This window comes from Odocoileus virginianus, chromosome 14 (assembly GCF_023699985.2).
Source record: "Odocoileus virginianus isolate 20LAN1187 ecotype Illinois chromosome 14, Ovbor_1.2, whole genome shotgun sequence".
NCBI lineage: Eukaryota > Metazoa > Chordata > Mammalia > Artiodactyla > Cervidae > Odocoileus > Odocoileus virginianus.
This window is the reverse complement of record NC_069687.1, coordinates 61,692,904-61,764,992: the sequence shown is the minus strand read 5'-3', so window position 1 is coordinate 61,764,992 and position 72,089 is coordinate 61,692,904. Positions and strand designations below refer to the sequence as shown.

Sequence of the window (72,089 nt, the reverse complement as noted above, 5' to 3'; positions counted from 1 at the left end):
CTTCCTGGTGGCTCAGATGTTAAAGAATCTGCCTGCAATGCAGGAGACAGGTTCGACCCCTGGATCAGGACGATGCCCTGGAGAATTTCTTGGACAGAGGAGCCTGACAGGCACAGTCCATGGTATCACAAAGAATTGGGCATGACTGAGCAGCTAACACACTGGCAGCCCAGTGGTTAAAATTCCACACTTCCAGTGAGGGGGGCAGGTTTGATCCCTGGTGAGGGAACTAAGGCTCCACATGCTTCATGGTGTGGTCAACAAAAAGGAAGATTTTAATGAAAGATTTTGAGGTTACAGAACAGTGATTTCATTTAAGCACCTACCATAGCTTAAAGATGAATACTCTACATCTCTGTTCTTAAAAAATTCCACCTCCATTGCTGACTATCCTCTTTCCTCTCCCACTGCTTCGTCACTCCCAAATCTAATGAAAAGCAGTCAGGATTTGTGTGTGTGTGTGTGTGCGTGTGTGTACCTTGTCTTTTACTTTTAACTAAGTGTGTTTTTTCCTGAAGAAAAGTATTTTATTTCTTTAGATAGTATTTCTGATGTCAATTGTTAACGTATTTTTTCAACCCATAACAAATATATGAGTAATACTGTATGTGGACTTATGATTATGTTAAAAATTTTTTAAACTATTCTCCATAATACAAGGTTGAAGAAAATGTGATGTGGATGATAAGTACACTCGAATGATATGGCCTTGGGCACATCATTCGATCTCCTTGGATCTCTATCCTTTAACATGACAGGTCCAAACCAGTGTCATCAGATCAGGACTGAATCTAAGAAAGTACAAGTCATATGACCTTAGCAAGTTATCGAACCAGTTACCTACCTCACCAGTTAGTCAGGTAATTGATGGTTGACTTAAAAACACACTCTTTTAGCCAGCACCACTAGGGCATCACTTGAAATGGAGACAAAATTGCCTCCAGCTTACATGTCAGAAGTTTGTTTACACTGAGTGCTAAAATTTTGCTGACTGTTCCTTCCTTGCCTTAAATACTAATTGAGTACGTACCTTTTGGCAGGTAATCTATAAATGTTTTTCATGTCTAAGGATGTCTCCCCAGCATCCAATTCCCTTTCCTTTCTTTCTAGAACCCCAGTTGTATCCAAGTATCTATGCAACCCCATGCAGCCACGTACATCAGGAAGAGTTAATTTCACCCCAGCTGTTGGGGAAGGGGCAGGTAGACCCAAGAATGATTCCACTTTACTTACTGGTGTTTGGATAAGGATAGGTAACTGGACCTAGTTCAAGTTCATGAGATGTGAGTAAAAGTCAGTGAAGGCGCTACTAGGAAAAGTTCTTTACTCAAAAAAGAGAGTCATGCCCACATCCCAGAATTTTAGAAACAAAAGCAAAAATAAACAAATGGGACTTAATGAAACTTAAAAGCTTTTGCACAACAAAGGAAACTATAAGCAAGGTGAAAAGACAGCCCTCAGATTGGGAGAAAATAATAGTAAATGAAACAACAGACAAAGGATTAATCTCAAAAATACACAAGCAACTCCTCCAGCTCAACTCCAGAAAAATAGATGACCCAATCAAAAAATGGGCCAAAGAACTAAACAGACATTTCTCCAAGGAAGACATACAGATGACAAAAAAACACATGAAAAGATGCTCAACATCACTGATTATCAGAGAAATGCAAATCAAAACCACAATGAGGTACCATTACACGCCAGTCAGGATGGCTGCTATCCAAAAGTCTACAAGCAATAAATGCTGGAGAGGGTGTGGAGAAAAGGGAACCCTCTTACACTGTTGGTGGGAATGCAAACTAGTACAGCCACTATGGAGAACAGTGTGGAGATTTCTTAAAAAGCTGGAAATAGAACTGCCATATGACCCAGCAATCCCACTTCTGGGCATACACACCAAGGAAACCAGATCTGAAAGAGACACGTGCACCCCAATGTTCATCGCAGCACTGTTTATAATAGCCAGGACATGGAAGCAACCTAGATGCCCATCAGCAGACGAATGGATGAGGAAGTTGTGGTACATATACACCATGGAATATTACTCAGCCATTAAAAAGAATTCATTTGAATCAGTTCTAATGAGATGGATGAAACTGGAACCCATTATACAGAGCGAAGTAAGCCAGAAAGATAAAGACCATTACAGTATACTAACACATATATATGGAATTTAGAAAGATGGTAATGATAACCCTATATGCAAAACAGAAAAAGAGACTCAGATGTATAGAACAGACTTGTGGACTCTGTGGGAGAAGGTGAAGGTGGGATGTTTCAAGAGAACAGCATCGAAACATGTGTATTATCTAGGGTGAAACAGATCACCAGCCCAGGTTGGATGCATGAGACAAGTGCTTGGGCCTGGTGCACTGGGAAGACCCAGAGGGATGGGGTGGAGAGGGAGGTGGGAGGGGGGACCAGGATAGGGAATACATGTAAATCCATGGCTAATTCATTTCAATGTATGACAAAAACCACTGCAATGTTGTAAAGTAATTAGCCTCCAACTAATAAAAATAAATGGGAAAAAAAAAAGAAAGGAAAAAAAAACAAAAACAAAAACAAAAAAAAAGAGAGTCATGGAAGAAATCAGCCCTTTGCCTTCCTGTGAGTGCTGTTACATCCCATGAGGCTTAGAAATGTTGTGGTCTGAGAATGGAGCCATAGTAAGCATAGCAGAACAGAGAAACAGAAAGAACATGAGAACTTGATGACATCATTAAACCCTGAAGCCTGTCCTCTCACAGGCAGGACTTCTGCTTTTGAAAAACATCAATTATCCTCATTGCTTATGGCAGTGTGGGGACAAGATTGTTGTTACTCTCAGCTGACAGCATTCTAACTGAAAGACCTGGATGATTTTTCAATTATGTCATGACATGAGCTCACAGTCTAGTTTGTTGGTAAAAGTTTGATAGTTCCATTAAACTGAGCTAAATAATAATTTAATCTATTTCTTATATCCATCTCTCATAATAGATGTAGATGTCCGAACAAAAGATCATTTTAAAAAGGGTTCTATCCATGGACAAGGGATATATGTGCAAAGAGCTGTGAGAGCACAGAGAAGGAACAGTTCCTTCTCTTAGGGGATCATCTCAGGCTAAGGAGCCATGCTGGGCTGAGTTTTGAAGACTGAAAAAGAATATATCAGGGTGAAAAATAGAGAAAGGCATTTCTGACAGAAAAGTTAGCATGCACAAAAGCATGAGCTCCTTTAACTTGACAATTATAGCCACACTTGCTGTTTTTCACGGAGTAGCAAGGTTTCGTTGGGAGAAGAAAGAAGGGCATTCATTCATTCACCTCATTTTCATTGGACACCTATTTTTGAGCACCTATCATGTGCCAGGTACTATTTAAGGTGCTGGAGTTAGTTGGTGTTGTTCAGTCGCTCAGTCGTGTCCAACTCCTTGTGACTTCATGGACCGCAGCACTCCAGGCTTCCCTGTCCTTCACTACTCCCAAGTTTGCTCAGATTCATTCATGTCCATTGAGTCAGCGATGCTATCCAACTGTCTCATCTCATTCTCTGTTGCCCCCTTCTCCCCCTGTCTTCAATCTTTCCCAGCATCAGGGTCTTTTCCAGTGAGTTGGCTCTTTGCATCAGGTGGCCAAACTACTGGAGCTTCAGCTTCAGCATCAGTCCTTCCAATGAATATTCAAGGTTGATTCCCTTTAGGATTGATTGGTTTGATCTCCTTGCAGTCCAGGGGACTATAGAGAGTTATACAGTATTAAGCAAAAGAGACCTGCCCTCATGGAGCTTACAAAGAAACAGCACACGCACCCCCTGACTGTCCCCACCCAGCTAGCACGCTCATATTTAACTTGGTCTTGGTAGGTCCTCCCTGGCTGCCCAAGGCTGGAGCCTCTAAAATTTATCAAGTGGACAATATTAGTCTGAAGCACCCCCTTCTTCATGTTTCCAGCCCTTTCCTATCCATGGCCCACTTGGTCTCTTCCTATCCATCTTTCATTTCTATCAGTGACTCTAATATAACTTTTGGCCCATTCATTGAGATTTTCATTTTACCCAGGTTGAGAATTACCCAATAAATGAAGTTCTACTGGTGAGTTGTCAGAGTCTGCCAGTAAATGGAGATCCTAGTCCCTGGAAAACTGGAGACTCTGTAGGTAGGATAGGTAAAAGCTACACACCCTAGGTTGATGTCTACAAGACTGATCTTCATTGGGAAAACTGATGAAAGCAAAATTAGCTCAGAGAATTTGATCATGTCTTCTTGGCCTTTGTGTAGGACCAACCATGATCCTCATGAAAAATTTCTGTGGTCAGGGAACATGGGACAAAGGGGACAAGGCACCTAAATTCAAATCCTCTCTCGCTTGGGACCCTGAGTAAACTTCAAAACCCATCTGAGCTTCAAAAATCTCATCTCTGATATGAGACTCATCATATTCCCTCTGCAGAGTTGAAATGGACATTTAAATAATTTGTATGGCTAAAACAGAGTGAATACTGAATTAATGGTCATTACAATTTGTTTCCTACAGTGGTAGTCATGGTTGAATCCTCTGTAGAAGCCTTGAAGTTGGAATCAAGAGAATCTGGGGTGGCTCCACTGATTCGTTAAGCATGCTCTAACATCAATCCTCTAGCTAGCTAAGTCTCTTTTCATCTTGAAATTTTCTTTGCCAAGAGGACAAACAGAAAGAAGAAGAGAAAAAAACTTTTTCACTGTTGGGAGAGAAAGCATCCTTCAATCAAACAAAACCGACTAACCATTCATTAAGTCCATTTTGTTATTAAAGGCCAATAGGATTAAAGAGCTAATTACAGTGTCCTAGGTTTGGTATTATCCATTGTTACCAGGACTGAGTCATGCCCGGTCCCCAGCTTTTTAAGAACCAGCATGATAGAGCATTTGGTTCACCTGGATATGTTTTCCTTTCTCTGGCATAATCAAGCATGGTTATTAGCATCTGCAAACTCAAACCAGACAAGCAATCTGGGATTAAGATAGAAGCAGGGTGATAGACTGTTTCTCCAGATTTTCTTCCCTGGCTGCCCGCCCTTCTGGGTCTGGGCAATGCTCAACGACTGCAATTGGGCAGAATGTACACAGCATATACGAAGTGAATTTTGGACACTTAATGAGGTAATCGCAGGTTAAATATATTCCTGTAGAATCAGAGATATAAAGTTTCCCACCATTCTTTCCCCCTTGTAGTCTTTTTCTTTTTTTTTTTTTTTTTTGAAAGGTCTTATTAATTTGCAAACCAGCTAATTACAACTCCTCCAGGCTAAATAACTGTGCAGTAGGCGCTGTAATAGATGAGTGGTTCAGGCTGAGAGAGCAGGTCCTGTTTTTTTCTTTGCCTATTACACACATTGTTTTAGGTAATTAACATCCACTTTGTAGTGGCAGCTCTGACGCCTCCCTGTCTGAACAGCGTCTTGGCTGACAGCCTCCGACACAGCCCTGGTGAACTTCTTGCAAAATCATGTGATATTATTATATAATTCCCCTCGATGAAAGCTCAAAGAGAATCTGCACACACAGCTACGTGTGAGCTTTTGGATCTAGACATACTCGCACGGAGTGACTTTTTGAAGGAATGTTTTCTTCCAGCCCAGCAGGGACTGGGGTGGGAGCAAAGGAAAGAATTGAATCTGAACCCTGGGGTTGCTGCCACCAGCGGAGGCGAGACAGGCTGACCTCCTGGAGCTTTTGTGAGCATTCCACGAGTTTTTAACAATACTTGGCAAAGAGCAGTTTCACCTTCTACCAAATTAACAATCTCTTCTCTAGAGTTCATAAAAATTAACAGGCAGGCTTTCAGAAGAATCTATTATTTCCCCCCCTGGTATTCTTGCCTTTGAGTATCATTTTGAATTTAAATCTGTAACTTCAAATTACAGCTCCATGGGTCAAGGGAAGATCTCAGTGATTGCCCGAAGTCCTTGAACTGCAGAGGTTACTGGTCTTAAATGTACTTCTTCCTCTCTCCTCCTCAGTTCACTCTTTCCTTGTAAGGGCCTACATATTCTGGGGCGTGTGGAGAATCCAGTTTCAGGGTCTTTTCCAAAATCGGTTAACAGGTTGGCATTTCCCTCTAAGGTGTTTCTAAATGATTTTGCAGCTTTTTGCTTTGCTGAGCCCCAGAAGAAATGAGGAGAGGGCATTTCTCAACACTTGAGCACCTGTCTCCCAGGGTTTTGCTGCTTTCAAACAACCACAGCAGCAACAACAAAGTAGATGGCTAACATTTTGTCATTGGAAGCAGCCTGCCACCCAGTATTTCCTTGTGCTTGTGACATCTAGAAGCCTTCATTGATCAACAGCATGCTCTCTTTCCTCCAAAGTTGGGGAAAGTTGGACAATCGATGAGTCTAGAATGACACTGGATGACTCTCTTGTCTTTTCTTCGTTTTTTTAAGTTTTATGGGGGATTAATTCTTAAACCCGCCTGACCCCTCAGCCTGAGTTTTCCCCAGAAATAAATCTCACCAGCCCGGCACAGCCCGTGGGCTGGAGCTGGCTGACTCCTGTGGTGGATATACGGCAGTGAATAAGCATAGGGAGTAGGTAGTGCTGCCTCTCTGTCTCCTTTTGGAAAGACCAAAGGACCCAGGGTTGAAAAAAACAACAGATCAAAGGGTCTGCAGGTCTGAACAGGGACAATAGAAAAGGAGGGCAAAGAGAAGAAGATTTGTGCGAGGCAGGACCTGACTTTAAAATGATAGATATTGAATATGTACTACTTACTCTCCACGGTCACATCCTCATCTCATTTAATCCACACAGTTTGAATCCTCCAAGGGGAATATTAATAGCTTACAAAACAGGTTAGGTGAGTTAGACAAATCACATAGCACACAGGTAGCAGATTCAGGATTCGAGCCCACGTGCCTCTGACTCTATAGACCTCAGCTTACACAAACACATTTCCTTTTTGAGAAGCCAAGAGTGGGAAGCAACTTGGGGAGGGGGAGAGAGGAAAAGAAAACAGCTGGGTTTTGACGTCTGTGCTCTGATCGCCGACCAAAGAGAGTACAGTCTGCTCTGTCTCCCTGCGCTCTCACAAACCCGAGTCAGAGGCCAGTCCTCCGCTCAGAGCATAGCTTTCACTCACTCGCATTCCAAAACACCAGAGGTCACAAATTGGCAGCCTGTGGACCCAAACTGGCCTAGAGACATGTTTTGTTTGGCTCCTAGGAATTGGATCACACAGTATATTTCAAAAATTAGATCCGTCGCCAACACAGCATTCAGGGGTTACGTCGTTCACTTTTAGCTGTGATGGACTGGCTTGATTCAGACCAAGCCTCCCTCAGCGAAAGACTAGAAAAGCTGGACTTGAAACCCCTATCGGAGGGCTAACACTGCAGGGCCGCTAAGGATGCCAGGGCCCGAGGAACTAGGGTTCCAGAGGGAAGGAAAATACTTCAGAATGAAGCAGACGATTTCAAGCCGTGTGCCAGTGCCCAAGCTGGGCAGATGGAGGCTGGTGACGCCCTGGAGACAGCAGCAACCGGGAGGCAGACGGGCTGGCAGAGTCCTCCGCAGCCTCGCAGGCTGAGAACCGAAAGGTGGCACTGAGGGCCAGCCATCAAGGCAGCCAAGACGTGAGGGGCCAGAGGAAGCACCCAGAAGGGAGCCCGGGGTTTGGTGGTGCCCCCTCTGCAAGGGGGACTGAATATGCTTCTGAACATGGATGGTGGCAGCGGGGATGGTTAAAATTAAAAAAGAACTCAGGACCCATTAAGGAAGAGGGGCCTTGGAGAAACGCAGGACCTTCAACTGGGATTCTAGAAGAGTGAGATTCTAGGAATAAGGGCAAGCAGAAACACATGGTGCCATATGAATACTTGAAACCCACCTCACAAAACTCGCTCCCTGAGTGGAAAGAGATGACTTGTTCTGCCTGCCTTGTAGAAGCACTAACAGACCTCTCAGTGGGAGATACGATCATCTGGAGATGGTGAGTGTTTCACCTGTGCCCGGGAGGCATGTGCGCTTACAAAACCCAGATTGGGTCACGATGAGTAAAGTTGACAAAGGAATAGATGGAAGACCAGAGGACCAGAAACCACTGATGTGACTCTCTCTGGAATGCAGGTCCCCAGATAAAAGGAGATAAAAGCCAATGGTCTTCTCCTTTTCCTCAGGGTAGGCATTTACTCTGCAGAATCTCTGTGAAGTTGCCACGCAGCTGTGTATTAGAACTAATCTCTTCTTCTCTAAGCGTCTCTCAGGAACAAACACACCATCTTGGAATGTAGCAGGTGCTTCTGGAATGCCTGTTGGATTGCTGTATATTACACAGCCAAGCACTGAGACTACTGCTGACTCGTACGTAAGAAACCCGAAAACAGTGGGGTGTCGGAGCGCGTTCACACCTGTTCACCAGATCTGATTGTGTGCACCTCTTCCCAACCAGTGTCTAGGAACCACACAGCATCAACCATGGTGGGAATGTTTGCACCATGCAAATCGGCCAGGCTCTAAAGCAAAGCACGTTTTTTTCCCCTTTCAGATTGTCCATTGTCTAACATTTACCAGCACACCGCTGTTCACAGCCACTTAGATTAAGGCTGTTTAAAAGCACAGAGAGCAGAGGTGCAGTTTACACATGCTGTGTGCACGTATGTATGGGGCTTCTTTACCTGCACTGACTGAATCTACCTCATGTGCCTCCGCTTTGCTGAATAGCAGTGGGCACAGAAGAGAAGGAGATGGGCAGTCAATTTAGTTTAATCTGGTGAACTCAGTCTGGTTCAACATAGGTCCTTAGCTATTTCAATCTCTTTGGGGTAAAATGCTCAGATATATGGAGTCCCTCTCACCCCACCCCCAACCTTTGTGTAAACAGGTTAAGTTCCAGAGAAATAGACTCAAAGATAGAGAATTATCGATTATGGAAGGTTTTTTTTTTTTTTTGGTGGAGGTGGATGTGAATGATCTCTAAACCGACACTGCCAAGCAGTGGAGGAAGATCGGGCAGAGAGAAGTTGAATAAAGAGAAAATCACAACAAGACCTCAGCCAATCCCACAGGGACCCTACAGGCCAGATGCATCACATGTGCCTGCATGGCACTGTAAACAGTTTTTAAATAATTACCAACATTTTAGTATCATTCCATAAAAATCAGGCTTGCCAGTTTCTATGGAGGAATTTGAAGCTGTGGCACAGACTGAGGCTGGATGTACAGCCCTGCTGTGCCTTTAATAGCGCTTATGGCTTCAGTTCTTATGGTGCACCTGGCCAAGCTCATAATGATGAGGAAGCATGGCTTTTGAATGCAATAATTCCACAGAGAAACGCAAGTCTGAAACAGTAGCTGTGTGACCTTAGGCAAGTTACTTAAACTCTCTGAGCTTCAGTTTCCCCTTGTGTCTATAAAGTAAGGATTTAAAATACCTACCCCACAGGGTTGCCATGAGGATTAAATAAGATCATGTTTTGAAAGTTCTTGGCACAAAGTGAGTATGTAATAAAAGGTGCCTATTTATGCTTCACTGGTTCAAATTGTCTCTGAATCCTCTTTGGATTTTCATTTATTCCTGGAAAATATAAGAAGTAGCTGGCACTTGAGCTCTCACAGCCCCATGAAGGCTTCTGTTTTGTATTTCACAGATGCAAACTGATAAGCCTTTCTTTTTATGAAAATTGTAACTATAGAAGGGAATCAGTTCCATAAATTAAATCAACTTTCTGGGTATGTCATCAACTACCTATGTAAGCAAGATGAAAATGAAAAGGAAAAATTATATATCTTGCCTTTAAAAGGAGGGAAGGGATTCAACAAACCCTAAAGAGATACAACTCTCTGAAGACAAAACTTTAATTTTCTTTGAATTACGGTGTCCATCACATTTTGACTAATTTCATTTTTTGGAGTAGATATCCTTTCACGATCATGTGCCAAGTGAGCATCACACCAAGATAGGAAAAGAGCCCAGGAGAGAGAGCAGGAGAAATGCACCCGCTGAAGTCAAAATTTTGTCATCTCGTGACTATTAGGTATTTCAGTATCCATTTACATTCTTATGCCTTTTTATTCAAAGAAGAACTTGAAAACAATGGCCTCAAACATTTTTTTTTTTTGCCTTTATACTATTCATAGGTCAATGGTGGGGAGGGGAGGGTCCCTTCAGTAATAGCTCCCTTAACTCATAGTGATTCTCAACGTAAGAAAGTAGGGGAGGCTCCTCTTTGAAGGTTGCATCGGGATGGGGGTGGTGATGTGAGCACAATTTGGAGGCCCCCCTCCAGCGGGAACTTCTAATGGGCAGCCAACTGAGGGCTAGTCCCGGCAGTGGTGGCAGCAGATAACATGCCTGGTTAGGTTTATCAATGGCCATTAAATTTTATCCTCTTCATCGCCTTACTTTTGGCCCATTCTCTCATTCAGAACATTTTATTAAACATCTATTTGTGCCAATCACTGATCATGGGGAATAACAAAAGCCCCAGCTACCGAAGAGCAGAAGCACAGTCTCATGGAAGAGACAGAGATACAGATAAAGAATTATATGCCACTGCTTACAGAAGCCAAGGCATGGAAGCAGCCTAAATGTCCATTGACAGAAGAATGGATAAAGAAGATGTGGTGCATAGATACTATGGAATATTACCCAGCCGTTAAAAATGAAACAATGCCATCTGCAGCAACATGGATGAACCTAGAGACTGTCATATGGAGTGAAGTAAACCAGAAAGAGAAGGAGAAATACCATATGATATCCCTTATATGTGGAATCTAAAAAGAAATGAACTCACAAGACAGAAGCAAACCACAGACTTGGAGAACGAACTTATGGTGGCCAGGGGGAGGGGTGGGGGGAACAGATAGTTGGGGAGCTTGAGGTGGACATGTACACACTACTGCGTTTGAAATGGAAAACCAGCAAGGGCCTACTGTAGAGCGCACACAACCCTGCTCAGTGTTGTGCGGCAGCCTGGAAGGGAGGGGAGTCTGGGGGAAAATGACACGTGTGTATCTATGGCTGCGTCCCTTCGCTGTTGATCTGAAACTATCACAACACTGTTTGTTAATCAGCTATACCCCAATACAAAATAAAAAGTTTGAAAATAAAAAATTATATGCCAACAGGAGACTTATTGAAATGTCATATATACAAGTGAGTTTGATGCACTAAATGGGGCTAATGGTGGGGCAAACTCTGCCTGGGGGCATTAGGCAGATCTCATACGGGAACTGGCCTCTGAGCCGAGCCCTGGTGGATACAGACGGGTTCACCACGTAGTGGAAGGAGCCATGAATTGAGGGACAGTGGGGAAAGGATGTGGAACAAAGGCGGAGCGTTCGGGGAAGTGTGGATGGTTTTGCTGAGCTTAGAGGAACCTGTAAAGGAGAACGCAAGACTCAGGGCTAAGAAGGCAGGTCGAGGGCCAACTAGAGAAGACCTTGAAAGCCAGACTCAAGTTTGTGAACCTCTTCTCCCAGCAGAGAGGAGCCACTGATGTTTTCAGCAGGGCACTGCCCCTGTCAGCTCCTTTTCTAGAGATTTGGCTTCTGATCTTCTGTCATTTCCCATGATGTTGAAATTATACAAAGGGGATTCTCTGAAGATGGCAAACCATGTGGAAAAGGAGAAACTGAATTGCAAACTCAGGACAGTATTTCTCGAATAGGTATGGTCCAATTTTTATGGCCCAAAATCGAACAAAAGCAAGAGCATATAATTCAGAAGGGCAGCAATCCCGGGAGCTTCCTATATTGGTTCGTTGGTAACAAGTCTTTACTATGTGTCACAAGCTCCGGAAATTCACCTCAAACAACATCGTGGCATTCATCCTAGAACAGTAAAGCAATCAATAAATCTTCTACTTCCAGGCTCAGCATCATCTCAACCTATTCCCAACCAACTACTCAAAAATGACCAAGAAAATATAAATAAATACAAGAAAGTGTCAAGCAAGGGGCATGGCTCATAATGGATCCTCTCCATTTTCCCTTAAAATAATATTTCTCAGACTCCAGATGTAGCAGGCCCACCTGAGAGGCTTGATAAAACATGCACTGCTCCATCCCCAGAATTCCTGATTTGCTTGGGCAGGGACAGGGGCAAGAATTTGCATCCAGAGAAAGTCTCAGAAAGCTCCCTGTTAATGCTAAGTCCGTTAGGAGACTACAGTTGGAGAAAGATTGCGGGAAAACATGTATAACACTCTAGAGATGCTATGCAGCCTCACAGGCCTTTCTTGTACATTAACCCAAGGAGACCTCAGGTAACTTATCAGAGCAGTCAGTGAAACAGTCTAAATGCTAACTGTCCAAATCGTGATGGCGAGATCTGCTCAGGCACAGTGTGAATTTGGCCCTGTTGGAGTGGTTGAAGCTGGAGGTCCTGTCTCATTTTCTTCTGACCCATTGAGCTTCATTCATTCTGTCCTGGATCAGGCTGGGTGCTCATGCAATCTACTTCCTTCCAGAGGTCCATGATGAGACCTAACTAGTAAATTCAGGAATGGGAGCCCAACCAATGTCTGGGGCTGGATGTAGGACCTCGGCTCTTGGAGTAAAAGCAGAGCCCCACTGAGGGCGGCTAGCGGCAGAGTCAGCCAGCAGGATCTGACAGAGGGTGAGCCCTGGTATCAAGAGATCATTAGCAGGAATGGGCACAGGGCAGCCTGGAAATGTATCCTAGTTCCCCTTCTCTTGTTTCAAAGGGTCCGTTCTCTGGACCCAGCATCCCTTCTTTCCCAGTCCCTGGCAAGCACAAGCCAGAGCAGAGATCCTGGGGATTAAATCTTCTCTGAAAACCAAAGTCAGGTTTAGCTTTAGCAAAGAAGCAGCTAAAAGCAACTGGAGGTCTCCCAGGCCCGGCTGGAGAGCAGGTACACCAGGTCAGGATTCATCATTTGGGCTGTGGTTGCTAATTTATTGGCTCGTGGAAGGTCAATCTGATCCCCACTTTCTCACTGTCCCATATGAGGCAGGCATGAACCCTCTTACACTGCCCTCCTTTGGGAGGAAGGAAAGCTGGGCAGATGTTCTGAAACACTCTTGCCTTCGGGCAGTCCCTTGCACGTGCTGGCAGAAGCCTCTTGGACACCAGAGGGCGCTGTGGCACCAGCTCATTCCCCAAAGGCCCCTTTCCCCAAAGATTCCAGGCTCCAGAGCAACAGTCCTGAGGGTCCGGCAACCACAGCCAACAGACACAAGGTTGGAAATGATCCAGAAAATGGGAACTATGCGTTTTTACTCACTCCCAGTTGTCACTGATGGTTCACCAGCTTTTCTGGAGGGAAGAAAATAAATAGAGTTACTACTATGTTACCTGTATGGAGAGATTTTAAGACCTGCTCTGATTTCAGACAAGTTCAGAATTTGAAATAAATAAACAAATGAATAAAAAAATTCCTCAAAAACAAGGAAGCGAGATAGTAACTGTTGGCCAAAATTCTACAAGGATCTATGCAGAGGCCTGTTTGCAGGTTATAGCCACAGTAGGGACTCACAGGCCAGGAAATTCCAAGGGCCCAGGAAATAGTCACAGACATGATCAGACTGGATTTCAGGCTGGGTATCAGCGAAGGAGATGAGGGCTTCTCTGGTGGCACAGATGGAGAAGAATCTGCCTCAGTGATGGAGACCCAGGGTTGATCCCAGGGTCAAAAAGATCCCCTGGAGAAGGGAATGGCTACCCACTCCAGTATTCTTGCCTGGAGAATCCCATGGACAGAGGAGCATGGAGGTCCATAGTCCATGGTGTTGCAAAAAGTCAGACACAACTGAGCGACTAATACTTTCATTTTCATCAGCAACTGAGACCAACCTCTTCACTTGAGGGGAAGCTTCAGGGATAATTGTTAGTAGTTATTAAGCACTTACTGTTAGCTAAGTGAGCTAAATGGTTTACATGGATTATCTCATTTCTCTTCACCAAAACCCTTCAAGATAAAGATGATAACTTGGATCAACAAACTTCAGCTGAGAAAATTTGAGTGCAGCTAATCATCTGGTGAGCAGTGATGCAAGATTCGAACCTGTCTCCAAGAAGGTGCCCAGGCTCACAGGTCTCCCTGCTTGTCCTTTTCAGTCCAGTTCCCAGCTGTGCCTAGCAGCAGGTGTCCTGGGCCCTACTCATCCCTGACACCCCTAAAGACAGTGAGGATCACAGACCAGGACAAATGGTCAGCTTAGAATTCACGACAGGCTGGAGATGGGAGGGAATGATCTACAAGCAGATGAACTATTTCTGTGCAGAAATCAAATAAAACAAGTTTTCTGTGACAGGCTTATTTCAGATATTCTGTAACATCTGCTGTTGGAGGATGCATAAGTGATGCATCAAATGATGGCTCCCAATTTTCAGTCTGCAGATTATAAAACTGAAGGACATTTTAGGCAGAATTGAGCCTCTGGTGATAGGAGCCTCAAGTATAATACAGGCTTGCCAATGATCACATCAGCCAGGTTTTATGAGATAATGAATGAAAATGCTATTGAAATCAGGAAGCACCATATAAAAGAAAGAGAACTGTAGGTGATCCAAATCAAAACACCCCTCTCTCTCTACCTCTCTTTCTCTCTCTCCCTCTTCTGTCTTATAAGAACACCACCTCCCTTCCAAAGTGGCTCAGACAGTAAAGAATCTGCCTGCAACTCAGGACACCTGGGTCCAATCCCTGGGTTGGGCAGATCCCCTGAAGAAGAGAATGGTAACCCACTCCAGTAATCTTGCCTGGAGAATTCCATGGACAGAGGAGCCCGGCAGTCTACAGTCCATGGGGTCACAAAGTGACCTGACTGAGTGACTAACACACACACTTTCCCTTCCCATAGAGAAGCCTCATGACGCACGGCAAACAAGCATGACCCGAGTCACAGCTGGTTCCACATCTCTGCCCCACTGCTTCCTCACTGTGTAGCCTTGAACAAGCAGCTTCACCTCCCTCAGCCTCAGTTTCTTTGTCTCTTAAATGGGAATAATAATAATCAGACCTCACAGAGTAGATAATTGCAATGACTGTACAAGTTTACCATGTGTTGCAAGCCAGGGATTGGTGCCCAGTGCCTTACACAGCACATCACGTCTTCCCAACAGACAACTGGGCAACAACTGCCATCATCCCCTGATTTATCAGTAGAAGGATAGGCCCAGAGGGAACACTGCTCACAAGTTACAGTCTGGAATTCAAACTGGAGTTTATCAGACCTTAGGGCTTAGAACTTAAATAGGTACTGACTGGTCATAGGAGCCAGTAATTACATCTGAGAAGGGGCTGGAGAAATAAGACCTCTGACAAATGATGTCGTAGGTCCTCATGGATAATCTAATGACACAGAGTGGGTTTTGTTAAAGAAAGAGAAGAGAAAGAAGAAGAAGGAGGTTTTCTGATGTTCTTTTTTCTTGCTGTTGTCTAGCTTTTCCTTCTCTTTGGACAGGACTTTGTAGCTCCCAAAGCAGTCCCCATACACAGTCTCTTTTGATCCTCATGCTAATCCAATGAGGAACACAGCACAGGTTTCATGATCTCCACTTTACTGAAGATAAAATGGGTCCTAGTACGTAATGACTGGGAAAAGGCCCCACTGGTGACAAAAGTTCAGGTGAAATTTCACAGGGTTAAAAGAGACAGATCATGAACAAGGATTTGGCATGTTGACCAGCATATAGCAAGTGCTCAATAAATTCTTGCAGGATCTGAAAGGGTTTAAAAAGGCTTCCTACACCATACTCATTCCTTCTTCCCCAGCATGGATCTGCTTCTATGTGGCTCATGGCAGCTATGGTGCAGAGTGGAGTTTTTGGATAACGTGGAGCAGTCAGTGAAAAATTGGGGGTTGTTCTGAACATTGTCAGAGTTGGTTGGACAGGCCTGAAAGAGTCCAGGTGACTGATTCTACTAGTCGCTTTGGAGAACTTTAGAGCAAGAAATAATCTAGAGACGGTCCAGTCCAGTGTCTTCCAGCTCTTCACTGCTGTATCCTGAGAGGGCTGGCCATATCTAAAAGCCACCTGCACTGCTATTTATTTATTGTTTGCTTGAAATTTATTTTTTAATTTACGTGAATGTATTGAAATACATTATATATAATAAATTATATGTTAAAACATATAGCTGTATGTTTTATAATTAGTTAGATGTTTTATAATAAATTATATGTTAAAAGAGGAGAGTGAAAAAGCTGGCTTAAAACTCAACATTCAAAAAACAAAGATCATGGCATCTGGTCCCATCACTTCATGGCAAATAGATGGGGAAAGAATGGAAACAGTGAAAGTCTTTATTTTCTTGGGCTCCAAAATCACTGCAGATGGTGACCGCAGCCTTGAAATTAAAAGACGCTTGTTCCTTGGAAGAAAAGCTATGACAAACCTAGATAGCATATTAAAAAGCAGAGACATTACTTTGCCAATGAAGGTCCATATAGTCAAAGCTATGGTTTTTCCAGTGTCATGTATGGATGTGAGAGTTGGACCGTAAAAAAGTTGAGCACTGAAGAACTGATGCTTTTGAACTGTGGTGTTGGAGAAGACTCTTGAGAGTACCTTAGAATGCAAGGAGATCCAACCACTCAATCCTAAAGGAAATAAGTCCTGAATATTTATTGGAAGGACTGATGCTGAAGCTGAACCTCCAGTATTTTGGCCCTCTGATTCAAAGAACTAACTCATTGAAAAAGACCCTGATGCTGGGAAAGATTGAAGGTGGGAGGAGAGGGGGACAACAGAGGATGAGATTGTTGGATGGCATCACCGGCTCAAATGGACATGAGTTTGAGTAAACTCCGGGAGTTGGTGATGGGCAGGGAGGACTGGCGTGCTGCAGTCAGACATGACTGAGCAACTGAACTGACTGACTGATATGTTAAAACATACAGATTTATTATATATATTATATAAATTTATTATATATATGGATTTATATTATATATAGTAAATATTGATTATATACATGTCAGATAAATATTTATTCATGAAATCATAGATTTGATTTGCTGGATATAGATTTTTCTAATATGTGCATCTGCTCCAGTTCAGGAATTTCTAATAAACACAGTGATTAGAAAATAAAAATGTGTCCCTGTTTCCACACTCATGGCAAATGATCCAATCATGTGCCTTCATTGTCTAAAGGACAAAACACAGCATCGAGGAAGAAAATATGGCACAGATCATTAGTAGCAAAAGTAGTTTTATACGCAGCTCTTGGAATCTGGGGCTCTTTCCCACTAAATGTTCCCTTTTGACCTTGAGATCTGCAACATTAGCTCCCTAGGGTTGTGTGGGGCAAAAGTATCAGAAGGCGGGAGATACACACACCCATCAGAAGGCTTCCTGGGGGCTCCCTGGAAGTTCATGCTAATCGCCATCTTCAGGCTGCACATCACTTCTGTAATCTGGTTTCTGTGTTAAAAAATAATAATAATAAATCAAAGGAAAGCAAAATTATTTTTTAATATGCCTCATAAATCCAGAAAGATAAACATTAAGGGAAATTAGGGAAAAGTTCATTTTTGCTATTTGCCAAGTGCTTAGTCTCTAGTAATTGTACCTGTCAGTTCCCTGACCGAGGATTGAACCCACACCTTCCTCAGTGAAAGCAGAGTCCTAAGCAATGGACCATCAGGAAATTCCCCCAACACTGATACTTTAAGAGATGGGAGGATGGTCACACCTGACCAGGTCATGGCACTGATGCCTGCACAGCACTGCCGCCTGGCCTGGAGGTGGGTGGGATGATGTTGCTTCCCATTCCCAAACTTCAGAAGCCGATGGGCAACGGGTTTCCAGGATGTGCCCATAAAATCACACAGCAGAGACCTGGAAGCCGGACACTTCTGACTCCTGGTTCTAATTGCTGAGCACACTGCCCACTGTTGGTTGGATGCACTCGTTTCTAAAAGTGGACATGGACACGGCTGGGCGCGCCCAGTACTGCCTCCGCATGCCCAGGCGACAGCCTTGTTGGCGGGAGCGCGCGTCTGCCGGCCTCGTTGCAAAGGGCGACATCAGAGAGGCCTGTCATCTGATAGTCAACGGCCCATCCTGCCAGTCAGGGAAGAGTCAAAACATAGTTAAAGTTTAGTGGACTTCATCTACTTAATAATAAAAATAATAATGGCCCAATTAATAGCAATCCTGTGCAGTTTTATGGACGCTTTCATCTGAGAATCAAAGTGGTTTGGAAGAGAAGCCATCATTAGGCTGATTTTACAGATGAGAAAAGTCAAATGACTCGCCCAAGGTCAGGGCCGAGTCAGCCCGGGAGCCACGGGGAGAAGGCCGGGCTCGCTCCCTCCTTACATCGCTCTCTGTACCTGGCACTTTGGCGGTAGTATCTTTCATCTGAGAATCTTAAATTAATCTCCTGATAATTATCACTGTTCACTGGTGGCCAAAAGAAAAAAAAATCTCTTCCCGGCTCTGCCAGCAGCAGAGGCCTCTGTCCTATGCTGACTCCCATGGCCTACAGGAGAGAGCGGGGGCCAGGCCCCAATGCCATCCCGCATCCCCAGGGAGGGGGCCAGGCGCCTGGGCTCACCGATCAGGGCGGCTGAGATCCTCATGAAGTCACAAGAAGGGAGGGAAGCGGGCAGTAGGCCCAGTGTGTGAAGTCGTTTCCCATATAATAATTCTAAAGTTATTCTGATGGTGCCGGCTTTGAATGATTGTTTATTCCAACTCACGTTAATCCAGCCTTCTGGCACAAGGTGAAAACAGATTTTGGAGTCAGATAGACCTGTATTTGAATTTTGACCCTGCCACTTAATAGTTGTGTGGCCTTAGACAGATTGCTTGAACTCTCTGAGCCTCAATGTCTTTTTTATTTTCCCCCAATCTCCAAGCCTCAATGTCTTTATTTGTAAAATCAGTATGGCTGTATCTTAGGTGTCTTTGACCTCAACAAGGTCAGCTACACGTGCTCTCTCTTTCTTTAACACAATAGTACAAAACGTCATTTTGCATATATAGTCCTTAATATACTGTGTGAGTGAAGTCCTCAGCCATGCCCAACACTTTGCGACCCCATGAACTGTAGCCTGCCAGGCTCCTCTGTCCATGGGATTCTCTAGTCAAGAATACTGGAGTGAGTTGCCATTTCCTCTTCCAGGGGATCTTCCTGACCCAGGGACAGAAGCCACGTCTCTTGCATCTCCTGCTTTGGCAGGTAGATTCTTTACCACTGTGCCAGCTGGGGAGCTAATATACTGTACATTGCTTTAATATATTGTACATTCTAGAATATTTATATATCCAGGGTGCAGAGGCTACATCCCACACTAGACATATCACAATTTATGAGTAAATATTTTTAAAGGATTTTCAAGAATGATGTTAACAACATTAAGTTCTTGCCTTACCTTCTGGTTGGGGGCCATCATGTCCTTTCACCATGACTACCATTCCTGATGGTCAGGGGGTTAGAAGGAACGTTGGTGAGCCAGTGGACGCTCCACCAGTGGGAATGATTTTCATTAGGCTCAGTAAGAGTACGAAAGTGAAAAACAAATTAAGATTAAACAAAAAAATCTTGTCTCAAAGAAGGAAAAAAGGGAGTGGAAAGAAGAAGAGGCAGAAAAAGGAGAGGAAGAGCCTTCCTGAGAGGCTGGTGCTGTGTGGGGCTGGCTAGATGGTCCTCCTCAGCCCCAGAGCCCTGGAAGATGTTGCGTGCATCTTGCTGCGCAGATCAGGAAGCAGACTCGGCATCATGATGGAACCTGCCCAGGTTCGCAGAGCCAGTAAGTGGCTAACAGGTATTTGAGCTCCCGCCTGTCTGATCCCCAGACTTGTGTTCCCTATCGGGTATTTGGAAGACTTCTTCCTTAGAATCCATTTTTCATGTGTTGGATGGTGGAGAGGCATCTGCTTATATGCGTTAGGGTCTGGGCAGGCACCTCAGCTGAGTTCCAGATGGTCAGTGAGAATCAAAGGTGTGAGCAAAGGTGACATGCAGTGCCTGGGGAGCTACTCCCCCAGACCAAAGGGATGAAGGGAGGCAGCAGTTCCAGGAGTCTGAACAGAGAGTCATATAGGAGGCCCCTTCAGCAAGGTGGGGCTTGGGTGTAGGGGATACAGACCTCACATCCCTCTTTTCCTAAACTTCAGATTTCCAGCTAGGCTCCCCCCTGACCAAATTATACTGAAAGCGGAGGGTGAAGGAGCTAGTTTTCCAGGTCAGCCTCCTGGGACAAAAAGCAGAAACGGGAAGAGTAGAGAGCAGCTACGGGGTGGGATGATGGAGGACCAGTATTCTTTCAGTTATGAACAGTCCCAGCTGCAGATGGCCTCCCCTCCCAAAGCTAGGTGGTAAAGTCCCTGCTGGCCAGTCCTAGGTCTTCCCAGGTTGCCCAGTGGTAAAGAATCTGCCTGCCAATACAGGAGACATGAGTTCTATCCCTGGGTGGGGAAGATCCCCTGGAGGAGGAAATGGCAACCCACTCCAGTATTCTTACCTGGAAAATCCCATGGACAGAGGGGCTTAGCAGGCTACAGTCCGTGGGGTCGCAAAGAGTCAGACATGACTTAGCGACTGAGCACAGCTGCAGACAGCCAGTCCTAGCTTGTTCTGAGAGTCCTTGAAAGATCTTGTCAGTAAGTAGGAGAGCATCCTTGGAGCTAGCAGGAGAAGGACATCCAGTCCATTTTACCGGTAGAGAAACTGAGGTCCGAGAAGGGAAATGACTGGCCCAAAGACAACTAGGGACATCGCCAGAAAGAGAAGGTGACAGATGGATTGTTCATTCTGCCCCCTAACTGGCATCTTCATCCCTCTCTCCCGCCATCTCTGCATCCATCCATCTGTCCATCCATTCATTCAGCAAGTACTTAATTATCTACAGAACAGTCAAGGAGTCCCAAACGTCCCCATTGACAGAAAGCCTGGGGGAGATGATGTGTTTTTTCACTCTCCCATGGCTCAGTTATAACTAGTGATAATCACTGACATTTATTCGGTGCTTTCTGTTTGCCAGGGACTGTGTGAAGAACTTGCCTCTTGCTTGCATTATCTCATTTAATCCCCACAATAACTCTCCGAGGGAGGTATAATGGTTATTGTCTCCATTTTACAAACAGGAAACTAAGGCTTAGAGAGATTAACTAACTTATCCAACGTCACCCAGCTGGGAAGCCATGAGACTGAGCTCAGAGCCTGGATGTTTCTGACTCCAGGAACTAGTGTTTAAGGCCCATGCTGCATTTCAGAGGCCGGAACTGGGCACAAGTAGGCCAGGTGCAGCCCATAGACATGGTTTATTTGTTTTTCAGTAAGCCAGTGTGCAAAAACAGATTTTATTTTAAAAATTCAGATTTCATTACTTTTCTTTTGAAGGTCTGGGAGGTTTGGCCACATGGGGCATGCATTTCTTCCTGGCACACTGCCTGCCCATGCAGCTTGCCCGTGGATGCCCGCCATCTGTCTCCATAGAGGACTGGGTTTGTGGTCCTAGCTGTTCTGCCTCTTCGTTCCGTGGCAAAATGCACTAGTGTGATACTGGGTGAGTGCCCCCAGCATGCGGACTGGTTCTTTTGCCCAGGAGAGGGTCACTTTTCTAGCCAAACCTATGGGAAATGCTCCAACACTAAGTCTTCAGGGCAGTAAAGAGCTAATAACCTACCTTTCCTCAGCTCCTCCTGACCGGCCCTGGCAATGCAGCACAAAGGCAGCCCCACAATGCCAGGAAAATGCCCAACCAAAGAGGCCTGTCTGCAAATGCAGCCCATGGCAACCCCATTGAAGGCAGATAAAACATTTTCAACAATATCACCTTTTATCTTCGCTTTGTGGGCCAAAGGGATAAAACACAGTTGCCAAACACAAATTAATGTGTAATTATTTTCCTTGCCTGAATCATTTTCTTTCATGTGTCAGAGCATGCTGAGCAAATAGCACCACACCTTGAACTTTAATTGTGGTAATCAGGGCTCTGAGCCACAAGAAAGTCTCTTTCTAATGCCTCCTTTAGCGTTGACTTTCAAATCAAAGCAACTGATTTTTTCCTTCCTCGTCTCTTCTTTTTAAGGAAAAGAGACATATACTGGAGGATGTCTCAGGCCTGCTGCAACCAATGTCATGCCTACTTGGCTCTGGGAAAGTGCTCCTCCCCACCCCCTACCCCCCAGTATAAACACAGCCACCTTTGACAGGTGACTTAGTGAGTTAATGGCTGTTCTTTTCTCTTATTCATTTGGTGACTAATTATTTGCTTAGTGAGTTTAAGACCACCTATCTTTGTAGTAATGCCATAATGGGATACACGCTACACTGTTTATCTGCTAAGATAGTCTTGACGTTTGAGTTGCATGAAACCAGCAAAGGGAAAAGAGAAGTGGGGCCTTTACTGTGGGCCGCTGGCGAAAGGGACGTCGGTTGGCATCTTGTGATCCTCTATGCCTTGGGTTGTAAATTACTTTGAGCCGTTTCTTCTTTCTGCCTCAGCAGACCGAAGGTGACACTCCCAGGTACGTGGTGACCGTTTAGAGACAAGAAACCAGCTGTGCACTCGCAGGAAAACCGCCTCCCTCTTGTCCCTGGGGAAGATTGAGGTCAGAGGCATTTATGGGGAGTCAAACACATGTGGTCCTCCGTGGCATCCAGTTCCTCGGTGCCAGGCGCGGTACTGTCCTTGAAGAGGTCTCAGTCATCCTTCCAAAGGCTCACTTAGGATCCTTGGGGGTGAGGGGAGTTGGCAGGTTGATAATTTCACTTTTCCTCAAGTAATTCATTAGTCTGGGTGGGTTGTTTTGAACAGGAGACAGAAAAAGTCCTTATGTCTAGAAATTTTTTATCTTTGCTATTTTAGTGTTCTTCATGACAGCATGGCCAGCCCAGGAAAGTTAGTGTTAACACAGCTGTCGTGGAGAAGGTACTGAGCAAAATATGATGGAGGAATACATTACACATAAATGAATACCTTAAAATATTCATTTTGTTGAGGATAGGGGGTTTCATTGGGGATGGGAGTAGTTCTTCATTCACACAGTCACTCACTGATGCAATTACTTATTCCATAATAATTAAGCACCTACCGCAAGACCTGAAGGTTTGATCAAGAGAAAGATTCAGCCTCTGCTCTCAGGAGGAGTCCAGAGAAGTGAGCATAGGTGGGAAAGTTTCAGAAACCTGTAACTAGGGCTGCTATGGAGAGAAACACAGCTGGTGTGCTGCTGAGCGCTGAACAGCGGTTCTTTAAGTATAGTTCTGATGTGATATTTTCATTGACGTTAACAATTAAGGTGAAAGTCAAACAGCAACGACTGTCTTGCAAGCCCACTTGTTTATGAATGGAATGAGCACTGCTTTGCTATATGAAATACTATGAAATACATATGAAATACATATATAAAATTCTGATATTTAAAAACATCAGAATATTGTCTTCCATTTTGGGGGGCTATTCACATGCAGTGGCTACCGAAGTGCCCACTTAGCACGTTGAAGCTGTATTGGTGAAATTTTCTCCATCACTTTGTTAAATCTGATCAAACAGCACAGCAATAAAGTGAGCCCTGATAGGTAACATTTGCCAGTTTCCCCGGTGTAGATATTCCAACCATGGCTGATTTCAAAGCCACTAATCTGTTATCACTGAAAGGTACACAGCCATGCCCCATTATATAGCATCTCCTCCACACAGATGCACTGGATATAAATAATCTTCAGAGCATAGATAATAGTAAAATGTAATAAAATAATTAGGAAGTGATGAGTTTTGAGTATTTATGACCTTTGTTTTTAATATCATTTACTTAATTATAAGTGTTTATAATTTAATCTTTAATAATTGCCATGTTTAACAACCAGCTTGCAAAATTCCTGACAATTTAATAATTGGCTTTCACAGACTGGCAAGGACAGGCTCCGGCACATTCCTGGGCCTAACCCAACAGGAGAGGTCAAGGAGGGCTTCCCAGAGAAGGAGATTGCTGGTCCGAGAAGCACCATAGCATGGAGAAGATATTGGGCTCCATCCAAAGTCCAACTCCAGGGAGTTGAATCTTAGGTCTGCTTCTTCCTGGCTCTGTGACCTTGTTGCTAGTTGCTTGGCTATTCTACGCCTCGGTTTCCGGTTCCTTAAAGTGGATATGATAATGCCTCATTCTCAGGGTTGCTCTGTGGATAAAGTGTCTGACCTCAAGAGACACTCTCTGATGCTGACTCTTACTGAAAGACAAGTTGGAACCCAAGGGGAAGTGGGGGAGGGTGGAGACCATTCTAGACAGACTGGGGGAGCCGATGCACAAAGGCAGACAAAGAGAGCCACGTGTTCTGTAGACACAGCATCCTTCAAAGCACAAATAAGGCTGGAAGAGGCAGGGGCCTTGAATGTCCTGCTCAGAAACGTCATCTTGATCCTCGAGGCGGGTCCCTGTGCTCTGGGGGAGGTCTGTCTGGGCTTGTCTCCCCATCTTTAAAATAGAGCTCGCTCACCCCATTCCATAACTTAGGACAATTATGGCAATTAAAAGGACTACCGTTTGTAAAATGCTCAGCGCAGAGCCTGGCAGACAGCAGAAATGGTTTAGCTATCATTGTTTTTATTATTCCTTTATTAAAAGATTACTTTTGTTAATTTATTTTGTTTTATACAGGGGTCTGGTTGATTAACAATGTTGTGTCAGCTTCAGGTATATAGTAAAGTGATTCAGTTACACATATATATGTATCTATTTTTTTTCAAATTCTGTCTCCCTTTAGGTGGTTACATAGTATTGAGCAGCATGGCCTGTGCTATACAGTAGGTCCTTGTTGGTTTTCTACTTTAAATATAGCAGTGTGTGTATGTCAGACCCAAACTCCCTAACTACCCCTTCCCCCGCCCCTGGTAACCATGAGTTAGTTCTGTGAGTCTGTGAGTCTGTTTCTGTTTTGTAAATAAGTTCATTCGTACAATTTCTTTTTAGATTCTGCATGTAAGCCATATCATTTTCTAGATTTATCCATGGTGTTGCAAATGGCATTATTTCATTCTTTTGAATGGCTGAGTAATATTCCATTGTATACATGCGCCACATCTTCTTTATCCACTCCTCTATCGATGGATGTTTAGGTGGCTTCTATGTCTTGGCTGTCGTAAACAGTGCTTCAGTGAACGCTGGGGTGCATGTATCCTTTCAGATCACGTATTTATCCCGATATATGCCCAGGAGTGAGCAGCTCTATTTTTAGTTTTTTAAGGAAACTTCATACTGTTCTCCAAAGTGGTTGTATCAATTTACCTTCCCACCAACAGTGCAGGAGGATTCCCTTCTCTCCACACCCTCTCCAGCATTTATTGTCTGTGGATTTTTGGTTGATGGCCATTCTGACTGGTGTCAGGTGACATCTCATTGTAGTTTTGATTTGTATTTCTCGAATAATTGGAGATGTTAAACATCTTTTCATGTGCCTCTTGCCCATCTGTACATTTTCTTTGAAGAAATGTCCATTTAGGTCTTCTGCCCATTTTTTGATTGGGACGTTTGTTCTAATGACAATAAACCACATAAGCTGTTAGTAAATTTCGGAGACTAATCCCTTGTTAGTCACATCACATCATTGGCAAATATTTTCTCCCATTCTGTGGGTGTCTTTTCATTTCACTTATGATGTACTTTTTATTATTCTGAAAGCCCTGCAAAGTGCCTGAGAATGATAGGAGATAAATGAAGGTTGTTATTTATGCTGGACTGTCTCAGGCAGAGACACCCTCCTATTCTATCCCCTGCCCCCCAACAAGCTCTGGCACACAAGTCAGATGGCCCTCAGGTGGAGCTCGGAAGGTCTCTGGAAGGTCTACCTGCTGCCAGAAGTGGCTTTCTACTGGCACAGGAGGTCAACACCTAGGGGTCTCTCTTTAGTCCCTTTGAAAGAGTGATCACACCAGATGATGTCCCCACTGCCCGCAGAAGCTGCTGTCAGATTCTCGGGAGGCTGCCAGCTCGTGCTATGATCTGCATGATGCCAAGACACCCATCACAGCTGCCCAGAGACCTGCCCCTGGGCCCACCTTTTCTTCCTCTGCCAGGTACGCACAGGGAGTCAGGTTGATCCTCTAGATAATTTTTTGGCCCTAAATGCTATTTCTGAGGAAACAATCTGAGACACTTGCTTGCTTGTCCTGCATGAAATGCCTGTTTATAGGAAGCTCTTCAGAGCTCTGCCATTTGTCTGGCCTGAACAGACACAAGCCAAGAACTTAACTGCTGCTTGTTTAATGAAATACCTACTGTGGGGCAGGGGCTTTCACAGACTACCACCCATGGTTGTTGGTGAGAGATTCTCGGAGATAAGTGTGGTCGACAGAAGAGCACTGTGTTTACAAAGCTTCTGCATGGCTGTGTCCTGCTGAAGCCTTAGGACAACTTGAAGGGTGGTCAGTATGAGCGCCTTTTCAGAGATAAGAAAAATGAGCTGCAGAGAAGTTAAATCAATAGGGATAACCATGATGGTTTTTGAGAATCTAGGACCGTGCTATTATTTTACCTACATGAACCCATTCCCAAGTCACTGCAGGAGGTGAAAGAGGAGGTGCTATTATTATCAGCCTCATTTTACACTGAAGATTCTGAAGCTTAGATAGATCTTAGCTGCTAAGTGGTGGAACAAGCTAGTCAGCCCTGATATCATTCCAGAATTCAAGCTCTTAACCACGCCTGGCAAAGGGCCCAGTGCCGGGAGCTGGAGTCGGGATGGCAACCAGCCAGGTTTGTATGTGACGGACTGTGTTCTTCCCATCTGCCTCTACCTGTCCTGCTGCCATCTTCTCCCCCTTAGCATGGAGATTTTCAGGGTACCATCACCTCAGGCTAAGATTCTGGGCTTCCCTAGTAGCTCAGATGGTAAAGCTTCCCCCTGCAATGCAGGAGACCTGAGTTAGATCCCTGGGTCAGGAAGATCCCCTGAAGAAGGAAATGGCAGCACATCCAGTATTCTTGCCTAGAGAATTCCATGGACAGAGGAGCCTGGTGGGGCTACAGTTCATGGGGTCAGAAAGAGTCAGACACGACTGAGTGGAGACTCAACTGCCAACACCATCACTGTGTGGGTTCAGCTTTATCTACTGTTTCTGGGTCCATGTGAGCCAGTTTTCATCCATTTCTAGATTTCAATCTAGAAAATTAGAGTGAAAATGAAAACTATCCTTTGTTCTCCCTCAAGCTCCTTCACCACCCCTCCCCCATGAAGATGCAGTCCCAAGGGTGAGTGACATATTGCTCTGTGTCCAGAGAGGCCTGGAGAGAAGGAGCCGTGTAAACATCATTCAGCTCAGTCATGTCTGACTCTTTGCGACCCCATAGATTGCAGCACGCCAGGCCTCCCTGTCCATCACCAACTCCCGGAGTTTACCCAAACTCATGTCCATTGAGCCAGTGATGTCATCCAACCATCTCATCCTCTGTCGTCCCCTTCTCTCACCTTCAAACTTTCCCAATATCAGGGTCTTTTCAAATGAGTCAGTTCTTCACATCAGGTGCCCAAAGGATTGGAGTTTCAACTTCAACATCAGTCCTTCCAACGAATATTCAGGACTGATTTCAGAACTGGTTAGATCTCCCTGCAGTCCAAGGGACTCTCAAGAGTCTTCTCTTCTCTAACACCACAGTTCAAAAGCATCAATTCTTCGGTGCTCAGCTTTCTTTATAGTCCAACTCTCACACCCATACATGCCTACTGGAAAGACCATAGCTTTGACTAGATGGACCTTTGTTGGCAAAGTAATGTCTGTGCTTTCCAATATGCTATCTAGGTTGGTCATGACTTTTCTTCCAAGGAGCAAGCGTCTTTTAATTTCATGGCTGCAGTCACTATCTGCAGTGATTTTGGAGCCACACAAAATAAAGTCTGTCACTGTTTCCCCATCTATTTGCCATGAAGTGATGGGACCAGATGCCATGATCTTAGTTCTCTGAGTGTTGAGTTTTAAGCCAACGTTTTCACTCTCCTCTTTCACTTTCATCAAGAGCCTCTTTAGTTTTTCTTCGCTTTCTGCCATAAGGGTGGTGTCATCTGCATATCTGAGATTTCTGTTATTTCTCCCAGAAATCTTGATTCCAGCTTGTGCTTCATCCAGCCCAGTATTTCTCAAGATGTACTCTGCATATAAGTTAAATAAGCAGGGTACAATATACAGCCTTGACATACGCCTTTCCCCATTTGGTACCAGTCTGTTGTTCCATGTCCAGTTCTAACTGTTGCTTCCTGACCTGCATACAGATTTCTCAAGAGGCGGGGCAGGTGGTCTGGTACTCCCATCTCTTTCAGAATTTTCCAGTTTGTTGTGGTCCACAAAATCAAAGGCTTTGGCATAGTCAATAAAGCAGAAGTAGATATTTTTTTGGAACTCTCTTGCTTTTTCAATGATCCAGTGGATGTTGGCAATTTGATCTCTGGTTCCTCTGCCTTTTCTAAATCCAACTTGAACATCTGGAAGTTCACAGTTCACATTCTGTTAAAGCCTGGTTTGGAGAATTTTGAGCATTCCTTAACTAGCGTGTGAGATGAGTGCAATTGTGTGGTAGTTTGAGCATTCTTTGGCATTGCCTTTCTTAGGGATTGGAATGAAAACTAACCTTTTCCAGTCCTGTGGCCACTGCTGAGTTTTCCAAATTTGCTGGCATATTGAGTGCAGCACTTTCACAGCATCATCTTTTAGGATTTGAAATAGCTCAACTGGAATTTCATTACCTCCACTAGCTTTGTTCATAGTGATGCTTCCTAAGGCACACTTGACTTCGAATTCCAAAATGTCTGGCTCTAGGTTGGTGATCACACCATCATGAATCTCTGGGTCGTGAAGATCTTTTTTGTATAGTTCTTCTGTGTATTCTTGCCACCTCTTCTTAATATCTTCTGCTTCTGTTAGGTCTATACCATTTCTGTCCTTTATTGTGCCCATCTTTGCATGAAATATTCCCTTGATATCTCTAATTTTCTTGAAGAGATCTCTAGCCTTTCCCATTCTATTGTTTTCCTCTATTTCTTTGCATTGATCACTGAGGAACTCTTTCTTATCTCTCCTTGCTATTCTTTGGCACTCTGCATTCAAATGGGAATATCTTTCCTTTTCTCCTTTGCTTTTCACTTCTCTTCTTTTCACAGCTATTTGTAATGCCTCTTCAGACAACCATTTTGCCTTTATACTTTTGCTTTTCTTGGGGATGGTCTTGATCCCTGCCTCCTGTACAATGACACGAATTTCAGTCCATAGTTCTTCAGGCACTCTATCAGATCTAATCCCTGAATCTATTTGTCACTTCCACTATATAACCATAAGGGATTTGATTTAGGTCATATCTGAATGGTCTAGTGGTTTTCCCTACTTTCTTCAATTTAAGTCTGAATTTGCAATAAGGAGTTTATGATCTGAGCCACAGTCAGCTCCTGGTCTTGTTTTTGCTGACTGTATATATCTCCATCTTTGGCTGCAAAGAATATAATCAATCTGATTTTGGTATTGACCATCTGTTGATGTCCATGCGTAGAGTCTTCTCTTGTGTTGTTGGAAGATGGTGTTTGCTGTGACTAGTGTGTTCCCTTGGCAAAACTCTGTCAGCCTTTGCCCTGCTTCATTCTGTACTGGAAGGCCAAATTTGCCTGTTACTCCAGGTATTTCTTCACTCCCTACTTTTGCATTCCAGTCCCCTATATTTTTTTTTCCTTATTCTGAGCTATCAGTGGGTTGAGAGTGACCAGCTCCTTTGAGAACTGCCAGCTTTGCTATTTCTCACTGCACCCACTGCTTGACACCTGGACCAGATACTTATAACATGCATGTCCTCCCGAACAGCATCTCACGTTTTTTGTTCATTTGTGTGTGTTTCCTTTCTTCTCTTTTTTTTGCAGCCAAATTCACAGCAATTTAAGAGGGCTCATCCTTCACCTGTCCCCTGGAAAATGAAGCAAAGACGGAATGAGAGCAGGAGGCTGAAGGTACATGAACACATCAGAGAGCAAAAGTATCTGGCATGCTAAACGCCTCTAGGAGAGAGGTTTTCCCATTATTTTCCACTTATCTTGGTGGAATCTGTTTTCATAATAAAAATATAGTCAAAAAGACTGGTGGGTTCCTCATCTCTAAAGATGTGTGAAGGAGCACTGTACTTAGTACATTTGAATCTCAGCTCTGCTACCCACTGCTATGTAACATTGGACACGTATCTTAGCCTCACTGAGTACTCACAGCCTCCTCCATGAAATATTAATAAAAAAGTCCAGACTGGGGCTGATTCATTCTTCCCCAAACATCTCACAGCTCTGAGGCAGAAATGATCCCTGTGCCCATTTTACAGGTGAGACAACTGAGGCACAGGGCAGTTAAGTAATTTGCCCAAAGTCATAGAACTAGAAAGTGGCAGAAACAGGATTCAAAACCCAGGCAGGACCTCTGTTCTAAATACTCATTTTTGTCCCCTTCTCTTCCCATCATTAAATCTGAACTTGGTAACTTTTCAATGCCATCTTTCTTCCTGAGAGAATCTTGAATGTTGGAGGGCTAAGAGGGGACTGAACAGCCCACAGGAGAACCATGGAGGAGAATCATTCCACTGTTAGTTTTTTCCCCCACAACACTTTTCCTTTGTAGAACATTTTCAAAACAGAGTTAAGCCAAAATAATAAATTATAAACCATCCATAATTCCACTCACTTCAAAATAGCGACTTTTAAGTCCTACAGCTTTACTCCATACGCGCTCCTATGTATATAAATATGTACTTTTAAGTATATAACAAAAAAATTATTATGATACATAAGCTTTGCTTTGATTTTTGGTCCTAGAGTAGATATAGCTTTATTAATTTATATGATTATAAATATACATTGTCAAAACCATGTAGATGATGCAGAAAATGATAACATAAAAAATCACCCCCACCCCACCAGCCTGAAGTAATCACTGTTCACCTCACCATGTAGGTCCTCCCCAGACTTTCTCTATGTCGGATAATGTATATACACTACATTTGTTTTTGCACAAATCTATTGACATGGGAAAATGCCCACAATATAATATTACAGAAAAAATAACCATTCAAAAACTGCAAGCATGGTTACATTTTTGAATTGTTATTTTTTCTGTAATACTATACTGTGGGCATTTTCCCATGTCAATAAATATAGCCTCACATTATGATTGTCAATGACCACACAATATTTCATTTTATGCACGTGTCATAATTTAACCATTCTCCCTTTGTTGGTCATCTACTTTGTTTCTAACACTTTCTTCTTACAAACTCTACTGGGACAAACAGCCCTATGGCTGACATTTAGAGCATCCTTAGTTATTTCCTTAAAATTAATTCTGAGGTTTAGAAAATCATGAGCTTAAGTTAGAACTCTGCTCCTGGGATGCTCAAATGCAAAGATTTTCAGGAAGAGCTCATATAATGTGGGATTGGTGAGCCAACTGCATTCTAGAGGATAAATTTGAATAATTGGTGTTTATTTTGCCTCCTAAAGAGGAAATGCTCTTTCTCAGTTGGACTCAGTCTCTTTCTTTCTCTACTGTTCACATCATGCATGTTTACATCTGCAGCTCTGATGCCAGCCAAGCTTACTCCAGCTCTTGAGGTCAAAATGGATCAAATCCCCATTATCATGTCCTTCTGAATTTTCTTTGTTCAGTTGCTCAATTGTGTCCAATCTTTGCAACCCCATGGGCTGCAGCACTCCAGGCTTCCCTGACCTTCACCATCTTCCAAAGCTTGCTCAAACTCATGTCCAGAGTCGGTGATGCCATACAACCATCTCATCTTCTGTTGTCCCCTTCTCCTCCTGCCTTCAATCTTTCCCAGCATCAGGGTCTTTTCTAATGAGTCAGCTCTTCACATCAGATGGCCAAAGTATTGGAGCTTCAGCTTCAGCATCAGTCCTTCCAATGAATATTCAGGATTGATTTCCTTTAGGATTGACTGGTTTGATCTCCTTGTAGTCCAAGGGACACTTAACAGTCTTCCCCAACACCAGAGCTCAAAAGCATCAGTTCTTCAGCATTTAGCCTTCTTTATGGTCCAGCTCTCACATCCATACATGACTACTGGAAAAACCATAGCTTTGACTAGATGGACCTTTGTTGGCAAAGTAATGTCTGCTTTTTAATACACTGTCTAGGTTTGTCATAGCTTTTCTTCCAAGGAGCAATCATCTTTTAATTTCGTGCACCATCTACAGTGATTTTGGAGCCCAAGAAAATAGAGTCTGTCACTGTTTCCATTATTTCCCCATCTATTTGCCTTGAAATGATGGGACCGGTGCCATGATCATTTTTTCTAGATTCCCATGTGTCCTCTCTCAACTGCAGGGGCACATCTTGGCCAGTTTCCACAGCAAAGCATTGCCCGTCAAGCATCTCCTCCATTCCTGCAGAATTTCCTGGGAGACACCAATAAGAAATAATGTTCACTGTCATAGAATATTATGGTATTTCTTTTAAAATTTATTTTTAATTGAGTAATGATTGGTTTACAATATTGTGTTGGCTTCTGCCACACCACAATGTGAATCAGCTGTAAGTATACATACACGCCCTTCCTCTTGAACCTCCCACGCCCCCCATCCACCCTCTAAGCTGTCACAGAGGTCCTGGTTGGGCTCCCGGAGCTTATGCAGAACCTTTGCACTAACGATCTGTTTCACACGCGTTAATGTGCATGTTTCACTGCTCCTCTCTCAATTTGTCTCACTCTCCTTGTTTTGTTTTGTTTTTTTTTCCATTTATTTTTATTAGTTGGAGGCTAATTACTTTACAATATTGTAGTGGGTTTTGTCATACATTGACATGAATCAGCCATGGAGTTACATGTATCCCCCATCCCGCCTCCCTCTCCACCCGATTCCTCTGGGTCTTCCCAGTGCACCAGCCCCGAGCACTTGTCTCATGCATCCAACCTTGGCTGGTGATCTGTTTCACCCTAGATAATATACATGTTTCGATGCTGTCTCACTCTCTTTGGACCCTGCTGCATCCAAAGTCTGTTCTCGATGTCTGCGTCTCTATTCCTGCCCTGCTAATAGGTTCATCAGTACCAGGAGAGTTGAAGGAGGCATCGTTATCTCCAAAATTCTTCCATTTTACATAGCATCAATATTTCCTCTCTTTTTTAACCCCAATATCTTAAATTTGGGAGGAAAAAACGTCTGTCTAAAACCTCATTTAAGACTCTTATAAGGACTGCCTTTGTGGCTTAGACGGTAAAGAATCTGCCTGCAATTCAGGAGACCCAGGTTCAATCTCTGGGTTGGAAAGACCCCCTGGCAAAGGGAAGGGCAACCCACTCCAGTATTCTTGTGTGGGAAAATCCCATGGACAGAGGAGCCCGGTGGGCTGCAGTCCTTGGGGTCGCAGAATAGGACACAGCTGAGTGACTAAGCACAGCACAGGTACTTTACGTGGGTCATCCTTTGCGTTTTCTACAATGACTCCATGAGGTACGGAAGAAAATGCCCCTTTTAAAAACCTAGGAACTGAAACCCAGGAGGGGAAAATGAGTTGAAAGCTCGGGACCAACTTCCAGTACAAGACAGACCAGGACGTGCTTGTTAATAAAGACTTATAGTCACTCTTTCGCTGCTGCCGTATATATGTCTTATCCCTCCCAAGCAGGGTTGTTATCTCCTCCAGGGGTACAATCATGAGTTTAAATTTTGTGCCCCTTCCAGAACCTACAACAGGGTTGAATTCACTTTCAAGTTCATCAAGTGAAACTTGGAATCCATCACCCCCTTGTTCAGATGCCTGGTTTCTCATTTCTTACTAAAGAAACTGCAACCTAAATTCTTGGCTTGATAACGAAGGACTACTACCAGTGACACCAATCTCTCAAACATCCCCCACCCCCTCAGGATTTCCTGTTTAAACAAAATCTTCATTCCATTCAAACCAATGTGTTAAGAATTCGAGAAGCCTGTCTTGTGCATTCCCACCCTAGGATCTTTGCAGATGCTCTTCTCTCAGCCCAATCTATTCTCTCCTCTTTAACTCCCTGCCTCCACTCCCCTTCACCTCCTGACATCTTCATTTGGGAAAAAAATGCATGACCAGATTCTGAATTCAGAGGGTGCATGTCTGGAGACAGGGCTGGAGAGGGTGTGGCTGTACCATTGATTGGTGAAAAAATAACCATAAAAGTAACGTTTCACCCTTCTGACACCTTTTATGTGTATATCGCAGTTTGACCACTGGAATGTCAATCACATGTTACACTTTCCTTCTGCTAGTATCTTTTCATAATTGTCTTGATAATAATATCCATAAATACTACCTTTAACCATTATAAAAGAGGACACTTTGGAGTCTATGCCTGGGAAGAGCAAGCGCTTTAATTTTCACCGCGCTGCCTTCCCAGCTGTGCTTCTGCTTTGGATATTCTGTTTCCTGATGGTTCTGTCTTCCCAATATTATGTCAGGGCCCTCACAGTCCCCATAGCCCTCAGTCTTTCCTTCAAAATCCTGACTATACTCCATGTAATTGTACTTTGATACTCCATCTTTTCAACTAGCCTGTGAACCCTTAAAGGGCAAGGTTGTGAATATTCACCTTTCTGGCTCCAGGAACCAGCCTAGGTCTGGCACTAGTGGGTATCGGGAAATATTTTGTGAGATCATGATCCTGACCCTCAGCCTCAGACTCTTCCACTGCTTAAGCTCTCACCCCTCCTTTGCTGCAGGGGCAATGGCTCCTTGTGAGAGGTGTTTTGCAGTTTCATCCCAGTCAAAGGCCACTGCTCAGGGTCCTGTAAAGGATGCGCGAGCATGGGCAGAACAGATGCCGTATGCAAATAGCATGTGTAATGTACACACAGCTCCAGCAGTGAAACCTGATCACGCCACGCAGCTGCCGCCACCGAGGCATGTTCCGTAGCACCTCTTCAGAAGAGGCGTCTTGATTTGCCAGCAGCCTTGTTTGCTTGTGTCATGCCCCTCTCCAGGGTGGGCCTGAAGTCAGACAGCCCGAAAGGAGCTCTTTTCACCCAAATAGACTGTCGAATTACTGATGACTTCAGATGCCAAGAGGCTTTGATCAAGATTTCTGCACCAGGCCCTGTATAACCACCAACACTTCAACCAGACTGCTTTTCATTATTGTATGATCTCAACACACATTAAAAAAAAAAAAATCATTTAGCTGGTAATGGTTTGCACAGAAAGGGATGGTTCATTGAGCTCTGTTTCTTGTCCAGTTTTCTAAGTGGGGAAGCAAGTCTCACTGTGGGAGTGGGTTTTGATATATTTCATGTACTCTGGGTGCTACTGCAGTGGACCGTGCTGTCCCCACCTGTTTCAAATCTATTTGGAACTTGTATGGGGTTTGGATTGCCATAGTTTGATTGGGTGCTAGGGTTGGAGTTGACGAGGTAGGAGCAAAACAAGACCAACTCATATTCCTAACAGTCAGTCTCTAATGAGCTGGTGTTTGTTAAAAGATATTTTCTTATGACAAATGCTGGAAATTGTAATGGCCTTTAATAAAGTGTAGTCAGCAATCCATCAAGCACAGAGCTGTGTACTTCACTATGGGTCTCTGCAAAAGGAGTCTTCTCTTTCCACCCAAAATAAATAATAATGATGAGCCCCTGGGAGCCTCTAGTAGAGCTAATAAGCTAGCTCCAGGTCACCCCCTTCAAGAAAGAGGGTTCAAAAACTTCTGGAAGTTCTGCTGATTTTTTTTCAGGTGGCATTCTGAGATTGCAGAAGGTTCTGGCAAAGAATGGACCATGAGACTTAGTGCAAATGACTGACTGTGTCTAGGCCTCAGTTTTTCCAGCTGTACATTAAAGGAGAAGATACTCTAAAAAGAGGTCTCGGTAACCCCTTAATTCTGTGATTCTAAGTCCCTCTTCCTGATGGAATCGTGGTGATTGGTGGGACAGGGTTGGCAGGAACTTGAGTAGCGTGTGTTCAGTGTCTGCCCTCCTAACTACCAACACAGGTGATCGGATAACTGTGAGTGTAGTTGGTTGAACAGTGCCCACCCCCCACAACAAAAAAAATGTATCTGGAGGGTCTTTATAAAAGAGAAGCAGAGAGAGTTTTGACACAGACATAAATGAGGAGGCAGAGATTGGAGTAACACGGCCTCAAGTCCTCAAGTCAAGGAATGTGGGCAAGGAAAAGACTCTCCCATAGAAGCTCCACAGGGAGTATGGCCCTGCCAGTGTCATGTTTTAAGGAGACAATCTTTTAAAATAAATACATTTAAGTGTTTATTTGCCTTCATAGGGTCTCAGCTGCAGCAAGTGGGATCTTTGCTGTATCACGTGGGATCTTTCATTGGGGCGCATGGCCTCTCTAGTTGTGGCACGCAGCGTCCAGAGCGTGCAGGCTCAGTAGCTGTCTTGTTAATGTCTTGATTTCAGACATCTGCCCTCCAGAACTGTGACAGAGCAAATGTCTGCTGTTTTATAGCCACTAACTTGTGGTAATTGTTATAGCAGCCACGGGATGCTAATGCAGTGAGTGTGAGAAGTACATAAATGTTTGGAACCTCTGTTCCTCCCTGTAGATGACAAATAATTCAAACCTTGCAAAGCTATTTCTCAGAGAAAATTCCACATAAGAAGATGTCCAGTGCTCTGCCTGGCGCATCATGGGTGCTCAACCCCTGTAGTTGAAAGGAGAAGGAGGTAGCATTAGCATTTATTGGAATGTGTGCTAGTCAGGATACCTTTTTTGCCAAGGATGGAGCTACAGAGTAAACTAGCGTAGGTTCGGTTGAAAATTTATTGGAAGTTTCCTGTAATTGTAGAAGATCAGGCTTACAATAGAGCCCCAGAGAAAACAAAATCAAGTAAACTATGAATAGAGGAAAACTTCCCCAACTTGATTTTAAAACAACTATAAAACTGCTATATTTAATATACCTAATGGTGAGAAACTAGACGCTAACCTGCTAAGATTAGGAGCAAGACAAGAATGTCCCTTCTCACCACTACTTTTCAACATTGTACTGGGAGTTCTGGTGAATGCAGTAGTACAAAGAAAAGAAAGGAAAATATACAGATTGGGAAAGAAAAAAATAAAGATAGCTTTCTTCACAGATGACATAATTGTCTTTGTGGAAAATCTGAAAGAATCCACAGAGAGACTAATACACAATTACAGCAATGTTGCAGAATACAAGGTAAACATACAAGAGTTAATCACTTCCCTATATACGATCAGGAACAAGTGGAACTGAAATTTAAAGCACAATACTATTTCTATTAGCACCAAAAAATACTTAGATATAAGTCTAATAAAATATACACAAGAGGCTCGTGCCCGGCCGCTGCGGGCTCGGAGGCCGAAGAGAAAAGACGGCGAGGTGGCTTCGGCTGTGTCCACAGAGGATGATACAGCAATGGAGGAGAAAATAATGCAAACTGGCTGATTACTCATGAAGATGAGATTTTATTTTTGTGGCAGGCATCTGTGGGGTCTGTAATAGAAATGATGGCTGGCTGTGGAGAAATTGATCACTCTATAAACATGCTTCCTACGAACAGGAAAGCAAATGAGTCCTGTTCTAATACTGCACCTTCTCTAACTGTCCCTGAGTGTGCCATTTGTCTGCAGACATGTGTTCACCCAGTCAGTCTGCCTTGTAAGCATGTTTTCTGCTATCTATGTGTGAAGGGAGCTTCGTGGCTTGGAAAGCGATGTGCCCTCTGTCGACAAGAAATTCCCGAAGATTTCCTTGATAAGCCAACCTTGTTGTCACCGGAAGAACTCAAAGCAGCAAGCAGAGGAAATGGTGAATATGCCTGGTATTACGAAGGGAGAAATGGGTGGTGGCAGTATGATGAGCGCACTAGCAGAGAGCTGGAAGATGCTTTTTCCAAAGGTAAAAAGAGCACTGAAATGTTAATTGCCGGGTTTCTGTATGTTGCCGATCTTGAAAATATGGTACAGTATAGGAGAAACGAACATGGACGTCGCAGGAAGATCAAGCGGGATATAATAGATATACCAAAGAAGGGAGTAGCCGGACTTAGGCTGGACTGTGATGCTAATACCGTAAACCTAGCAAGAGAGAGCTCTGCTGATGGAGCGGACAGTGTACCGGCTCAGAGCGGAGCTTCTGTTCAGTCTTCTTCTGTGAGGCCCCTGACGTCAGTAGATGGTCAGCTAACAAGCCCCGCCACGCCATCCCCTGATGCAAGCACTTCTCTGGAAGACTCTTTTGCACATTTACAACTCAGTGGAGACAGCATAGCGGAAAGGAGTCATAGAGGGGAAGGAGAAGAAGAGCACGAATCGCCATCTTCGGGCAGGGTACCAGCACCAGACACTTCAATTGAAGAAACTGAATCCGATGCCAGTAGTGATAGTGAGGATGTATCTGCGCTTGTTGCACAACACTCCTTGACCCAACAGAGACTTCTGGTTCCTAATCCAAATCAGACAGTATCTGATCGATCAGGAACTGATCGATCAGTGGCAGCGGGTGGAACAGTGAGTGTCAGATCTCGAAGGCCTGATGGACAGTGCACAGTAACCGAAGTTTAAATAAAAAAGTTTTCAGATCCATGCTCAAGATGAAAATGGTTATCTGTAAATTTCTGCCCACGTTAACATTATACTCATCCCTAGTAGTGCATTTTGGGAGTTGGGGTGGGAAAGGGTATGGGAAGGATAGACCTGTAATTAAAATGTCTAACACATCTCTGTTGAGAAATTTATTTAATATAAGGAACTTGGGTGTTAATAGTTGAGAGCTATTTAGTAATAACCCAGTTTTCTTGAGGTCTGTTTATTTTATAGTTTTTTAAAATACCTTCAGTTCTTTTGGCCAGCGTGTGTGTATTATCTGTGCGTTAATGATCCTTATCTGACTACTGCATTTGTTCCTATTTTTCTGCATGGACTGACATAAATCCATTACTAAAATTTGGCACCTACAAGAAGTCTGGTATCAGTATGAACAGAAAGCTTAACGTGAGAGCAAATGTGAATTTGGGGTTTTAAAATAGAACAACAACTATTTAATAGTAAGGTTACTGAAATGGAAATGTAAAGAAAACAGCTTATAACTTATGTTTCAGAATCTTGTCTGTAACACACTTCATGGCGTTCCCATAGGCTTTGCCATCTAGTCCTTGTAGTTAGAGGTTTCTCTTGATCCACATTTTTTTTTGATTACAGACTTTATAATTTAATAAATACTAGAATTTAAAAAAAAAAATAAAAAAAAAATAAAATATACACAAGATTCATCTGAAAAACTACAAAACTCTGATGAATAAAGTCAAAGAACAAATGGGAATATGTTCTATGTTCATGAATAGGAAGAATCAATACTGTCAAGATGGCAGTTCTTCCCAACTTGATCTATAGATTCGTCACAGTTTCTTTCAAAACCCAAGCAATAGTTTTGTGAATATTGACAAACTGATTCTAAAGTTCTGTAGACAGGCAAAAGATCCAGAATAGTCAATACAATATTAAAGGAGAAGTAGAAAGTCAGAGGCCTACACTACTTGATTTCAAGATTGACTATAGAGCTACAGTAATCAAGAGAGTATGGTATTTTTTCTATTTAAAAGAATACACAAAAAAAATTAGTGGAACAGAATAGAAGGCCCAGAAATAGACCCACATGCTATAGTCAACAAATCTCTGACAGAGGCACAAAGGCAATATGCTAGTCTTTTCAACAAATCATGTTGGAATGATTGGATATCACATGTTAGAAAAAGTAATCTGACACAGACCTCACAACCTTCATGAAAGTTAACTCAATATGGACCAGAGACCCAAATATAAAATGCAAAACTATAAAACTCCTGGAAGATGACATAGGAGAAAAGCTAGATGACCTTGGATATGACAATGACTTTTTAGATACAATACTAAAGTCACAATCCATGAAAGAAATAATTGATAAGCTAGAATTATTAAAATGTAAAATTTTTGCTCTGCAGAAGATGGTGTCAAGAGAATGAGAAGACAATCTGCAAACTGGGAGAAAATACTTGGAAGAGACACACACCTGAAAAAGAACTGTTTTCCAAAATATACAAACAAACAAACAAAAAACCTCTTAAAATGCAAAAATAAGAAAACAAATTAATTAAAGAATGGTCTGAGAATCTTCACAGACACATCATCAAAGAAGACATACAGATAGCAAACACACATATGAAAAGATGCTCCACATCTTATGGCATCCAGGAAATGCAAATTAAGATGCAATGAGATACCACTACTTTCCCATTAGTACAGCCAAAATCTAGAACACTGACAACACCAAATGCTGACAAGCATGTGGAGCAAGGGGAACTCTTGTTCATTGTTGGTGAGATTGCAAAATGGTACACCCACTCTGGAAGACGTCTTGTCATTTTCTTACAAAACTAAACATACTTTTACCATATGATCTAGCAATTACACTTCTTGGCATTTACTCAAATGAGTTCAAAAATTATACCCACACAAAAACCTGCACACAGATGTTTATAGTGGCTTTATTCATAATTGCCAAAACTTAGAAGCAACCAAGATGTCTTTTAGTAAGTGGATGGATAAACACACTATAATACACACAGGCAATGGAATACTATTCAGCTCTAAAAAGAAATGAGCTATCAAGCCGTAAAATGCATAGAAAAAATTTCAATGCATAATACTAAGGAAAAGAATCCAATTTCTAAAGGCCATATGTATGATCCTGATGATATGACATCCTGGAAAAAACAGAAGTATGGAGACAATAAAAAGATTAGTGGTTACCAGAGGTTGGGTGTGGAGGAGGAACAAATAACCAGAACACAAGGGAATTTTAAGGCCATGAAGATACCCTGTATCTTCTAACCATGGACACAGGTCCTTACACATTTGTCCAAACCCATAGATAATACAACACCCAGAGTGAATCATAATGTAAACTACGAACTTTGGGTAACGATGATGTGTCGATGTAAGTTCATCAATTGTAGCATAGGCAGCAAACTGACGAGGGATATTGATAATGGAGGAGTCTAGGCAGGTGTAAAGGCAGGGGATATATGAGAAATCTCTGTACCTTCCTCTCAGTTCTGCTGGGAACCTAAAATTGCTCTTGAAAAGACAGGATGTTTTTTAAAATAAAACCAGAAATCCCAATGCCTTCAGAAACTCTTTCTCAGACTTTCTCAGGGCAGATGGCATTATTTCTCACTGCAGACCAACTTTCTCAGCCAAGTGAGGCTTCGAAGTTCCCTGCAGCTTCAGACTCACATTTTTTAAGAATGTACTGCCCCTTTCCCCTTAGCATTCATTAAAAAGACTTCCAGGAGAGAATCTTATTGGTCAGGTTTGGGTCAGGGTCCTCCTTGCACCAGGAGGCCACAGAGAATTTCACTGGTTGCCTTCACCAGGTGTAGTGGCTGTAGTCAAGCTGTGAATTTTCAGGCTGTACTTACCCCCGAAGAGAGGGTAGGACTGGTCAGGTCAAAGAGTAAATGCTCACCACCTTGCATTTGGAAATATTTAGGGGTGCCAGGTACAGATACTGCTTTTATCAATCACCATCCTTCTCAGTTTGAGTAGATACTTTGGGGGAATTGTTCAGGGCTGAAGAAGTTCAAGCTCCTACATTATTCAGCATTTTTAAAATATAGCATTTGATTGGACAAACAGGCAGATTCTGGCTCTCTTTCAACAGATCCTCCCATAGGAAACCCGCCTTTCTAGGATACGGCCTGGAGAGGGAGGAGAGAAGACTGTAAGTTGTAGAGCAAAGATCCCTGATCTGGACTTGAAATTTCTACCCAAGTCCTGGCTTTGCTGCCAGCTTTCTAGATCAGAGAGTTTTCTCCTCTAGAACATGGAGTCTGGGGTTACTGTTGCTTTTTCTAAGTGAGACTACCCCACATCTTTAAGGGTCTTTGAAAGTACAGATGGAAAGTTCAGTTGCATATTTCAAAGAAAGCTGTACATGTCCTTGTAGTCATAAAATCATCAAGAGTCTTCATTCTGGGCTGAATGTAACTCAGGGGGGTTATTCTAGTTATTTTATTTTTTCCAGTAGATATACAAATCTATGTTTAATAAAATTTAGAGGGGATTAATTATTCAGTAATAAACTCAACTAATTTTTTAAACTAAAAACATCTTAAGACATGGAGTATAGGGAGAGGTAGGAGAGAGAGATGCACATCTGAGATAGAGAGGTGAAGAGGTTGGCCCCGGGTAGCTCAGCTGACAGGAGGCAGTGAGCCTGGTCACTCTGCCTTCAGGCCCATGGACATAATAACCCACACTCATATCTGAGCCAAGTCCTCTCCCTTGTGATCTGGAATGAGTCACATCCAAGACCCTTTGATGCTTCTTCATCTCCTCCTCAACCTCCTCCTGCCCAGGGCGGGGTCAGCATGATCTGATCCAAGCCACCCTCCAGGAATCTTGTGAATAGCCAGTCCTTGAAGGCAGCGTGACTAACACAGAAGACATCATCAGTTAATTGACCTCAAGGGTTTTGCTAATTTATCTAGATGCAAAGCACAGAGCACACGGACCCTAGAGGCAGCAGGGGACTGGAGGTCTGGGCCAGGTTAGGTGCAGGCTGACGTCCTTTTCCCTGGGAGGGACCAGATAAGTGACAGAAGCTTTTGGCATCCCCTCACCTAGACTCAGGGCTTCCCAGGTGCCTCTGGTGGTAAAGAACCCATTCCAATGCAGGGGACGTAGGAGACGCGGGTTTGATCCCTGGGGCGGGAAGATCCCCTGGAGGAGGGCATGGCAACCCACTCCAGTATTCTTGCCTGGAGAATCCCATGGACAGAGGAGCCTGGCGGGCTACAGTCCCTAGGGTCACAAAGAGTCAGAAATGACTGAAGTGACTGAGCTCGCACAAACACGCCCAAACTCAGATAGCATCTTTTCTGGCATCCACCTTTACCCACCAGTCATTTGTTCATTTCTCTAAAGTGTCCTCATGATACAGTGTTTGTCTCTCTATTAAAGCCTTGATTACACAAGATATATTACAATCATTTTAGTTTTCTGTCCCTATCAGGCTAAGCCCCTAGCCCAAGGACCAGGTCATCACTCAGGAAATATTGACTGAATGAGTGAATAAATAAATGAACAAATTAATAGACAGTTAGACCTATTTTTACCTTGTCCTCCTTTCCTGGATGCTAAAGTGACAGGAGAGAGACTTCATAAGTGACCCTAGACTCTTAAATAAACCTACTCTTATCTGCGTGTGCCAAGACCCAACTCTGAAATGGTAAACTCACATTCCCAAATGACTCTGTCTTACGAGTTCTCTAACCTTCCTCACAAGACAAGCAAAATTGCTCTAGTATCTTTTGTGTTTCCCGAGCCTAGACAAAGTCTACTCTGGATCTGTTACAAAAGATCTTGCATCTGTGGATAGACATTTAGATTGTTTCCATGTCTTGGCTATAAAGAAGATGTAGTACATATATACAATGGAATACTACTCAGTCATAAAAAGGAAAGAAATAATATCATTTGCAGCAGCATGAATCAACTAGAGATTATCATGCAAAGTGAAGTAAGTCAGAAAGAAAAAGACAAATGCCATATGATATCATTTACATGTGGACTCTAAAATATGATACAAATGAAAATGAACTTATCTAGGAAGAAGAAATAGACTCAGGCATAGGGAACAGACTTGTGTTTGTCAAGAGAGAAGGAGGGTGGGGGAGAGATGGACTGGGAGTTTGGGATTAGCAGATGCAAACTATTATAAATAAGATGGATAAACAATAAGGTCCTGCTGTATAGCATAGGGGACCATATTCAACGTCCTGGGATAGACTCTAACGGAAAAGAATATTAAAAAGCAAATATGTATGTATGACAGAGTCACTTTGCTCTACAACAGAAATGAATACAATATCATAAGTCAATTATAACTCAGTTAAAAAAGGAAAAGCAAAACAGACCTTGCAGATCTTGCAGAGGAAGTGGGAGATGGTTTTTGGCACTGGATTGACTGTTCAATGAAAGCTGGGGCTGCATTTGCCTTTATTTGCTGCCTTTTTTATCTTAACTTTTTTATTCAGTTTTGTTTTCCTTATTTTTGGCTGTGTTGGGTCTCTGTTGTAGCTCACAAGCTTTCTCTCGTTATGGTGAGCAGGGTGTTATGCCCGATGTCCGAATCCCCGAGCAGGAAGAGAGAAGGCTTCCAAGACAATGCAACTCGCAAAAAGGGAAGTTTATTGCTGACTCGAGTCAGGGCTCCTGCCGCATCCAACCCGGTGGTGCAGGGTCAGAGAACCCCAAGCCCAAGCTGTTATACAAATTTATAGGGTGAGCCTAAGCAGTTGGTAGCTGGCTTAAGCAGATTGGTTACATATTTGCAAAGCAATCTTATTGGTCCAAACTTTCGCGGGCTTTTTTCAAACTTTGGCGTTCACGGGCTTTTCAGCTTTCCCCTGATAGGTTCCCTTTTTCTTACTGGGCGCATATTGATTGGCTGGCTCCAGGCAGCCTGATGGGGGTAGGGAATCTTACCATTTCAGGGGAAACCGAAACTTAGGTCCGAGTCGCCTGTCATGGTGTTAGCCCTGGCAGCCTCACATTCCCCCCTGTCTTTGTTTCTATGGAAGGCCCAATCATGGGTCTTCTATATCATCTGTGGGGACAGTCGAATATTGAGATCTGAGTAACATTAGGTGGACGGACAGGCAGTGTGTTTTTCCTAACAACTCCCCCTTGAGAGACTTCATACTCAAGATGCTTTTTGGGATTTGGGGCAGAGGTCTCTTTCTTCTGTAACTTCTTCCTGCTGTGCCTGGGCGTAGGCCTGCCTAGCAGAGCAGAAGTCTCTCTATACCTGACCTAAGTTGGGGTGTTTTATATCTGAAACCAGCTTTTACTCTTGTAATAACAGCAACTTAGTTTGAAACTGTTGGCGCCTCTCAGAGATAAAATAGACAGGGGCCAAACAGGAGACCTAACAGGATGGTCATCACTGGTCTCCAGAAACAGGAGGCAACATTTGGGGTGATTGGCTGGTGGTCAAGCAACAGAGCTGTGTTCTAGGAATCTTGTGTTTAGTCTGAAGTTACCATCTTCCACCTGGGTGGGGGCTCCAGTTCTGTAGAAGAACTCAAAAGACATTGTTATGCATATTTCTTTGAGTAGGAACCAGGACCCCTCTCAAGGCTGTACCACCATTTGATTGTTTCCCCTCTGTTTCTGTATTTCCTCCCTTCCCTGATTAGCAATTGTTTGAATCTACCCTTTGGAACTCAGGGAAGGTCAAGGAGGCTGAATAAAGCCTATATCCTACAGTACAGCAGATCTGTACTCCAGAGTCCCCACCCCACAGAGTTCTGCTCAGTTTTAATTTAGGGAACAGGGCAACTATGACTGTGATAATTTCTTGTCAAAATGGGGCATAGGACTGCCTCAGCTTGGAGAAGAGACACTGAATTGGAAGTATTCCTGAGCTCCAAGTCCTAGATCTGAGCCTTGTATGATTAAAATCTCAATCCCTTGGTCTGCCATTTTGTTGTAACATACCCAGTTAGTAGTAGCTGGAGAAGGGAATACTGGAGTATTAATAAACAAAATAAATCTCTTTCTTTTAGAAGAATAGGCCTGAAACCCAGTCTGGACCTGGCACTTCAGGGAGACTTGTAGCCAGGTGGCCAGTTGCCTAGTTTTATAAAAAGTAAGGTATAAGTTACTAGCTTCCAGCAGATATTGTTTTGAGAATAGTGGCATCTAAGCCTGACATGACTCAGAAAACTCAAGTGTTTAGCAATACAATGTCTAATCGAAATTACACCCATAGTAACACCTGGTTATTTCCCAGGATGTCTGAACCATAGCTGAGTACTCTATTTTGACTTTTAATTGTAAAATTTTTCCTTAATAGCCAAAGCAGATGGCACCATTAATGATGTCAGTGTTTCTCTAGGTAGGAGAAGATGCAAGAATTGGGACTCATAAAATCTCCTGAAAAGATCTAACTATCTGAAGGCCTGTTCTGCCAGTTTTTCCCAGAGCATGGAACGCCTCATTCCTGATCTTCACCCTGAACTCCTTTCAGGGCCGTTGAAAGTCAGCAGTTGCAGTGGCCATGATATAATCTCTGTAGATGTAGATGGCAAGTGTCAATCTTCAGTTGGCAGAGCCCCTTTTTGCTCATAAACTTGACCACGACTTTGAGGGGGGTCATTTCATGACCATTTTATCCCACGGTGCTGAGAATGTCCATTCTCAGATTTGGCAAAGATTTTGTCGACCAGCCACTCAATGTGCTGTTACTGGACTAGGCCATAAAAGAGTATCCAAAATTCTCTGGACCACCTGTCTTACTAGCCTCTTGGTCCAGGAACACATTCCCTCTTGTTGCTTTTTCTCATATCTAGAGTTACACTGTCATCATCATCGATCTCATAAGGAATTATATATTATTCTATCAGAGGCCTCAGTCACACATTTGGCACTGTAAGAAATAACAATTTTGTAAAACAGGTGAAATACAAAGAACATAGCCAGCAGTACTAGTAAAGTCACAAGTAAGACTTAAGAGCTTCCATTAGATGTAGCCTAGTATATCCCAGGTCGTCTGACTTAGTCTACTCTGTACGACTCTTTATCTTTCAGGGAAATTATACATTGGCACCACCATATATAAGGCACACAGCCCAGTTTTCTAGTGTTACTAGACTGATTATCTTTAGTATGATTTAATTGTTTTTAACACAGAGGAGACTTTAAACCTAAATTACCATAGCCTGGTGTTATCTATATAAATCTATCTTATAATTGTGGGAGATTTTTTTTTCATTTGCTAAAACTTTTCTTGTTGCTCTGATTGAGCTTGAGGAATAGAAAAAGGCTCAAATTTATGGCCAGAGTCAGAGTAGGCATTACTAATTGGCCCAGTGAGGGGGCTCTCATCTGGTAGTATCACAGTGACCTGAATATGACTATAATTTTTTTTAAGTAAATTTCCTCAGGGCCAACCAGTTAGAGTCTTGTAGTAGAGAAATTTACCAAGGTAACCCAGAACTAGATACAGGTAATTGGCCACAAACCCAACAATTGGATTGATTTCTAAAACTGGCATAGAATCAGGCCTATGATAGAAAAGCATTTGATTTATATTCAAAGGTCTAAGAAGTCAAGAAAACATTAGAAATGATCATACAAAGCAGATCCAGCATCTTGGGCAAGCTGTCTACCTCTGATGTTGTTGTCTTCTCATCTTGGTGTAGTGTAGTTTTTCCTGTTTGAGCATCATTTTAAGGTGAGATCAGGTCAGCTGTCTTCTCTATAGACCAATCCAGTGTAGGGGCCTTTGGAAGTGGGAATTAATCTAAGAGTTAATTTCCCTTCAGTTTCATTGTGCATGAGCTAGTTAAGAGTACCTGATACAAAGTCTTTCCATCCAGGCTGGAGACAGTCTCTTAAATTATGTCTTTTTCCAGTCCTGGTTGCAGGTCATGAGGCATCTGATCTTCATCCAAAGATAGATTACTGAGATAAGCTTCAGAAACAAACTTTCACATTAATATCACATAACAGCAAAGAACTATCTGAGAAATGAGTCTTACTACATGCAGACTTCCATTAACAAACTGGGATTTAACATTTTTTTGAAATATCTTTTTTCTCCCTAAAGTTACCCTCATTTTTATCAAGTACAACCAAATTAAGGCTAGTTTGCTTGTAAAATAGGTTTGTTTTCACTAATTTTGGTCTGATGATTTATATAACCATAATTGATCATAGACTTTTTATTTTGCTGAAACACTTATAGGATCTCAGACTGAACTTTTAATATAAAGCAGGGCTGGGAAACTCACACCAAAGGCTTATCACAGATTTTGCCTAACAAATCTAGGTGAACTCTTTTCTTTTTAAGGTCTCAAAAATTCCTTGAGATTTTTCTACCTGTTATTGAGATAACCTTCTTAGCTCATTTGATAAACTTACTGGAAACTTAAGAGTTTCAAATTTCTGGAGGAGTCAGATAGAGAGAAAATATAATTGTTTTGTTTATAACATGTAATTTTACCAAATTATTTTTATAATTAGTTTGAGAGGAAGGTTTTCCCTACTCCCAGAAAACACACAATTTGAACCTGTAATTCCTCAGATAGAAACCATAAAAGTTATAAGCATATTCGCTGGTTCATTCAGTCCTTTGTTAACTTTTGTGAAGTCATCAGGTTTTTCATTAGAATACCAAGACATATCAAAATGTTAAGAACTCCATATAATTTCTAGGATATCTGTATTAGTTATTTTTCATACATTATAACTGAGTGGATTTATTACTCATTTGATAATCTTTTTCATGTAATTTAACCAACCAAATAAACAGTTTAATATCTCTCTTTGGGATGTTTCAGGGGCCCTCTGAAACACCCCAAAGTTAGCTAGATGTCAAAGGAACTTCAAAAGAATTCAATTTAGGAAGTTTTATCGAAAAGATCAGTTAAAAGCGTTTAGAACATTTGGTCAGATTCAGTCAATGTTGGTGGATGTATCATTTAGCTTGTTGATATGTCACAATGGGCGCAAATACCAAGGCTCAAGGTCGAGTGAAAGTCAGCTCCACCATCTTGGACCTAATTGACTCTAACCAGTTTTCTTATGACGTGTCATTCCTAACAAAATCCATTTATCTAACTAACTGTAATCCAATTTTAGAAAATCTTGATCATGCATAACTCTTTTTAGTATTTTTTACACTTTTTTTTACTGAAAGCACACTTCTTGCTTTCCTTTAGCAACCAAGAGCTAACTTTTATATTAGCATTTTATAGATTGGTGAGCATAAATACTAGTGATAATTTCTAAAACCCTTGCTTTCTTAAAACATTTTAGGATGGCATCAAACATTATTCATTTATAGTCCCAAATCTCTTTAGTTTTTCTGTAAAAGGAAATCAGTGTTTAGTAGTAAATGTTTCAAAATCTTATTTCATTTGGAAATGACCTAATTATTTAATAGACATCCAATACTTAGTTTAGCACAACCCTTAGAAATTCAAGTTACACCAATCTGGAGAGACTATTTTAAACAGATATTCTTAAAGAATAATTATTCTTAATAGAGTTTATACAAACTCATATCTCATTTACATTTTTTAGAAGTTTTTTTACTCAAGGTAATTTCCTTGTTGACAAACTTGTAACAGGTATAATATTTAACTTATATTAAACCTAGGTACAATGAAAATATTTCACTTGATGTTAATTACTCTAAGACATGTCTATATTAGGTAGGTCAACAAACAAACATTAATATCAGGTATTTAATACTGAATATTTCCCAGTTCACCTGAACCTGGAATTTATTGTTTAATTTAGAATTATTTGATTTGTAAGCACTTACCCTTTTTTTAAGCCAATTAAATAGAACTCATTTACAAATTAACCTAAAAAATATTTCCCAGAGACAAAGACATACCAAAACATATTTAGACAGACACAGTGCAAGATCTAGCTTCATTTTCTAAGTTTGGTCATGAATTAGATATTACAATATAAAATTTAAATAAATAACATTTTTAAAGGCTTCTTTTTTTCCTTTTTTTCTCAGTCTCAGGAATTAAAGATGGTCTAGATGACTGTTCTTGAGAGCCCTGGTCTCAAGGCACAGGGAAAGAAAATCAAGTTCTAACAAAATGGCGGCAGGTCTAAATAGTGGCCAGACAAAGCAAATAACCGTCACAAATCACAACACAGAACAGAGTTAAAACACACATATAAACCTGGCAGTCCTCATCAGACACTCCCTCAAATACAAGAATACAGTCTCTCAGAAAACCTTCTATAGAGACACAAAACTTCAGATGTCTTCAAAGATTTCAAAAGGAGGAAAGGAAGCCAGGTTGAAAGAAGAAGGAGGAGGAGGCGGGAAAGGGGGCAAAAGAGGTGGACTTACAGACGTCTCCTGCCACCTGCAGACACCCAGGTGTTACAGGACTTTTCCCTGGGCTTCCAGAAAAGGGAGACCAGAGACAATGACGGCACACACACAAACACGGAGAGCCGAAGACAAACACACGGACAGACAAACGTCGGCTGACAACACAGCACTGGGTTTTGGCCCCCTGAATTTTCTTGCCCCCTGGTACTAGGTTCACCTTACCGAATGGCGTCCACTGCTCACCAGACTCGGGATCAGGAGAGGAACTCTCCTTCCCGCAGAGCCGGCTGCCTTCCAGCGTGCTCGCTGGCCTCGGTCTTGCGCCGGCTGGAACGTCCAATCCGTTCCCCCCTTTATAGAAAGCTTTCTCCTGTGCCAGATACCTTCCTGCCTCACAGCAGGGCCTCGGATTTACACTGGACTTTTTGTCCTGCCTGAGCACCGGTGTTATTATCTATCCTTCCCCTCTGTCCTGGAAGTGTTCTCTTCCCCCGGTCAAGGGATCCCGGACGAGACCCCAAATGTTATGCCCGATGTCCGAATCCCCGAGCAGGAAGAGAGAAGGCTTCCAAGACAATGCAACTCGCAAAAAGGGAAGTTTATTGCTGACTCGAGTCAGGGCTCCTGCCGCATCCAATGCGGTGGTGCGGGGTCAGAAAGCCCCAAGCCCAAGCTGTTAACACAAATTTATAGGGTGAGCCTAAGCAGTTGGTAGCTGGCTTAAGCGGATTGGTTACATGTTTGCAAAGCAATTTTATTGGTCCAAACTTTCGTGGGCTTTTTTCAAACTTAGGCTTTCGAGGGCTTTTCAGCTTTCCCTTGATAGATTCCCTTTTTCTTACTGGGCGCATATTGATTGGCTGGCTCCAGGCGGCCTGATGAGGGTAGGGAATCTTACCATTTCAGGGGAAACCAAAACTTAGGTCCAGGCCGCCTGTCATGGTGTTAGCCCTGGCAGCCTCACACAGGGGTGCTCTTTGTTGCAGCGCTTAGACATCTCACTGCACTGGCTTCTCCAGTTGTGGAGCACAGGCTGCAGGGTGTGTGCGTTCAACAGTTGTGGCACATGGGACTCAGCTGCCCAGCAGAGTGTGAAATTGTTCCAGACCAGGGATCAAACCTGTGTGCCCTGCACTGCCAGGCAGATTCTCAACCACTGGAGTACCAGGGAAGCCCTGCTGCCTATTTGTGGGTCTGGGGTTCCCAGAGCCTTGTACACAGTGTCCTACAAGTTTTTCTTTTGTGTAAGCTTAGACTTTGCTGAGCTGGCTTGTGGTCATGGGAGACTCAGGGGTGGAAGATGATGGCCAAATATGGGGTCATATTCATAAGCATGAGGTCTCAGGTCTCTAACTCTTGCTTCAGCTAGAGAATTTCCATTTTTATCTGAATAACATATCAGGCATCTGAATAAGTTTTTTTGAAAAAAAAAGAGTTCTTTTGCCAAATAATTTTGACAATCAGTCACTAGACTAGATAATGCCTCTGCTCCCTTCCAGCTCTGACAGTCAGCAAATTAACACCTGGTTCCATTAGTAGAGGTGGAGGATCCCCCAAGGATAAGTTCATGGTAATTTGTTATTTGTATTCTCTTGTGATACTCATTTCCAACTCTCAAGTAATTCCAAATAAATGACAAAAGCTAAGTGTATTTGATTTTCAATCTTCTCTTGTGTGTCTAAATTTGGAAACTGCAAGCTTGGAGGAGTAGAGACAACTGCAAAGGGATTCTTCTTTCATTCATGCTGATCTGTCCCATTTCAGCTACAAGCCAGTGGCAGCAGTTAACAGTCAGCAAAGCTTGCAGTTCCTAGCCAGCACCATATAAGTATTGTCTTCTCCAGCACTAGCATTCAGGCAATAAACAAATCTCTGTCCATCCTTTTCTGCAATGTGATAGGAAAAAAAAGTTATATTCCTTGTGAATTGGTGCAGCTGCTATGGAGAATAGTATGGAGGTGCTATGCAAAACTAGAGTACCACATGAGCCTCCAATCCCATTCCTGAGTTTATATCCAGAAAAAAAACTCTAATTTGACAGAATACATGCACCCTGATGTGCATAGCAGCATTATTCACAATAGCCAAGACATGGAAGCAACCTAAATGGTCATCAACAGATCAGTGGACAAAGATGTGGAACATGTATACAGTGGACTATTACTCAGCCATAAAAAGAATGAAATAATGCCATTTGCAACAGCATGAAGAGACCTAGAAATTATCATACTAAATGAAGTAAGTCAGACAGAGAAAGACAAATATCATATAATATCACTTAAATGTGAGAACTAAAATATGATACAAATGAACTTATTTACAAACAGAAATAGAATACAAACATAGACTTACAGACATAGAAAACAAGCTTACGTTACCAAAGAGGAAAATGGCGGGGGGGGGGGGGGGGGATAAATTGGGAATTCGGGATATACACTACTACATGTAAAAGAGAAGAATGACAGACAGGCTGTAGGGCACAGGGGACTGTATTCAGTATCTTGCAATAACCAATAATAGAAAAGAAAATGAAAAAAAATATATATATATATGTGTGTATAGCAGAATCACTTTGCTTTACATCTGAAACTTTGTAAATCAACTACACTTGAATTTAAAATATTATATTCCTAACATTGACATTATCTTGGTGATTCTTCTAAGAGAGGGAGCTGCCTTTGTTTGGAAGAAACACACTCGTAAGTTGTATGGGAAGTTGAAACATCAAGAGTCAGAATGTTAGCTGACTCAAAGTTTCAAAGGGGTGTGTGTGTGTGTATTTGTGTGTGTGTTGGTGTGGGAAGGGTGGGAAAGGAAGGAAGTTGTTCCACATAAGACAAGGAAAGAATTTGTTTTACCAGCGGGGGAGGTGAAGGGATAAGAGAAGAAAGAAATGGGAAGGACTAATCCAAGTCAGTCACACTGAGGACAGCAGGGACTCGATGGGTCCCTGGTCACTGGTCACGGAAACACCCTCAGTGTTTAAATAAATCAATCCGCCAAAGGGCATTTTAAGAGTTGTGAAATCTACCGTTGCATTTGGAGTTGTTTGCACTTTAATAATATTAGCATTTTCTCTGCTGGCTCTCCCTGCTCTATAAACAAACAAATTTGTTCATACATTTCAGTGTCTCATGATTTTTGAAAAAGTCTGTGAGAAATTTAAAAAAAAAAAAGTTTGCACTTTTTTTGTTTTTTGGAGAAACTCAAAAGTTTTGGCTAGGAAGGACATAGTGCCAAATGGGAAACAGCACCCAAAGAGGTAAAAACCCAAGGAAATGAATGCCCAGGAGGTGAAGGTAGAGATGAAAACATTAGTCCTTGGAGAGGAAGCTTTGAACTTCTATAGGCCCTGGGAGGGAGAAATTGGAACAAAATTGATATGGATTTATTTATTTATATATTTATTCTTGGAAGAAAACTGATTTACAATGCCGTGTTGGTTTCTGCCACAAATCAGCCATAATTCTACATACATCACCGGCCTCTGGAGCCTTCCTCCCTCCTCTCGTCTCCCGCTCCACGTCATCAGAGAGCGCCAGACTGGGCTCCCTGTGCGACACGACAGCCTCTCCCCGCGATCTGTGTTACACACGGCGGTGTATGTATGTCAATACTACTTCCTCCGTTCCTCTCACTCTTTCCTTCCCCCACTGTGCCCACAGTCTGTTCTCTGAGCCTGTTATACAGAGTGAAGTAAGTTAGAAAGAGAAAAACAAGCATAATACACTAACGCATGTATATGGAGTGTACAAAAAAAAAATGGTATAGATGAACCTATTTGCAGGGAAGGAATGGAGACGCAGATCTGGCTTTTAGAGAGCAAGACCTAGCTGACTTCTAGGTTTCATGTTCTCAAGACATTTCATTATCCCCACATGGCCTAGGAATTTTCCTTAGATTGTAAGCTTCTCTGGTGTTGCTGACAGGGGGCTGATGAAGGAAGGACGGGAATCACCTACTAACGCTGCCAAGATAGAGTTTGTTGCTTCTGGACAGTGATGCCCTCAGACCCAGGCTAGGGTGCGACCTGCTCTGGGCCCTGCACTTCAGAGGTTGCAATATGTCAGAATCACACGCAGAAACGCCTTAACTAAACATCACCCAGGTGTGCCAGTCCCTGTGGCCTGGGGGCACAGCACGATCCAGGCCCCTGACCAGTCCCTTCATCACTAACACCATTCAGGCCCCTGGGAAATGCTTCCACATCTGCCTTCTGTCCTTGCAACACAAGGCAGGTGCGTTTGAGTGCTGGGAAGGATTGCATGCTTTATCACGGTCAGCAGCGGAGCTGCAGCCACCTCAGAGAGCAGAGTGTGAGCCAGAGGCGAGCTCGAGTAAGAGAAGACACAAGTTCACTCACGGACTCCATCTCTCTCAGAGGGTATGAATGGACGGTTTCACAGAACGCCAGGTTTCTCCTTTCTGACTTCCTTCACTTTTCGAGTTTGCCTCAGCAGCACTTTGAGTCCGAGGAAGTTTGCAATATTAAGCAGTGGATTGACACTGAATTTGTACAGATGGAGGTCTCAGTGTAACATATTTGGAGCTTGCTACTGACTATTTTAGTAGCTGAATGAGCACTGAAACATTTCTGAAAAAAATGTTTAAAATATTTAGAATGTGGGCCTTTTAAGGAAGGAAATTCTGACCCAAACTATAGCATGAAGAACTCAGATGTTTTGCTAACTGACATGTCGCTCATAAAGGGACAAATACTGTATGATTCCACTTATATGAGGCCCCTGTGTGTGTTAGTCGCTCAGCCATATTCTCTCTGTGACCCCATGGACTGCAGCCCACAGGCTCCTCTGTCCATGGAATTCTCCAGGCAAGAATACTGGAGTGGGTTGCCATGCCCTCCTCCAAGGAATCTGACCAACCCAGGGATTGAACCCAGGTCTCCTGCATTGCAGGCAGACTCTTTGCCCTTTGAGTTACCCAGGAAGCCCCTCTAAGGCGGTCAGATTCACAGAGACAGAAAGCAGGAAGGTGCTTGCCAGGGGCTGAAGAAGAGGACAGATGAATCACTGTTTAACGAGGACAGAGCTTCCGTTTTGCAAGATGAGTGCCCTGCTGCTTCCCAAGCAGCTTGGTCCCCTTGCTGTTCATCCTGGTCAGGAAGCCTTTCTGTCCATTCTCTGGCTCCTGAATGCCTAACTATACCTCAAAGCCCAGCTTCATTGGCACCTCTTCTACGAAGCCCTCAGTCATGTCAGGCAGAATAAATGAGCCGCTTTCCATTCCCTGCATTGCTACGCCCGCCACCCACACCTCTCTGACTACACACATTTTATTACCAAACATTACCCTATTGGGCCTTCTCGGGGCAAATCTTTCCCTCATATCCTGTGCTGTAGGTCCTCTCTGAAGTACCTAGATAATATCTGATGCACTTTTCCTGAGTTGTTTTACACGTGTGGAAACTCCCCAGCAAATGAAAGATACTAACTACCTTGATGACCAGGAACAAATAGCCCCCAGGCCTCCTGGAGCCTAGAGATTGACAAGGTTCACGGTGTCATTGCCCTGTTAGGTCAACATCAACCAATTAGAGAGTTGTGCATAAGCTGATCACAGTACTCTGTGACCCCCCCTCCCTCACCTGGCCTTTAAAAAGACTTTGCTAAAAGCCTTCAGGGAGTTTGGGATTGGGTGGGGGTGGCGGGAGATTGGGCCGCCCTTCTCTGTCCCTGTAATAAACCTCTTCCTGTTCCAGACCCTGAAGCTGCCGTTTGTTTGGCCTCACTGGGCACATGAACTTGCTTTCAATAGCAATTCCGCTGCATTGTTGTTATTTGTTTTTCTCACATCCGTTTCTTGCTTCAGGCTATAAGCTCCTTAAAGTCAGATACTGTGTTTTATTCACCTTTACTTCCCATTTCTAGCCCATTGAAGATGATCACAATTGGCTGGTGAGTAAATTTATATTTTCTTGATGATGCAAAGTCATCATTTGAAATATAAGGAGCTATTGAACTGAATAGAGCTTAGCACTAAAATTTCTCTCTAGATTTTGCTTCTGGGGACAAAACAGCCTCAGGCTGCCACTTGTCACTACTGGCTGCTTGGGTACAACTTTCATCGTCTTCCTAATTTGCTGCTGGAGAAGATGAAGAACAAGTGAGTCGTGTGTAAGAAGGAGCTGACAGCTCACCTGCAAGGACGACACTTTAGTGCATGAGATTTGTGACAGCTGCTGCAACGTCATGCAAGACTATTCCTTATTTCAGCTGTATGAAGATGCCAGATCAGCAGGGTAATCGTGTGTCTTCACTTGCCTGGCACAGCCCAGGTTTGTATTTACTGTCCCAACATATTTGTTAATATTACCCACTTTCACGCTCAATGTGTCCTAGTTTCACAAGAAGTCAACTACACTAAGAAATCTATGAAAAAATGTGATGTTACACTTTCCCTACCACATGTCACCATCATTTAAAAAATGGAAAATATGTTCTAACCTGATTCTGAATGATGAACGGGTCTTTCCCACACTCTCAGATCATCTCATGTTCAGCACCCTGAGAAACCTGAGTGGGAGGAGCTTCCTAGATAACCCCGCCCCCTCCCCTACTTGACTGCCCTCTCTCCTCCTCCCCTTGCACACTCACACGTGTTTGCGGAACTCGGGAAATTATACGCTTAGAAGTTACTAGAATGTAAATGGTTGAAGGGCAAGTAGTGTCCTGTTCACCTTTGTCAAAGACAATATGGGGTGGGATAAATATTAGTCTGGAAAAGAGTCTGTTTGTAACCTGGGTGGACCCAGGGTTGCCAAGAATCTTTGACTACATAACCAGCCAGTTACACGAAATATATGATTCAGGACTTGTTCAGGGAATACAACCCAACACTTAGCCTCCTTGGAGCCCCCTTGGATGGATCCTTTCCAAGGGGCCCATTTGTCATGTTAGGAATCTACTATGGTCTGAATGATATGAAACTTCTTGATTCGTTTATCCTCTTTCTTTGATTTTGGCCACACAGCATCTTAGTTCCATGGCCGTGATTGAATGCGTGCCCCCTGCATTAGAAGCACAGAGTCTTAACCACTGGACCACCAGGGAAGTCCCCTATGTCTCCCTTTAAAGAACGAGGAGAAGGGAACTCAGGGGAAAATATCAATTCTTTATTTGTCTTTACAAGGCCAAAAAAAAAAAAAAAAAGAAAGACAAGAAAGAAAGAGAGTGAGATAATGACTCTCTACCCCCAGGTCCTGACAGAGTGGTGAGTCTCTCAGACACTTTAAGTAGGCGCCAGGGATTGTGTAAGCACTGACCGGCTGGCGGCCTGCCTAGTTCACATGACAGTGATGTCTGAAGGTTTTGGCAAGGGGAGGCAGGGTGGAGAGGTGCCTAGGATCTAAGAGATGAATGGGGGGAGGGAGAGGACCATGAGAATCCTGAAAATGAAGGATCTGGGGGGCATAGAAACCTTGATGTCAATGGCTTCCCTTTGTTCCAAGGACTGGGGACACCATGCCTAGGGCTGGGGTGTGGAAGTGAGGGAGGCCTTCCAGAAAGTATGAGCCTACGTGGCTTCTTACATGTGACTCTCATCCCAGAGCCCTGGTCTTCACTCCCAGTGTATGGAGAAGGGTAAAATGACCCTTCCCAACCACCTGCCCGGTGTCTCCCTCCATTTTCCACAGCTCAGCCAGCTGCACGGGAATTTTGAAGATTTCCGCTTGTTGGGGACTCAGGGCAGATGGAGGCAAAAACCAAAATGAGAAACGGGTTCTAACACTAAGTTCTCACTTGCTGCATGTCAGACCCTGCCCTGGATACAGTCACACATTTTCCTTGTTTTTCTTTCTTCCCTCTCACAACAGGAGGTACTTCTGTTCCTGTGGGACACAGGAAGAAAGTAGCTCAGAGAACGTGAAATGGCCCGTCCCACCTTGCCTGTGAGTGGCAGAATCAGGATCGGAACCCAGGGATTTCTGGATCTTTCCAGAGGGGTTGGCAGCTGTGCGGCCACGGGTACACGGGACATTCTCCACCGACAACCCACAGTCCCCTCCCTGCATGTCTCAGCAGCTCTCCCGTCCCCCACCCACTGCCCTCTTCTCCACCTGTTCATTTCCAAGCCACCCTGCGAAGCCTGTTGCAGACATCCTGTTTACATACGATGTCCCAATCTCAAGGTTGCTAGTATTTTCTATTTCCCCAGTCCTGTATGAATCTTTTGCAAGATACATAACCTTTTTTTTTTTTTTTGCTAAGAAAAGTGTTTTCCTTATTTTTTATTTTCCCTGATATCAGAAAATAAGTATATAATATAGTAATATATTTTCCATAAAATTTTTCATAAAATGTTCCTATTGAGTTCTAGGGTCAAAGGATGGGACACAGACAGCCCTTCAACTTGGCTGGTGTGAGAATTAGCCTTTCATCCACCTCCCTCGCCACACATTGAGTCTCTGGGCAGTGGCCAGTCTTTGGCTATCTTTGTGCCCCAGCACCAGCCCAGGAACTCTCAGTAAATGCACCTGGCATATAAAAGTGCTTTGTATGCCCTAAGATTTAATTTAATTATTTAAGTTAAATCTAAATTATTTAAATTAAACCTTATTTAATCCTCAGATAAATCCTCTGAAATAACTATTATTATCCCTGCTTTGCAGGTAAGGAAACCAAGTCACTTGAAAGTTAGGGATCCTGTGAAGTGGAGAGCCTAAAGGTAGACCCACACATGTTCAATGACTCAACTCCACTCCCTCCTCTTTATGCTATTAGATAAAACACCACCTGATTGTGGGAAATAGGCTCAGCAGTGAAGAATCTGCCTGCAATGCAGGAGAGTTGGGCTCAATCCTTGGGTCAGTAGGATTCCCTGGAGAAGGAAATGGTAACCCACTCCAGTATGCTTGCCTGGGAAATCCCTTGGACAGAGGAGTCTGGTGGGCTACAGTCCAAGGGGTCAGAAACAACTTATCGACTAAACAACAATAACAAATGAGTCAAATACCAATGTAAATGATGTCTCTCTAGGGTTCAATGTGCTATTAACTTGCATTCTTATACCCATTGTGTCCCTGAAGGTCATGACATCCATCTCACAGAAGGTGAGCAATATTGACTGATTCATTCATTCATTCAACAAGCAAGCAAGCATATGCTGGCCTCTGCTGGGTGCAAAGCCCTGCAAGGTTATAATGATGGACCTGACATTGTCCACGCCACAGGGAAACTAAAGTCTAGAACTGAATTCCATTTGACTGCAGGTATCTATTCCATTTGACTGCAGGTATCTATTGAGCACCTACACTGCATAGGAACCTGCACTAGGATTTGGAGAAAGGAAGATAAACAGCCATGGTCCTTCCTTCTGGAACTCATTAGAGTTGACTGTAAAACGCCATTAAATCCAGACACTGTGAATTCTTTCCAATGTGCTCCAAAGTTAACTCAGGTCCATGACCAGGACACCAGGCTATGTCACAGCTCCTACCCATGCAGCTACTGCAAGTCTGGCCTTCCATCCTCTCTTCTGGGGCCCTCAGGAGCAAAAATGTAGGCACTTCCTCTGTTTCTTCCCAGTTGAATAATTCAGCCACCTTATTACTTTACTGAATTCATACCATGACCCTAGGAGGATTGTTACTCTCGCATTTTTACAAATGAGGAGATGGAGGCCCAGAGAGGTTAAGTCATTTTCCCCAGGTCACACAGCTAGGAGGGGAGGGAGCCGATCTGAACCTGAGCCATCTGGGTATATTGATGCTGGGGCGCGAACACTCCATAATAAAGAGAGAGGGAGAGATGATAACACTCCGAGTGACTGGAAACAATTATCCAAGGCATATGAGGCCCCGTGTGGGCTTCAGAGTTGACTTCTTGGCCTTGTTGATACGTTCAACTGTCTGCACAGGCAACATTGATTTTACGCACACAGGCCTAGTGCCAGTTGGGTGGTTGCAGCCAAGATGAAGAGAGAATTAAAGCCTGATCTGGCAAATTCTGACCAAAAGATTGGCTACTGGGACAGAGGGGAAGAATTTCCTCTATCCTGCTTCCTCCCCCAACCTCGTCTTGGCTCAGCCTGAGACCAGGCCTTCGGGGCAAATGTGCAACTTCATTTAGAATTGATGGTTCATTGGTTTGCAACTGTGCCAGGCACTGCTTCATACGTTATATATATATTAATTTCCTGGTATTCTTTGGCAGCAGGCCATTTCATTAAGGGGACTTTGCCACACATTCAAATGATCCAATGAGGCATGTGTAAGGAAGGGGTCAGTCATTATGCTGGCTGGTTACAATGCCAGTGCTTCACATCTAATCCTTGAGGCCAGAGCCAGGGGGAGCCAAACAGGTATTTCAGTCTTCCTGCTTCTCAGGACAGTGAAAAGGAACATAATAATGCACAATGTTGGGCCCCTGACAAGGGGAGCCAGATACCTGTCCACCAAAGCGATGACTGAATGAATGAACATGTGAAACTAATGTAGTTCTGCCAGTGGTGTATGGACCAGCCACAGACTATACCAAATATGAGATTATGGCCATGTCTGGACTTTGAAATAAAGAGTCCAGCACAGGGTTCAATGGCCTGGGTTCTGAGTCAGAAGACTGAATTTGGCTCCTCCTGGAGAACTTGGACAAGTTCCTTCCTTAGTCCTTGAAAGCATTAACTGCTCTCTGGTATAAGGAGACGGTGACCACAGCCCCTAGAGCAAATCCAAAGCCCATAACCCACTGCCCAGGACACAGACAGATCAGTACACATGAATGGCAACCATCTTCCTGTTTTCAATAAACTTTATATTTTTCTAGAGCAGTTTTAGGTTCAGAGCAAACCTGAATAGAAAATACAGAGGTTTTCTGTACATACACCTCCCGCCTCTCCACATGCAGCACCCTTCCCAACAGTGGGCATTCCCACACTATAGTGGGACGTTTGCTACAATCCATGAACCTGCACTGATACATCATCACCACTAACAGTCCATGGTTTACCTTACACGTCACTCTTGGTGTCGTACATTCTACATGTCTGGTCAAATGATGTATCCACAATTACAGTGGCATACAGAGTAGTTTCACTGCCCTAAAAACCCTCTGTGCTCTGCTTATTCCTCTTCCCCCAATCCCTGCCAACAACCACTAATCTTCTTACTGTTTTCATAGTTTTGCCTTTTCCAGAAGGTCATAGGGTAGGAATCCTACAGTATGTAGCCTTTTCAGATTAGCTTCTTTCATTTTATAAGAAAAACATTTTAAGATCTTCATGTCTTTTCATGACTTGATAACTCATCTCTTTTAGTGCTGAATACTATTCCATTGTCTGTTTATTTATTTATTTATCCATTCACCTACTGAAGGGCATCTTGGTCACTTTCAGGTTTGGGCAATTATGAAGAAAGCTGTGATAAACCACCACATGTAGATTTTTGTCAGGACATAAGTTTTCAACTCATTTGAGTAAATATCAAGAAGTACATTTGCTGGATTTTATAGTAAGAGCATGTTTACCTTTGTAAAAAAAGAAAAATCACCAAATTGCCTTCCAAAGTGACTGTCCCATTTTTCATTCCCACCAGCAATGAATAAGAGTTCTTACTGCTCCATATCCTCATTAGCATTTGATGTTGTCAGCATCCTGGAGTTTGGCTATTCTAATAGGTGTGTCATGATATCCTATTGTTGTTTTATTTTGCAATCCCCTAATGACATGATATTGAGTCATTTTCTTATTTTTTATTACCCCATGGGGTTTTTGGAAGGATTAAATAAACCAACAGAAAAGTGATTAGCACAGTGTCTAGTCGATAATAATAGTTCAATAGACTGTAGGTTTAAAAAGGAGAAATGCTATTACTGGTATATTGAGACACCTTGTTTTCTGGGGCTAGAGGATAGAGGGTCAATTTGATACTCTTGACTGATGCTCAGTCAGTTACTACTCTTGATAGATACCCTTTACACACCCCAAACATAGCACTCATCCACTTATATCATGATTACCTATTTTCATATCTGTCTCTCCCATTTCCGGGAATTCCTTGAGGCCAGGGCTAGGTCTTCATCTATGTTCATCCCCTGCACCTAGGACAGGGCATGGTACCCAGTAGGTGTCAAGTCATGTTTTTTGAACTAAATCGAGAGTATTGACTCATATTGGACTTTGGTCCAGTGCACACATAGACTTGGATTTAGGAACATTTAGTCAGAGAAAACACACTGTGAGATATGCACAGCTGGGCACTCTGCAATCTGCATACCGTCTGCACATCCCAAGACTTCTGCCATGGACTGTGGTGCTGTGACAGGTCAGAACGAGTGCTAGGATGTGCGGGCCGTGGCCAGGATGGTGGGACATGGAAATGAACGTATGGATGGCACTGAGATGAGGGCTGCCCTCCATGCCCTGAGGATTCAGGCCCCACCCTTATCCTTCCAGAACCACCCACCTCCCCTCCCTCAGTAACATAAAATAAAATAAAACAGAATGGAATGAAATAAAATACTAAAATAAACACTGCCCTCTTTCTTTCTCTAATGGGGACCTTGGCTTTTGAATGCAACAAAAATTCTCACAGAGAAGGCAGCCAATTGCCACTAAGGAAAACGTTTATGAGAAATTGCTGGTTAGCCATATATTTGCCAGTATTTTAAGGTCATTGATTAATTAAATTCTCTCAAGGCCCCTTGGAGGGGAATGATTACAAATGCAGTTACCTCCATAGCCCAGATCAGGATCCTGAAATTAACAGAATTAACAGAGAAAAGGGAAGCTTGTTCTGAAGCAAAGCTCAGAAAAAGAGAGAACAAGCCCCCACTCTGTGCCCGTCCCATATGCCTGTGCTCCCCACACCTTGCTCCCCAGTATGTTTTTCCATCATGCATTCTGCTCCACATTTGATTTATTGTTCAGCTGACATCAAACCCAACAATAGCATAATTAGAACGTTGAGCTGACGGTGCCGGAGGGAGAGTAATTATTTGCTGAAAGATGAGTTGTGATAAAGGAGCAGCAGCACAGGCCTAGCTTTCTTGTGCCAAGAGCCTGCTGCTCCTAACTTGTTGACACCAAAATAGAAAGGGAGATTTTGCCTAATGATGGCATTTTTTCTTGGAAGATGCAGTTTACATTTTCTTTGTTAGAGACCAGGTTTACCAGGGCCTGCCTGACTGCCTTCCCATACTGGGTCTACAGAGAGAGCTGGGAATGAAGCTCTTGGAAGCCAGACTATCTCCTGGGACAGTACTCTGCCTGCCCAGGACAAGGCCACCCTTCCCAGTGGACACTGCACTTGCTGCTGGAATGAGCTGCAGTCTTGGGGCCACAGTGGGGGATGGGTGCTCTGTAGGAAGGCTCAGCCCCGGACTTTGGGGAAGAGTTATGCACAATGAAGGTAATTAGTATTTACAGTCCATCCTAAAGGAGATCAGTCCTGGGTGTTCATTGGAAGGACTGATGCTGAAGCTGAAACTCCAATACTTTAGCCACCTCATGCGAAGAGTTGACTCATTGGAAAATACCCTGATGCTGGGAGGGATTGGGGACAGGAGGAGAAGGGGACGACAGAGGATGATATGGCTGGATGGCATCACCAACTTGATGGACATGAATTTGAGTAAACTCCAGGAGTTGGTGATGGATAGGGAGGCCTGGCGTGCTGTGATTCATGGGGTCACAAAGAGTCGGACATGACTGAGTGACTGAGCTGAACTGAGCTGAACTCCTGCACTAACCCATTTGACCTTCATGGCATCTTGGGAGGTAGAGATTCATATACCCATTTTACAGATGAGGAGAATGAGGCTCAGAGACATAAAGAAACTCATCCAAGACAACACAATTAGTAGTTAGAAAGGCCAGGATTCTAACACAGGTCTGCCCTATGCTTTTTCCTCTGATACAATCTGCAATCTGCCTCCTCCAAATGGGAGAAGAGCCCCCAGAGAGTTCAGAGAGAGCAGGTCAGAATGTTGATCACCTCCAGACCTCTTAGAGTCTCCTCCTGATTCTTGGTTAGATCCTGGTTAAAAGACTGTTGGTTTTGTCGGTGAAACCCTGTGTCCTGGCAGGGAGGGGCACACAGCTCATGTTGACTTTATAATGTGCTCTGTCCTGGGTCATGGTGACCCCATGACTCCCCCGCTCTTGGGTGTGGCTCCTCCAAAGAGAAAGGCCAAGCTGTGAGTTGAGGTCTGTTCAAGAGTGGACTGAGCTTCTCTACAACTGCCAGCCCTAGCTTTAAACTGGACAGACCATGGCCTGGCCCCGCATGAGATTCTCTCCCTGTTGTTGCACTGCAATCGAAAAGGCCTAGGCAGCTGACACGTTCTCAGTTCTGGCTTTGCGCCAAGCACAGTCTCCCGGGTTCCCTGCCTGTGTTATCTCATTGAATCTCCACGTATGCTCTTTGAGGTGGAGATCAGCCGTCCTATTTTACAGAGGGGGAGACCAGGGCTTAAAAAACCTAAGCAACTGGTTATACATCATACATCAAAGAAAACCATGGATAAAACAAAAAAGAAAATCTATTAAATGGGAGAAAATATTTACAGGTGATATGACTGATAAAGGACTAATATCCAACATATATAAACACTCAAACCACTTAACATCAAAACATCAAGCAACTGGATTAAAAAATAGGCAGAAGAACTGAATAGACATTTTTCCAAAGAGGAACTGCAGATGACTACACACATGAAAAGATGCTCAACATCACTAACCATTAGGGAGAAGCAAATCAAAATCACAATGAGCTATCCCTTCACACCTGTCATAATTTGTTGTTGTTGTTCAGTCACTAAGTGAAAGTTGCTTAATCGTGTCCTATTCTTTGCGACCCCATGGACTATACCATGGACTATACAGTCCATGGAATTCTCCAGGCCAGAATATTTTAATGGGTAGCCTTTCCCTTCTCCAGAGGATCTTCCCAACCCAGGTCTCCCACAGTGCAGGCAGATTCTTCACCAGCTGAGCCACAAGGGAAGCCCAAGAATACTGGATTGGGTAGCCTATCCCTTCTCCAGTGGATCTTCTCGACCCGGGAATTGAACCGGGGTCTCCTGCATTGCAGGCGGATTCTTTGTCAACTGAGCTATGAGGGAAGCCCCATTCGGTCAGTAAGTCATGTCCAACCCTTTGCGACCCCATGGACTGCAGTACTCCAGGCTTTCCTATTCTTCACTGTCTCCCGGAGTTTGCTCAAATTCATGTCCATTGAGTCAGTGATGTTATCTAACCATCTTATCCTCTGCCACCCCCTTCTCCTTTTGCCTTCAATCTTTCCCAGCAGCAGGGTGTTTTCCAATGAGTCAACTCTTTGCATCAGGTGGTCAAAGTACTGGAGCTTCAGCATCAGTCCTTCCAATGAGTATTCAGCATTGATGTCCTTTAGGATTGACTGGTTTGCATCCTAACCTGTCAAAATGGTTATTATCAAAAACTACAAATAGCAAATGTTGGCAAGGAAAAGGAGAAAAGGGAACACTTATACACTGTTTTTGAGGCCATAAATTGGTACAGTCACTGTAGAAAACAGGATGGTGGTTTCTCAAAAAAACTAAAAGGAGAACTACCATATGACCCAGCAATCCCACTCCTGGCTATGGATAGTTGAAGAAAACAAAAACACTAAATTGAAAACATACATGCACACCAATGTTCATAGCAGCATTATCTAAAATTTCCAAAATATGGAAGAAACCTGTGTCCATCAATAGATGAATGGATAAAGAAGATGTGATATCTGACACACACACATAATGGAATGCTACTTAGCCATTAAAAAAGACAAAAGTTTACCATTTACCGGAATATGAATGGACTTGGAAGGCATTATGCTAAGTGAAATAACAGCAAGAGAAGACAAATACAGTATGATATCATTTATATGTGGAACCTAAAAAAATGCAACAAAATAGTGAATATAACAAAAAAGAAGTAGACTCACTGATATAGAAAACAAATTAGTGGTTACCAATGGGGAGAGGGTAGAGAGAAGCTATACCTGTGAACTCAAACATACAGAAAAATAAGGATCTCTTGGAACTCCACACCATCAATAGTAAGACTGGAGAACCATGGCATGAAAAATGAATGAGCCAAGGAAATTAGTGGTGGCTGGAATCAAGGATTTTTATAGAAATACTTAAGATACCCCTGGACTTTGAGCTCAGTGGTAAAGAATCCAATCTACCAGTGCAGGAGACATGGCTTCAATCCCCGGGTCGGGAAGATCGCCTGGAGGAGGAAATGGCAACCCACTCCAGTATTCTTGCCTGGGAAATCCCAAGGACAGAGAAGTCTGGTGGGCTATAGTCCATGGGGTCTCAAAGAATCAGACACAACTTATTGACTAAACAACAAAAAGATACCACTTCTGGTGGCCACTGGATGGTGCTGATGGTGTCGTCTGAATTTATCTCAATTGATCTGGTATCTTTAGGTCACTTCCTTAAAATTCAAAGTTCTAGGCAAGGGCATCTGGCTTCACAAGCTAGAAGCAGATAAAATATCCTTCAATAGGTAAATGTATAAACAAGCTGTGGTACATCCATACAATTGAATATTATTCAGTGATAAAAGGGAATTAGCTAATAAGTCATGCCAAGACATAGATTAATTCCAAATACATATTGCTTTGTGAATGAAACCAGTCTAGAAAGACTATATATTGTATGATTCTATTTATCTAACATTCTAGAAAATGCAAGCTATATAAACAATGAACAGATCAGTGGTTCCCAGGGGTGCTAGAGCTTGGGGGAGAACTAAAAGATGAGGCACCAGGGATATTTTCAAGGTAATGAAACTATTCTGTATAATACTTGAAGGATTAATACATGATACAATTTGCTTGTCAAAATCTATAGAACTTTATAACAGAAACAGTGAACCATAATGCATGCCAATTAAAAAAGAAGAAAAAACGTTTAGGAATTTGGGAATCCTAGGCTGGAATGCAGATTATGACCAAATAATCTAACTGTATTATTATGGTCCAAAATGACCTCACAGAAGTGGGTGAGAGATAAAGGTCCTGACCTAAGTAACTGTGGAAATGAGTGGGGTCTGTTACACTAAAGCTCCACTTAAGCACTGTCTGCTAGTTAATAAAGTTGTCCTATGTGAGTACAGGTTAAGGATTCCGAAACCACTGTGTCTGTAAACTTAAATTTAACAGTTAAGTAAATGGATTTGGGGTGATACTAGCCATGTTTTTCATTGTTAGAGTGCAAGATTATAGACAAGCTGGGGGAAAAGGCTAGAATAATACATGGAATAAAAGATTAGAGCTTGAAAGATCAGTAAGAATTTATGTTTAACTTAATATAGATACAGACGGTTATACCAACAGGTAGAAATATGTATAGATGTAAATATGTGTCAGTCAGTATGTGTGTATGTGTGTTTGTCTCTCAGTTGTGTCCAACTCTTTGTGACCCCCAGGGACTATAGCCCACCAGGCTCCTCTGTCCATGGGATGCTTCAGGCAAGAATACTGGAGTGGGTTGCCATTCCTTTCTCCAGGGGATCTTCCCAACCGAGGGATCAAACCCGGTCTCCTGCATTACAGGAGGATTCTTGATCATCTGAACCACCTGGGAAGCCATGGGTTAGTATTCACACGTGTATTTCCTTTCTTGTCATCTGGCTTTCCAGGTGGCGCTAGTGGTAAAGAACCTGCCCACCGGTGCAGGAGATGAGAGAGCCATGGGTTCTATCCCTGGATCAGGAAGATCCCCTGGAGGAGGGCATGGCAATCTGCTCCAGTATTCTTGCCTGGAGAATCCCATGGACAGAGGAGCCTGGTGGGCTACAGTCCATAGGGTGGCACAGAGTCAGACATGACTGAAGCGACTTGGCACACACTACACTGTCATCTGAAAAGACCTGGAAGAAATGAGCCCTCAGTAGCAATGAGCACAATTAACATCCAGATTTTGGTTTCTAACACCATTCTTCATTAAAGAGAATGAGAGCTCTTTGGAGAAATGACTGATTTGGGCCTGGGGCAGGACACATAGAAGACATATACAGGATGTGTGCATGTGTTCTAAGTCGCTTCAGTCATGTCCGACTCTTTGCAACCCCGTGGACTGCAGCCTGCCAGGCTCCTCTATCCTTGGGATTCTGCAAGCAAGAATACTGGAGTGGGTTGCCAAGTCCTCCTCCAGGGGATCTTCCCAACCCAGGGATTGAACCCACATCTCTTATGTCTCCTGCACTGGCAGGTGAGTTCTTTACCACTAGCACCCCCTAGGAAGCCTGGAACATTTTGCAGTGTCAAAAATTAAGAAGTTGTGGGTGGGGGGAATGATGATCTGTTAAAAGAAAGAGCTTCCAATAGCCAAAGTTGAAGTAATTCAAGGCGTAAAATAAGACAGTGTAGTTTTATAATCCAAACCATAATGAATTAATACTAACATAAATAAAGCATCAAATAATAAAAATCATGAGGAGACGAGACAACACACCCATAAAAAGGATTCCAAATAATTTACATAGCTACTCCACCCTCTCGGAGGTAGGACATGACTCCCCACCCCTCATGTGTAAAATGTGCATAGTGACTACCTTCCAACTAGGATGGTACAGCAACAGGGGAGAAGCCTGGAGATACACCCCCGTCTCCATAGTGGAGGAACCTGACCACCACTGCCTCAGCCAGATGATCAAGGTCAACACCAGCAAAGATAAGTCATGTTGATAGTATGTACCTTTGCTAGGATGTGTTGAGAATGGTGCTTTTACCTCTATGGTCTTTCTCCCTAAAGCCCATAATTCCAGTGTAACTGTGAGAAAAAATGTCCAATAAATCTCAATTGAGAGGCATTCTACAAAATGCCTACACAGTGTTTCCTCAAACTACCAAGATTACATAAATAAGAAAAGCCAGAGAGACTGTCAACATGAAGAGGAGCCTAAGGAGACACAATGACCAAGTCTAACATTGGGTCCTGGATGAGATCCCGGCATAGAAAAAGGGCATTAGGTAAACACTAAGAAAATCTGAATCAAGTGTCGGCTTTGGTTAATAATCATGTGATAACATTGGTTCTTTAGCAGTGATAAATGCACAGATTAAGAAATACTCTAAACAATACATTAGGATTTCTGAATTTATCTTAACTGTGAAAGTTAATCAAGGAAAGGAAATAAGGGATATGAAACCAGGTATGGAGCATAAAAGAACCCTCTATTGCCTTTGCAACTGTTCTGTTCATCTAAATGTACTCTCAAAAGCTTCTTTCATTAAAAAAGTTTTTAAAAATAATAAAGGCAGTGGCAACTTCAGACTCAGGAAGGCTGCCAAGGAATCAGTGTCTAAAATAGATATGCTATCACCATGATGTCAAGGCAGAGACTGGAACCCTAGTATTCAGATGAGAAAGCTGAGGTCTGAGAGAGAAAGCAGATTACAACTGGCAAGGGGCAGGGATGGGATGGGAACTCAGCCACTGATTCTACATTCTTTCTCTTCCTCCCTGGCAGGGCACACCAGCCTGGCTGGCTACCAGATTAGCACAGGCAGGACTCCTTCCTCTCTCTCTCTCTCTTGTCTCTCTCTCTCACACACACACACACACACACACACTCCCTAGCCTTCCTCAGCCCCAGTCCAGCCAGCCTTGCAAATCACTCTCAAGCTGCCTCCAACCTCAGGATTAGAACTGGCTGTCCTTCCTTTTTGAGTCCACCTCTTCCTTGCCAATTCCCAGGCTGGGTCACCATTGCCCAAGCAGCTCCCAGACTCCTGTGTGTGCTGCAAAGTCACCCTGGAGCCTCTGTTTACCTCCTTGCGGTCCTAAGTCAACTGTGAACCCTCAGTGGGGGATGCGGTGGTGGGAAGGAGGAGGGTAGAGAAGGGCCTTGGGCTGGTATCATAGGGCAGTGTTCATGGATAAAGGTGCTTAAAGCTGGCGGTAGTGGGTGAAGAGGGCTTCCCTGGTGGTTAAGATGGTAAAGAATCTGCCTGCAATGCAGATGACCTGGGTTCAATTCCTGGAATGGAAAGATCCCCTGGAGGAGGGCATGGCAACTCACTCCAGTATTCTTGCTGACATGACTGGGTGACTAAGCACAGCACAGTGGTTGAAGAAAGCCCTTTGCCTAGTGCAATACACAGAGTGATGAGCACAGCCACTGGCAAGGGGGATGTGTCACAATTTTAGATTCAGAAACTTTCTATATGGTATATGATCAATGATAGGAACCTACACTTTGATGCTTCCCCATCTGCTTCCTTGAATGGGCTTCACTGATAGCTTAGACAGTAAAGAATTTGCCTGCAATGCAGGAGAGCTGGGTTTGATCCCTGGGTCAGGTAGACCCCCTGGAGAAGAAAATAGCAACCCACTCCAGTACTCATGCCTCAAGAGTCCATTGGACAGAGAAGCCTGGTGGACTATTTAGATCATGGGATTGCAAAGAGTCGGAAACAATTGAGAGACTAACACTTTCACTTTTCATCTGCTTCCATAAGCTAGTTCAGTTCAGTTTAGTCACTCGGTCGTGTCCGAATCTTTGCGACCCCATGGACCACAGCACACCAGGCCTCCCTGTCCATCACCAACTCCCAGAGTTGTCGAGTCGGTGATGCCATCCAGCCATCTCATCCTCTGTCGTCCCCTTCTCCTCCCACCTTCAATCTTTCCCAGCATCAGGGTCTTTTCAAATGAGTCAGTTCTTCACATCAGGTGGCCAAAGTATTGGAGTTTCAGCTTCAACATCATTCCTTCCAATGAACACCCAGGACTGATCTGCTTTAGGATGGACTGGTTGGATCTCCTTGCAGTCCAAGGGACTCTCAAGAGTCTTCTCCAACACCACAGTTCAAAGGCATCAGTTATTCGGTGCTCAGCTTTCTTTATAGTCCAACTCTCACATCCATATATGACTACTAGAAAAACGATAGCTTTGACTAGATGGACATTTTTTGGCAAAGTAATGTCTCTGCTTTTTAATATGCTGTCTAGGTTGGTCATAACTTTTCTTCCAAGGAGCAAGTTTCTTTTAATTTCATAGCTGCAGTCACCATTTGCAGTGATTTTGGATCTCCCCAAAAATAAAGTCTCTCATTGTTTCCATTGTTTCCCCATCTATTTGACATGAAATGATGGGACCAGATGCCATGATCTTCGTTTTCTGAATGTTGAGTTTTAAGCCAAGTTTTTCACTCTCCTCTTTCACTTTCATCAAGAGCCTCTTTAGTTCTTCTTCACTTTCTGCCATAAGGGTGGTGTCATCTGCATATCTGAGGTTATTGATATTTCTCCTGGCAGTCTTGATTCCAGCTTGTGCTTTATCCAGTCCAGCATTTCTCATGATGTAGTCTGCATACAAATTAAATAAGTAGGGTGACAATATACAGCCTTGACATACTCCTTTCCCGATTTGGAAGCAGTCTGTTGTTCCATGTTCAGTTCTAACAGTTGCTTCTTGACCTGCATACAGATTTCTCAGGAGGCAGGTCAGGTGGTTTGGAATTCCCATCTTTTTGAGAATTTTCCACAGTTTGTTGTAATCCACAGAGTCAAAGGTTTTGGCGTTGTCAATAAAGCAGAAGTAGATGTTTTTCTGGAACTCTCTTGCTTTTTCGATGATCCATAAGCTAAGCCCACTTATCTACAAGCTATCTGAGATCCTTCATTGATCTAGCCCATGAATAGTTACCAAATGCCTTCCATGTGTCTGGAGCCTGTCGGGGTCACCCTGTAGTCTCAGGAGCTCAGGGGTGCCAGGGGCCAGCAAGCTGTGTCCCTATCAGGCCTGAGTGGGTGGACAGTGAGTCCTGGAATTTAGAGGCTATTGAGTGAGTATACCCCAGGATGCAGGGGGACATGTCCCAGAAGCTGCTTTCCATGTCACTTCGGGCTGAGGTTCCAAAGACCCAAGTTGTTGAATGCTATCCCTCAGTTATAGAGCAGCATCAATATTACAAAGGGGGTGACCACCAGGACTCAAACAATCCCACAGCATCTGGAGGTTGGCCTAAACATGAGCATGGAGGCAAGGTCATCTCATTGCAAATGCCTTTCCAGAACTTTACAGCTTGGCAAATGACCTTTCTCATCTTCCTCCTCCATTTCTTTTTTTTTTTTTTTTAATAATTATTTACTTGCTATTTATTTTTGGCTGTACTGTGGGTCTTCATTGCTTTGTTTGGGCTTTCTCTAGTTGTGGTAAGAGGCGGCTACTCTTCGTTGCAGTGCACGGGCTTCTCCTTGTGGTGGCTTCTCCTGTTGCAGAGCACAGGCTCTAGAGCATGTGGACTTCAGCAGCTGTGGCCCACGGGCTCAGTAGTTGAGGCTCCCAGGTCTTAGAGCTCTGGTTCAGTAACT

At 43.3% G+C, this 72,089-nt stretch overlaps 1 protein-coding gene and 1 long non-coding RNA gene across 2 annotated transcripts; both read left to right on the top strand.

Annotated features, from left to right (window-relative positions):
- The first annotated feature begins 37,195 nt into the window (after positions 1 to 37,195).
- LOC139038285 (E3 ubiquitin-protein ligase RNF146-B) lies at positions 37,196 to 38,444 on the top strand. The gene has a single exon (XM_070476823.1). The coding sequence runs from the start codon at positions 37,365 to 37,367 to the stop codon at positions 38,421 to 38,423; it is 1,059 nt and encodes a 352-aa protein (XP_070332924.1). The 5' UTR covers positions 37,196 to 37,364; the 3' UTR covers positions 38,424 to 38,444.
- Positions 38,445 to 53,316: 14,872 nt separating this feature from the next.
- Positions 53,317 to 58,279, top strand: LOC110151590 (uncharacterized). The gene is made up of 4 exons (XR_011491135.1): positions 53,317 to 53,374; positions 55,662 to 55,688; positions 55,787 to 56,068; positions 57,608 to 58,279. It is a non-coding gene; the product is annotated as an uncharacterized lncRNA (long non-coding RNA).
- The last annotated feature ends 13,810 nt before the right edge of the window (positions 58,280 to 72,089 follow it).

What these genes read in the sequence shown, in the direction of transcription:
- LOC139038285 (XM_070476823.1), top strand. Translation starts at nt 37,365, where the DNA reads ATGATGGCTGGCTGTGGAGAAATTGATCACTCTATAAACATGCTTCCT.